Below are 72089 nucleotides of genomic sequence, written 5' to 3' on the forward strand. Positions count from 1 at the left end.
TTCAACAACGGTGATGCTAAACTTACAACCTTTGGGATCATTGGAGTACTTGGAAGTGACGAAGATTTCGAGGAATGTTGAAGATTAGACATGTGGAATGGGAGCTACTAAGGTTTCTTTATCTTTTTTGTATTCCATATGTATTGATAGTTTTGTCACTAAAATTGACAAAGGGGGATTGTTAGAGCATTGCTCGGTTGAACTCGCATGCGTTGCTATCTCAAGCATGTTTGTCAATGTTAGTGATCAAAACTATAAGTCTTGATTTCTAGTCTATTATAGCTAAGTCTCGGACTAGAATAGAAAGTGTAGTTGAGCTCAAGGACTTCATGGTGATTCATCATACAAGTAGAAGAACTACTCAAGGAACCGGTGGAACTTCTCGACAAAAAGGTATGTGAAGACTTGAACTTATCTATCACTCAAAAATCTATCTACTCTATCTCCTACTCTTTGAGACAAGAAGTCGTATGCTATATATATAGACATTGATTATAAATATTTGGTATTTCGAGCCGAGTATACCTCGCCTATCTATATCTCGAAATATGAGTTGGTAAGCTTTTCTCTTTAACCAAGTTTATCTTTACCATGTGACGAAAGTCATGATATGTTTCAATCATCTTGAAAATTACTTTGACGGGAAATGGTGTAACAACTATATAACGTCCTCTAAATTCATGGTTGGCATTTGATGTGGGAGAGGAGAAATTTAGAGCCATCAGCACTCCTGATTTCATTCTTGACCAGATTCCGCATAGATTTCAACACACTGAGACTGTACAATTGTTAGAAATTGATGGTCATCCAGCTCTATTAGGCAAAATAAGAAGAGATATTGCCAAGATGTGGTTGTTTGATGATGATTACAAAAATGGTTATAAAAGTAATACTTGGAAGGAAGTTACTATTGAATTGCCCTTCTATTGTAACTTGTTATAGGGGCGGCATGGTTTACTAGAGGGGCGGTAGTAAGATAGTAATGTCCCTCTAGTTGGTTAGGGGATGTCTTATAGGGGGTGTAAATTAACTAGATTACCCTCCCCATTTTTTAACCTAAACCAAAGCTAAATTGAAAACTCATTTTCTTTCTTCTTCTCTTCTCCTCCTCCCATCAACCGTAACCTACATTAAAACTCAAAATTTCATCGTCTTCGATTAATCGACGATTCGAAAATTAATCAAGTGTAGTGTAATGACTTATACGAGGTATGTTTTGAAAACGAAGTTATGATTTGGTTTATTTTGTTCGATTTAAGTTTATTTTCTATCGAAAATTAGGGTTTTAGATGAAAATTGAAATTTCTGGGTTTATGTGAGTTACGGTTGATTTTAGCTCAATTACGAACCGTAACTGGAATAGTTCAATTACCAACCGTTGGTAATAGTTCAATTACCAACCGTATGTTCTTATATCTGAGAATTTTCTTCAGTTACGGTTGGTAACCATTTTAGTTTACGAACCGTAACTCAGTTACGGTTGGTATCGAGCATTTGGTTACGAACCGTAACTCAATTAAGGTTGGTATTGAGCATTTGGTTACCAACCGTAACTGAGTTCCGGTTCATATCGAGCATTTAGTTACCAACCGTAACTGGTTTTACGATTGGGTGTTCTTGAAATTTAACCAGTTACGGTTGGTAGTTCATCTTTTACGAACCGTAACTTCGATTTAGGGTTGGTTATGAGCACAATTCCAACCATAATTAGCTCTGAAAATGTAAAAAAATTGAAACTTTTACGTACTTTAGATAACTTTGACCAACAAAAAGCTAGTTGAGACTAATTTAGAAGTATACCCGGTCATTTTCAGGTCCTGGTTCTTCATTTTGTTGGTTAATTTCTTCAATTGATTGAGATCGACCTTCTCCTTTAAACCTTTTTTTTTAACTCTAAAAATCTAATTTTGGTTTTGACTTTGAGTTAATATAAGTGAAATTAATCATTAACACTAAACTTGATTATCATCACTAAACTAGGTTATCAATTATGAGGGTTAGTTTATCATTTTCAGTATTTTTCTTATAAGGGACATCTTGAATGATTATGTAATGATCCTTTTTTTCCTATTAGAATGCCGCACTTCTAATAAACCATGCCGCCCGTATAACGGCTTACCTTTTATTGGGAGCATGATGGAGACTATTGGACTGGTGGGTATTCTGTTCGTTTTCACTCGGTTATGGGAACAAACTTTATGTTCCTATACTTATATCGCTGTAACGCAGTTGGGGATGGTTATTATTTTGCAAGTAAAGTCTCACAATATTCTTACAACTGGAAGAAAAAGATTTTTGCGGAGATTAAAATCAACGGGGTCTCATCCTCAATTCCATATCTTAACTATGTATCCTGTGTATCTGCTTTCACGGAGAGTCTTTCACCTATTAAGTAGCTAGCAAACAACACTCAAGACCTCCTTGGCAAGCATGTGACGCTGGATTTGTTAATCGAAAATTATGATGTTTGCTTCTGACATGCAATGAAATCGAAGGATCCTATCTATACTGCTCGATACTCTATGCACTTGCTATAGTCACTTGTCAGGTGCCATTTAAGTTCGGATGTGCTCGTTGAAGGTCACATGGCGGTCGAGGTGTTAGGATACTTAAAAGTCTTTGATCAGGTACCTAAATATAGTTTATATAATGCGTTTGAGAAACAAGTGTGATGCATAGTCTTAGGCTTATTGTAGATACCATTTCCTACATCTTACACGTGGACGGTGATTAAAAGATGGAGCAAGATAATAATAAAGCAACTCGACACACTACATCAACTCTAAGAATACTTAGAAACTAAGCAAATGGCTCTTTTGTAATAAACAAATATCTCTTTTCCCTATAAAGCAGCGGAGAAAAGAGGGAGAGGGGGTTGGTTTGGAGGTCGACCGGAGAGACGAGGGAAAGAGGAAGAAACCCACTACCAAGAGGAATATAGCTGGGTTGTTCTACTCTCTACCTTGGTTTCATTGAAGACCTTCAATCATTCAACACCCACACTTTCATGATATATTTCCAGAGCTTCTTCAATGGAGTTCTATGAATGTAATCCATAAAACATGAATAAAGATCTCAATCGTCCTTTACCCGTGGATGTAGATATTTTGATATCGAACCACGTAAATCACCTGTGTTAATTTGATCTTATATTTCTGCACTTTAGATTTTGCTATGATTCATGTTTTCATTTAATTTGTCTATTGCTTTGTCTTTTTAATCACTTGGTTGTGAACCTAGAAAAATGATGTTCACAATTTGGCGCTAGAATCAGGCTATGGGTAAAGAATTTATTCTACCTGTGCTTTTAGTTTCTTAAGCATTCTGCTATTATTCCGAAATTAATTTATTTCTATCATCTGAGATTTCATTGAATCGTTGTTTTCAGACGGAAAGTTTGTTTGGCTATCATCAAAATCCAACATTTACCATCTGAAAAACCATAATTATTATTTTTTTCAGTATTTTATCAATTTTCTAAAAAGATTTTCAATTATAAAACCCATTTTTATCCATTTCTTTGAGAGTTCAGTCAAGACTCCTCGTTGCTTAATTTTTCCCTTCGTTTTACTTTTGCCGGTGCACTATAAAATGGGTATTGTTATACCATTGTTTCCTTTGATATTAGCTTTCAAAAGCAAGATTTCATAGTTACTTAACACTTTGTCTTACCATTGCTAGATCAAGCCTTGATCCACCTTTCAACTGTTTGAAAAAATGATTCAATTGTAACTCAAAATCTGAAGTGCTCAAAATCTGTTTGTGAAAAGATTACAATGAAACCATTATTTGAACTGGTTTTTTATGGGTAATTTTAAGGCAGGTCTGTTGGTCTACAACCCAATACTCTTCATTCCTAGTTGGTGTGAACGGATGTTTTATGAACTAATTGATCTTTGCCGGAATATGCACCGGATTTGTTATTTTTATTGCATCCATTCTGTCTCCCTTCATTTCTTGCTTTATTTTTAAAAGAACAGAAAATGAAAGTTTCTGCATTTTTCCGGATTTAGCACTGTTTAGCCCAAGCTCTTCGTTTCGAATAGAGAATTCTATTATTTTCTTTCAAAACTTTAAGATATTATTAGTCAAACCACTGTATTTTCTCTGCAAAACTACTTTATCATGTCTTATCTTACTGATGTCCTAGTCTTTATGAATTAATCTGACAAGTTTTGTAAGGTCTGACAAACAAGTTTTCGATTAATCATGTCTCTAGTTCACACCAAAACGATGCAAGCTTTCAACGATGCTGTAAAGACTCCTCGTAACCACAACAGTAGGTGGTCAAGACGATGAGATGCTACATATATGTAGCTCAGTTCCTCCAGTAGACGATGATGGCAGGATTGAAGTCCAATGCCAGAGTTCACCCAAGTGGACGATGAAGTACAAAGTCCACCAGAGGACGAAGCCATGCAGCGATGAGCAAAGTCCGATGCCAAAGATCTGCTAGCGAAGACCTGCACGATGATGTCTTCGGACCAACCAAAAGTGGCAATACAGCCAGCTCAAATCGTAACGACGGAGGAATAAGAAACCCACTACCTCTGAGGATAGGAATAATAGTTGGGTAGTATTACTACCTTCGTTCCCCCACACCACCGGTATTCCTCAGATGATGTACCTGCGTTCCCCCACTCCAGCAATGGTGTACCTTCGTTTTCTCCGGTCCAGCTTTCAATCTTCATTCCGATGATGACAGGCTGTTGTAAACCCAGACGCTTACTACATACCACCTTTGTCTCTACCGTGGTTTGGTCAATTGCACTCATTCGGAGGAGGGGGAGAGGGAGGAATAAGAAACCCACTACCTCTGAAGAGAGGAGTAATAGCTGGGTAGTATGACTATCTTCGTTCCCTCATTCTCATCGGTCACTCGAAGTACAAAGCTATCGATGAGACAAAACCTTACAACGATGATTCAAAATCCGAGAGGAGGACTGATATCAAAGACGATGACACCCGAAGACCAGACACAACGCAAAATACGAAGACGGTGGACGGAAGCCAATTTATGGTGATAACCGGCGCATCCTTGTTACAAGGTAAGCTGAAGACGAAGAGACCGTCTTACAACAAATGTTACAAGGTGACATCTGTTATGATGGCCCAAAACCGGCGCGTCAACAGGCGATGACCTTTGAAAACGAAGAGCTGAAGTCTTGCTACGAAGGCGATGTCCAAAGTCTTCTCCTCGACAATATCCCTTAATACTTGTACAACAACCCAATCCACAACCATGTGAGGATGTGCCAAAGCCCGAAGACTCTGATGAAGTTCTAGCCCCTCATTCCGGTGATGCCCATCCAAGAAGAATTGCCAAGATAGAACAATGGTGGAAACACGAGTCAAGGGAAGTTGCAGTTCAACTAAAAGAGTTTGGCTCAAGCTCAGTTAAAATCAATTGTCGCAATACAACTAGAAGCCACGGTTTAACCCAAGTCTGATGTCGACTATGGCATGAAGATGCCAAGTCTGATGTCAACAACGATGGGTTAACCTAATTTCTACACGAGGAGTTAATTACGAAGCATACTTCAAGAAGGTCTGTGACTGGCACGATCGTAATGAACGAGGTTGCTGCAGTCTAGTTCAGTCCAAAGTCCTAAGCTTAGATAGGACGATCAACAAATGAAGAAGATAATAACTCTATCCCGGTTTGCAAAGTGATGCCGATGCCTAAGAAGTACAAAATTCACCCAAGTACAAGTCCAGTGACGACGATGAAAGGTCTAACAGTGTACAACTCAAGCCCGATGACTCTTCTTCCACACCGATGATACAGAGCACCAGCCGAAGTCCGATGCTGGTAATGCTTGCCAAAACCCGAAGCCGACTGCAGATGCACCAAAGAACGCCAGCAACGATGAACCGAAGAGCCGAAGACTGACGTCGATGTTTCAAAATCCGGCAACGACGATTCAAATCCGCAGACGAAGACATAAGGATGGACGATGGTTCAAAGTTCAATACCGACGATGCAAAGTCATGCAAGGTCTGAGGATAATGAACCAGAGTCCGAAGATAAGGACGAAAATGACTCCAAGTACAACGATGGTGGTCCAACGTACCAAGACGATGATGATGCAGGCTTCCACCATTCAGGTTCCAACAACGAAGGCTATGATATTCATCGAACACTCAGTTGACGAAGGTTCCACCAACGCAGGCTCTGCTGACGAGGAACCAACAACGAAGGTTATTCAACGGTGACATGCACCCGCTATTCTTCGACCATACTTCATGAATAAACGAAGATGCTCCACACCAAAGAACAAAGTGAACCCGCACACTACGACAACCCTGATGACAAGGAAGATTCTAGTCTTCCCACAACAATCCGAAGTCTCTCCACGATGATTCATAGCCCAAAAATGATGAGCACATGCAGCGGTTCTGGGTTGTAGAACTCGAAGTTTTTGTCTCTATGAATACAAGGCACATGCAGCTCAGCTCAAGTTCAAGAAAGCTGCTTCACAACAATCCGAATATACAAAGCCCCTTGATTAATCCAAAGATGGTTTCATGTCACTGGTGTGACATGAATGATGCAGCTCCAAATATCCATTCCAACAACCATACAGCTCCAATAATTGCTATTCGTTATCATTGCTCACCTGGTGCTCATACTATAGGCACGATGCTACAAGGTTGCTATAATGACCAATTGATCGACGAAATCCATCATTGTAGTCTCTGCGACTACAGTGATGTGCTTGCCGCAAAGAATTCGTTGAAGCAATCCTGAAGCTATTGGATGTTACCGTTGTTGTTGCAAAGATATTGCGGCCCCAAACGAAGTCCCTCCGCGGATACAAGAATGGGGCAATGTCGTGAAAGCGTGTCCATGCAAGCTGAGAAAAACGAGGCACAGTTGCTGAGATTTCTTTGCTATGGCAAACATGCCGCTGACGATATTATGTGGTAAAGAGGGAAGGCTGAAGAGCCTTCGTTCTCAATCTAACTTCTATTCTTTGGAAAATTGTACAAAGTACGATGTAGAAAATGCGAAGACAGTTTTCCCTCTAACTTCAACTGACGCCACAGTCAGAAGAAAAGGGGCAAATTGTATGTGTATTCTTTTGGCGAATAAATTGTATGACGACGAAGAAGTTACTCCGGTGTGCTTTTGGTATACTTCTATTCTTTGGCGAATTTTGCAAGGATATATCAATAACCCGAAGGACAATCCAATGAAGGTGATGCAATGTTTTGATACGATGCAACACCAGACAAAGATCCAAGGTCCGATGACAGCCGGAATCTTCCACGATGTCCAGAGTCCAGGGATGAAAAGTTACAGGTGACGATGGTGTAGAGCTTGATTCAAAGCCAAGTTGATTCGGAGATGCAGTCCATCACTCCACATACTTCTTACATGTTTTTCAACACAATTCACAATGACGAAGCATGGTCCGTCCCTGCCCAACTCAACTACGAAGATTCAAGCAACCCTAAGATCTAAGCTCCGCAGTCCTAGTGAGGGGATTACGACAAGTTTTTCCGTTCATCTCTTTGCACGTATACGACCAACAACCAAGTATCTTCGGAGGTGCAGCGAAGATAAAAATCTATTCCTCCAACCCTACGATAAAGGTTCACAAAACCACTGTCCAGTTTAAACAAAAGATCAAGCAACAGTCTTTTACAAAGACTCCAAGTTTAAAATTGGCAGTATCAGAAATACACTACCAAGATTCTTTTACAAAGACTCAAAGCTTTCATGCTGACGAAGATGCAAAGCCATGTCACGAAGGGGAATGGCTGACGAAGAAGCTCTTCCATGTCACGAGGATGCATGGCGGACGACCATGCAAAGCGATGTCACGAAGGGGCATGGCCGACGTTGATGCCAAGCCATGACAAATATCGCTGCTTGGTCTAAGCCGTAATAGACTTATCTTCGACAGATAACCTGTTGAGGGAAGGACTACTATACGGCTCACATTATTGACATGGTCAAGTAATCCAAATCTCAGAGCTCACCTTCAGCCAACGTGCAAATTACGATGCCAACGATCAAAGTACCCAGAGTTTGATTCCGCTGGATCGAAGTACAACACGAAGGTGCAAAGCCCAGTGGAGAAGGTGCAAAGTAAATAAAAACTCAAAACTGAAGTACCAAAGTTGATGTCCAGTTCAAGCTTAAAGATGAGACAAGAACAAAATGGACGAGTCCCAGGGAAGCATAGCTCAAGATATTGTAGAGCCCGGTGAGGATGATCTCCAAAGACCGATGAGCCAAAGTCTTGCATGGACGATGATCCCCGAAAACGACGATGTCAAACCCGAAGATAAAGCTTTTCACTTTCGTTTCTCCACTCCAATGATGTAACTCCCATTTGTGCTAGGATGCCAAAGTTCAGTTGTGAAGTAGTTTGAAGCTCGCACCCCCATGAATGCGAAGCACTTGCAGTAGCTCAAGTTCAAGTAATGATTGCTCCCAACAACATAGCCAAGGTCATAGTTTCTATAATGATATGTAGCTACAGTGTAGCACCATTCGTCGATGCTAAAGTATCAGAGAGGCTATGTCGCAGAGACACACGATCAGTGGGGCAACAAAGTTCGAAGAATCAAACGACAAGATTCAGTACCTTCCCTAAGCAACAATGATGATGGCTTACCTCCAGACACAACCAACGTCTCGGAAGTCAATTACAAGATATGGGAAGACGAAACAGTTCAGTTCAAAGGCCATACCAGTAGCAGAAGCAGCAGCCACGCCATGCGGCAAACCTCATTCAATGTATCAGCAAAGATTTTGCAAGAACAAATACTTTTGCTTCCACAAGCTTCAACAATCAACTTCTGAAACCAAAAGGGGGCATACATACATCACACCTAACTACAGAGTTTGCAAATACTGAATACTCCTTACATTCCTTACATTTTATTTATACTGGCATACATTATCACGCACACAACATATTTCGCGTACTTGGTACATGTCTTACATTTTTGTAAACTACATTCTTACAAATCTCAAAACACCACCGGTCTCATATATTCATACTGGGTAAAGCGCTCACACGCAATCTCTCCGGACTCCCCCATAAGCGTCTATGGGTGTACGACCTGGGGGAAGGCTTCCATAAGAAAGAGATGCCAACATGACATGCCTTTGGCAGCTCAGTGGAACGGGTGTTTGCAAAACATTCAGTTTTACACTACGTTTTCGGGAGATTTTCAAACCCCCATTGTTCGGTAATCTCCTGGCTCGAGATTGGCCAACGGGGTGACAGGTTCAAACACTCATCTTACCTCTGCGACAATGGATTTACGATTCCCCACAATGCAGGGGCAAGATCAAACCATACAAATACTTAATAAATTTGTTACTGCTCATACGATGAATTTACCTTATTTATTATAATACAAAAAACTCTTACGAAATGTTGTCCACTTACATTTTTGTGCCAGATAAATTTAAGTAATCCTACGAGGCCCATGTATGATCCTTGGCTCAAGCAAAGAGCCACATGAGCATGAAGACGAACATAAGCAAACTGTGGGAGCTGTAAGGAGGAAGGCAAGCAAACCAATAAAGCTGGATGTAGACAAGACCAAGAAGCTACGAACAAGTACTGGTACGTATCAACAAAAGAGATGTTGCCTGACCGACGCCGGAGCTGTTATGTGAATAAAGCAATGTTGCTGCCCAAAGTTTTTGTCGCTGCTGTCAACAATCCTGATGTGCCAACAAAGCGATATTGCTATGATGCTGAGATCCACTTATGCCGCCTGACCGACGCCGGAGATGTTATGTGAATAAAGCAATGTTGCTGCCCAAAGTTTTTGTCGCTGCTGTCAACAATCCTGATGTGCCAACAAAGCGATATTGCTATGATGCTGAGATCCACTTATGCTGCGTCTCATTCTCGGAATATGATGGATGAAGATCCACTTATGTTGTTGAGACGCACTTGTGTTATTGTTGCTGTGGCAAGCCCAACTCTGCTGTAAGAATGAAGGCACGGCTGCTGCGATCAAGCTGCTTCCTCTAAGTGATGGACGTAGCTATTACCACCCGCTGGAGTCATTAACCCATGTCGCTGCTCATTTGATTACCCGAAATGAGACTCACAAGCGACGACGATGATAACAATAGCAACCTGATGATAGCTCAGGCCATGCAACATAGGCGATATGTCCAATGACAGCGATGAAATCAAAACGAAGCATAGTTCACCCAGAACTCAGCACCAATCCCAACGATAAGGAGCAATTGAAGGAAATGGCAACCGAAGTATGGATGAATAAGACATGAGTGATTTTTTCTCAAGGATTGTTTAACAACAACCCTCAAGAAAAGGGGAAAATTGTAGATACCATTTCCTACATCGTAAACGTGGACGGTGATTAAAAGATGGAGCAAGATAATAATAAAGCAACTCGACACACTACATCAACTCTAAGAGTGCTTAGAAACTAAGCAAATGGCTCTTTTGTAATAAACAAATATCTCTTTTCCCTATAAAGCAGCGGAGAAAAGAGGGAGGGGGGGGGGGGGGGGGGGGGTTGGTTTGGAGGTTGACTGGAGAGACGAGGGAAAGAGGAAGAAACCCACTGCCTCCAAGAGGAATATAGCTGGGTTGTTCTACTCTCTACCTTGGTTTCATTGAAGACCTTCGATCATTCAATACCCACACTTTCATGATATATTTCCAGAGCTTCTTCAATGGAGTTCTATGAATGTAACCCATAAAACATGAATAAAGATCTCAATCGTCCTTTACCCGTGGATGTAGATTTTTTGATATCGAACCACGTAAATCACCTGTGTTAATTTGATCTTATATTTCTGCACTTTACATTTTGCTATGATTCCTGTTTTCATTTAATTTGTCTATTGCTTTGTCTTTTTAATCACTTGGTTGTGAACCCAGAAAAATGATGTTCACACTTATTACTTCATATGTATTTACAAATCCAATAAGTGATATGCATTGTCTTATGCTTATTAGGTTGTGCTCCCTTAATTGTTACCATTGAGTAATGTTTTGATTTATATTGTACCATTAGGTCACTTTTTTTTAAAAAAAAACTTCAAATTGGGCTTATTACATGGATCTAGCTAGCTTAGAATGTTAATAATACGATCTCCTTTGGGTGCAGATCAAGATCATTAAATACACTATGAAAATTCACAACATGAAGGAACAGGTACTTGTATTAACTAAATCACCGCATTTGAATAGTTGGTCAGTTTGACACCCTGGTTTGAATTAAATTCCTACAAAAATGAAACATTAGGTCCTGCATAGTTGCGAGTAAGATTTTCATATGAAAGGACCTATTATTTCATCCAATCATGTCACTGAGACACATTGCCTGCACTCTGGTTAAATAAGACCTAGTACTATTTGCAGGGGAGTTACTTCAAGCAGTGATTCTCTGTTGGTTTAAATAAATAAGTATTTGATGGCTGGAGTACATCGAAGTTTATTGTAGTTCAAATGTTCAGTAATATGCCCTGGTTGCTGTTGTTGGTTAAATGTTCTATATGAAAGGCTGAGGCTTAGTACCATGTCTCTTTTTTCCTGTGAACCTGCAATCTAATTTTGATGTGAGTGAGTGGTTTCTTCCCTAAGATATTCTTCTGCTAAAAGTCAAATTTATGCATTATTATTAACAATACAAACTAAATATTGTTGTTGAAGTACGTAAACTTGTATGGCTTTCGTACATGTCTGCATTCTGTTTGCCCAGTTATTGAACGTTAGATTTTTCTGTAGAACTTATGGCCAAAAATGATCAGGCCACAACAAGACAAAGAACTAGAATTTCTCTCTTCCACGTATTTTGAAGAACATTCAATTTGGTAGATAGTTAAGTCAAGGTACCCTACTAATAAATTGTTTGGTTTATGTTTAAGCAACCCAATATTTTTACACGTGGTTTTGCTGAAAATCGTTCATTCTACTTCTTATTGACAACAAGTTTGGTATTTTTGGGTGTTTGTTTCATATTTTTAAGATATTCATTTCTTTTCAGCTCTTCTATATAAAGAGAGAATCCCTCTCAAGTTTTAACCATATCGGAAATCATATTTTTCTTTCTCTGTGAGTCTTGTGTGTCCTTCTCATTCTTCTGCAAAAGTTTATTTCTGTCTGAAGAAGTGAGAAAATCACCCATATGCGATCTTTTGCCTAATTTACTTACTGTATAGTTTTCGGTGGCATTAGTTAATCATTTGCAGTCAAGCTATTAGAATTATTTTACTGTCCTTTGTATATATCCAAAGTTTATACAATGGCAAAAGAGATGAGGAATGTTCTGTGTTGGGTTGAGGTTGCACCAGCTCTTGTAATTTCTCCTACAAAATCTTCAAATTCTCCTACATTGGAGACGATCTTTGAAGGAGTCGATGAAGAGTATGATGAAGATTAGTAATAGATATGTTTGTTTTTCCTCTTTAGTCCTTTTTCCTTCTTTTTTTTACACTTTTGATTAGCGTTTTAGGGTAGGAAAAAGGATGGATGATCTCGAATATAGCGAGTTTGTATGTAAATTATGAGCAGCACCTTGTGTATATTATAAACTAAATATACTTAATTTTCTTATCTACATTTTCATATTTAAAATTATGTCCTTTCTTCCGAGTTTAGGACAACATTAGTTGCTTGCCTGATCTCAAAATGTGATGTTGTTGAGAAAATGTTCCCCCTGGTGGAAGGATACTATGAGGGGTACATTTTGATCGATGTTACATCAGATAAAAGTAGATTGTTGTATTAGTATTACAATCAAGAGTTCCATAATTGTTTCAGAAGCTAAAATAAAAAATAAATTTCCGTTGCCGGGACTTGAACCCGGGTCTCTCGGGTGAGAGCCGAGTATCCTAACCACCTAGACTACAACGGATCGGTGTTCAGTTGTCCGATTTCCGGTAATTCTACTATACATTCCCGTCCAACACCTATGCTACTTTTAGGGATGTTGAAAGTTTTGGTACTTACTTTCTATTGTTTGTTTTTCTTTTTCATGCAATAACCTTAATAGTATGTATGTTTCAGTGCTTGGTAAATCGGAAGGGGCAAATATTATGGCATTATCTATGTTTAGAGTAATCTTTGGTGAATCTGTCGTTTTTCAGCTAGCTGCTTTTACTATATTGCACTTGTCAAAATATACACTGCGAAATTGGGATGTTACAGAATTTCAGCAAAAATTGAGATAGTTTCATCGGGCCGAAATTGACATTTCCATAATTACATTGCTTTTCAGAAGACGCATTGCATCTACCCTAATTAATATGTTTGTGTACGAGCTCCTTTATACACTGATTTGCACTAGGATAATTCTAGATTTATGATTTTGTAATTAAAAGTGCAATTAAAATTCTAAAACTTCCATAATTACAGTGCTCTTCTGAAGATGCACTACATCTACCCTAATTAATATGTTTGTGTACGAGCTCCTTTATACACTGATTTGCACTAGGATGATTCTAGATTTATGATTTTCTAAAACTGATACGACTGGGAAAAATCACCGTCACTAGGCAATCTTTTTTCTTGTTAGTTTAAAATCATACAAGCATTAAGCTTGTGATCACCGTCAGATTGTGAGATTTTTGATCTGCCTCTATATAGAGCCTTATACACATGGACCAATTTTCAAGTGGATCCAATCTGTTATAGAATAGACCGTATGTTTATCAATAGGAAATGGGAAGAGATGTTTCCTGACACAACTCAATGCGCTAGACCGAGACCCACCTCTGATCACAGGCCGCTGCTTCTTAATACACATGGAATCACTGGAGGTCCTAGTCCCAACAGATTTGAAATAATGTAGATGGAGGATAACTCTCTCTATGGACTTATTAAAGATTGGTGGGAAGGATATGAGGTTGAAGGAAATCCGGGGTTTATTTTCTAGAAGAAACTTCAACTGCTCAAAGGGGAATTGAAGAGATGGAACTGGGAGCATTCTGGGAGTGCGAAAAGAAAGTTGGATGGTTATCAAGAGCTTATAGCGGACATCGACAACAAAGATGAGAACCATTTAATTACTATCGAGGAAAGGTTTGAAAGAATTAATCTTAAGAATGAATATAAAAAGTGTGCAAATTAGAAGATTTGAGGCTAAAACAGAAGAACAAAAATAAGTGGTTCGATGAGAGAAATAAAAACACGAGTTTTTTCCACCGGAATGCCAACCAAAGGAGGAGACAGAACTTTATCAGTTGTTTACTTATTGATGGGGAAATTCAGGATGATAGTAGGCTTGTTCAAGAGCATATAGATGGGTTTTTTTCGGAGTTCTATAAAGAAGATGTTTCTCACAGGCCTTTTTTGGATGATGTGCAGTTCGCATCAATTTCTCAAGATGATAACAACGGGATAGAGATGCCTATTACAGAACAAGAGATAATGGAAACTATCAAGGAAATGGAGCTAATAGTGAATCCGGAGTCTTAGTCCATTTTAAATCTTGATATCACTCTTTGAAAATTAATTTGCTTTATTTTTATTAAATTTAAAAATTATTTCCTTCATAAGTCTGAAAAGAACCTATTATTTACCACTATTACAACAACTTTTGGAAAAACATCAAATTTTTGGCGCCGCCGACGCGGATTTGTGTTTAAGTAGCATTTTTAGATTTTTTTTTTATTATTATTTTCATTTGTTCCTTTTTACGTTTCTTTGGGTGTGTCTTTGATTTGCAGGTTTGAAGTTGGATACTAAGGACTTGGAACAAAGCTCAAAGCTAAAAGAATAGAAAAAAAGAAGACAAATAAGGATTTAGTTTTATTATTATTTTTTTTAATTTTTAATTTTTCTTTTTATTTTTAAAATTGTATTAGGAAATTTTTGTAATATTTTTTCACTTTACTTGGACTCTGGACTTTGGACAATTTATTTTAGGGAAAATTGGGAATATGTCCCATTTTCACTAATTCGTTTGGGGATCTATCCCATAACGGAAAAAATTAAGGAATCTATCCTAGAGAGAGAGAAAAATTGTTAAGTGGCTAACATCCCACATGTGTGGGCTTACACATGCGACAGATTCACTTTTTTACCCTCAACCTTTAGATGAGCGACACATCACCCAACATATAAATCAGCGCCACATCACCTATTATGTCGATGAGCGCCACGCATTATGAAATACGACGGTTAATTATTTACCTTAATACCTGAAATGACATTTTTACCCTCATTTAATAGAAAAAATACGGAACAAACCGTCTTCATCATCCTTCTTCCACTGCTACCGCTACTTGTATGAGTAGAAAAAAATAATGATTTTTATTTATTGAAAATTAAGGAAAAAATTAAGATAATAAATATTTTTCTTCATTATAAAAAATGATAAACATAATAAAATTATCAATGCAAATGAAAGAAATTATTAAATCAAGTTTTTCTTTATCTTTATATAATAATTAGTAGTATGTCTTGAGATGTTAACATAGAAAGAACAAACAGACTAGTTAGGCTAGTTCTAGTACTACTGTCTAACATTTAACCAAAGATAATTAAACATTGGTCTAGCAACACCTATCTCCACATTTGCTTCTCACACAGAGCTCACATACCAAAATGAACATTGATCAATCTTACACATCAAACTGGATTTTACGCTTCCTCTTCCTCGTTGAACCTGCATCATAGTTGAAATTGTTAATGGTCTGCTTCACAGGGCCCTTGTTGATTTTTCTGATGGACACATTCAAACTAGCTGATGTAGCAGCAGTCTTAGGGTCTTTTTGTTTCCCTTTTGGCTTAGTAGCTGCAGTTGATGTAGTTTTTCTAACAGTTTCAGAAGATGAAGCAGTCCTTGAAGTTGTCTTTTTTGCTAGAATCACTTGCTCTGCTCCTTCTGATCTTGGTTCCTGTGGGCATGTTTTTTGGTTTTGATGTAGTGGTTGTAAATGAACTTCCACTCACCTCACATTCAACTATAGCTTTCTTTCCGTTGGGGTTGGATCCAACCTCACCACCTTTACATGTTCTGTTATTGTAATTCAGACCACCAAACTTATGACAGTGCCTTGGGGTTCATCTATCGCTATCATTTTCCAAGACATTCAACACATACAATGGTTTATCAGCTTCAATACCAGCAATCTGATTTAGAATCGTCAACCTAAAATTCCTTTGTATCACTTTCCCGAAACAATAGTTAAAATAATTTAGTTAAACAACAAAAACAGTAAGTTAACATATGAGTCCAATTATACATATGAACCCACCACTGACTGTCGGCACAACGTTGTTCACTTAGCAATCAATCCTAGAATATTAGGTTGGCATAGAGCCACAAAATATACACAGTTTTCATGCACAATTAATCCTACATTATTACTTTTTTTTAGGACCGCCCACTTACATTTTTACTACTGCACTGGAAAACAAGGTACGACAGAAAATGCATGCTAGTTATAACCACTAAAAGAGTAAAAGTATGACTGCATCAAGATTGGACTCTATACAGTCAAGAAATAAACATGGTTTATTTGAGAATAGCAGTTGATGTACCTACTAGCAAAATAAATGAAACAAGTTCCTTGTTGGATTTTTTTTTAGAATAGCAGAAGTATTACAGTTGATGTATCTAATAAAACTAACGGCCATAGCACAGGATAAGAAAAAAGTAAATATAAGAGACGGATCCTTGATGAGTATGTTGGGGGTTCCATCATCATCACACATTATATATAAGACTAATTATACAAACCCTAAATCGATTTTATACAATATATTCATGTTTAAAAAAAATAGCCTCAATTTAACAAACCCTAAAATCGATTTTATACAAACCCTGAATTCAAAGTTGCAATTAAAGAACAATTAACCTACTTAGATGTGATATACAACGGAAATTGCAACTGGGTTTGAAGAACTTAGATGTTTGAAACAAAATCCCTAATTTCAGAAATCCTAAAATCAATTTTACATAAACCCTAATTAAAAAGTTGCAATTAAAGGAAAAATGAACTACTAGATGTGAGATACAACGAAAATCACAGCTGGGTTTGAAGAACTTACATGATTTGAGAAGATTTCGCAACTTTGAAATCAACGAATCTGATATTGGACTTTTTCTTCCTTCAATAACACATAATCCTCTCTAACAACACATCAACGAACTAGATCTATCACTATTTCACACCATCTACCTTTTTGTTTCTCTTGGTTCTCGATTTCTCTCTGCTAAAATTGTTTACTCTCAAAACCTATTGTTGCTCTCGATTTTTCTTCTGTACAAAGAAGAAAACCAAAGTTACTACTCGTGATCGACTGTCGGATCCCAAACACGTGTTATGTAAAGTGACGTGTCGTTCATCTAAAGGTTGAGGGTAAAAAAGTGAATCTGTCGCATGTGTAAGCCCACACATGTGGGATGTTAGTCACTTAACAGCTTTTTTTCTCTCTCTAGGATAGATTTCTTAATTTTTTCCGTTATGGGATAGATCCCCAAACGAATTAGTGAAAATGGGACATATTCCCAATTTTCCCTTTATTTTAATTTTAAACCCTATAGAAGGGTATCCTTAATTACAAACTGTTTGCAGGGAATGACGACGATTACGATATCGTCTCGGCCCCTCGGGTTCGTACATGACATAGGAGTCGTGGCCCGAGTCGACTTCAACGGTTCATCCCCCGTCTGGTACGGGAGGTAAGTCCATCGAAACACTCGCGAATCTCCTGTAAGCGAGTTACTGTATTCCTTAAGGTGATTCATTGATTGAGGACGAATTTGGACTGTTTTTAAATTCCTAGTAAAGGGCAAGGACTGGCCATACAAGATAAGGGTTCGGATTTCATCACCGTTCTCTTCTTGCCCGCCTTAGGAAAACAAAACCAAACGCGAACCTAAGCCTAAAATTTTGAATAGAACGAGACCTATAGGGTAACGAGCTTAATAGGACAGTCATTCGAAAAATATTGGTTACTCTTTTGAGCATACTTCGAATTTCAGGATGGTTTCTGTGAGTTGAATGCGTGACTGCGGCGCCTTGAATACCGGTGAGGCCTTGGGTATCAAAGCTCCACTGAGCTTCCCTCGCCTCTATTCAACTCACTTTGACTCGTACTGATTCCAGAGAATTTGCTCAGATTGTGACGAATTCCTTTTCGAAGGATTAGAAGCTGGTCTAGAAACAATCTAAGTGGAGCCTTCATGCTTTTTGTTTGCTAGAAATTTTTAGGTTTGATCTGGTGGAGTCGGCCTGCTGTGTGTTTGCTTAGAACCTCCCTTCCTTAGGATTTTTGTTTGTGTATGCCAAAAGTGCTCGAGTCCTTTACAAAGCGTGCTTGGAAAAGAGATAATTTTGGCCGTTTGATTAGTGACGAGCCTAAAAGATCTTCTTGTGGAAGCATGGAGCTCGAAGACTCTTCTTTTGAGAACCCCGTTTTTGGAAACTTCAGTTTTGAGAACCTATCTCTTCGTGAGGAAAGTACCCCTAGTACTTCTGTTGTGCCACGGATGGCAACTTTGAAAGATTACATGGTCCCAACTAGGTCCAACCGAGCTTCGTGCATTAAATTGCCAGCCACTACGGCTAGTTTCGAGATAAAACCTAGTATTCTTCAGATGATCCCTATATACTTAGGAACGGATGATGAGAACCCTTATTTTCATATTAGGGACTTTGAGGAAATTTGTGGAACAATTAGGATAAAGGACCTTACCGATGAAGTCTTGAAACTTAAGATGTTTCCCTTTTCTTTGAGAGACAAAGCCAAGACCTGGCTGAACCTACCGTCTGAATCCATAGAAACATGGCAGGAACTTATCGCTGCCTTCTATATGAAGTTCTACCCTAAGCATAAAACTGCAGGTGTTAGGCAGAACATTAGTACTAGTGTGCAACAAGAGGGAGAGTCTCTTTATAGATTTTTAGAGAGATTCAATGATCTTTTATCCCAGTGTTCTCACCATGGATTTGACAAGATGAAACTTGTAGAGATTTGTGCGCTGGTGAGTTCACTAGTAAAAATGCTGAAGATGCTTTTACCTTCTTAGGAGTTATCGCTGAAAAATCCCAACAGTGGGAGTCTTGTGTTGAACCCCCTAAAAGACTCTTGGTCAATACAAGTAGCACCAATGTGGTAGATACAAGTTTTGGTTCAGATGCTAAGTTTGCTGCTTTATCTAGAAGGTTAGAAGCTTTGGAATTGAATCAGCCTAAAAATAGGTCCCTTGTTGAACCTAATAGAGCCGCCCAAGTCTCTAGTTGTGGAATAGAGCCCGATAACTCATTCTGGGAAGGTCAGGTTAGTGAAGAGCAAGCTCATGCTGTCTATAACAATGCTAGGTTTGAAAACCGTCAGAAGTTTGACCCCTACTCAGAGACCTACAACCCTGGTTGGAGAAACCATCCTAATTTCTCTTGGTATAAGGGCCAGAATCAAGGCCAGTCTAGTAATTCTCAGCCTCCCCCAGGTTTTTGTTATACTAAGAACTCTTCAGGTCTGATCCAGAATCCATCTGAGAATAGAATAACCAGCTTAGAGGAAACCCTTAGTATATTAAGGAAGAGCCAGGAGATGCTATCACAAAGCCAGGAAATGTTAGTAAAAAGCCAGGGTAATTTTCAAGAGGAAACCAAACATAATTTTAAGAATAGTGCCCAGTATTTTGCTAAATTAGAGCTTCAAGTCGGCCAAATAGCTAAGTTTATCAATGAGAGAGAAGAAGGAAGGTTCCCTAGTCATACTGATCCTAACCCTAGAGGAGAGAAATCGTACAATCATGTGAACTCTGTTACAACACTTAGGAGTAGAAAGAAAGTTGATAATAAGGTCGACATACCTGAAAGTGAACATGATGTAGTTCACCCTTATGAGCCAGAAAATGAGGAGAATGATAGAGTCTCCAAAGAGACCAATGAGGGTCCTGATGAGCCCGGCTTTGTTCCCAGAGCCCCGTTTCCCCAGCTGCTAGTTCCGACTAAGAGGGAGTCCAACTTTAATCATATATTGGAGGTTTTTAAGAAGGTTAATATCAACCTTCCATGATTAGATGCAATTAGGCAGATTCCCTCTTATGCCAAGTTCCTTAAGGACTTGTGTACGCGAAAGCGTAAGCTCAGTGTCCAGAAGAAAGCCTTCATAGCTAGGATGGAAACCTAAGTTCGAACCACTACCAGTTTCTAAGTCTACCCTAGTTCCTTCTTTAGAAAAGCCTCCTAAGTTGGACCTAAAACCATTGCCAGATACCCTGAAGTATGTGTTTTTAGGCCCGTCTGAGACTTTACCTGTGATTGTTTCTTCCGACTTGGATAGAGATCAGGAAAGTAGGCTAGTAACCGTCCTTCAAAACAACAAGGAAGCTTTAGGGTGGACCATAGCAGACATTAAGGGTATAAGTCCTACTGTTTGTATGCATTAGATCTATTTAGAGGAAGACACCATATAATTTTTTTGTCAGTTTTTGGTTTCACTTCACTCAGGTACTATCTTTCCGAACTCTCTCTTTACTATTTCCTCATGTTACTTATATTTTTGCTATTGTTCTTTCATGCGAAACATTGAGGACAATGTTAGATTTAAGTTTGGGGGTGGGGTAGAAACTTTTTGTTTTAAATAAACTCCAGAGCCTAGAAATTTATGCATATTAAGGATAGCACTAACCAACCTAAGTGGATGGAAGCATTTTGGTTGTAGGAGTTGAGGAACCAATCTGATTAGATGGAAACATCTAGAAGAGTCTATTCATAAAAGCACATAGCTCAGGTGTTAGAAATAACATGATAGTTTCACCATATCTCGTTGAGTCCTTTTCACTTCTATTTTTATTTTATTTTGTTTTTAAACTATGTTACTCTAAGTGATTAGGTGGGGCTCACGATTCAAGTTGTTACCAATGCTAGGGTGAATTAGAGTGATTGAGATACCAAAAAAAAAAAAGTTGAAAAAAAAGAGATGGAAAAAAAAATTGAGACCAGACCATTTGACCAAAAGGAATAAATTCAATAAAGTCGACCACTGGTACCCTTGTATATGCCAGCTGTGTTGACCTAGAGTTAGGATTATTAATCAATGGTTCCCTTGTATAGGCCAGTTGTGTTGATATTAGTCAGACTAGTATCTCAATCCATTAGGATAGGTTCATTTTGGTGGAGGCCTTCAGACAGATATGGGAAACGTCGTTCACTTAGTAAACATCAGAACCATCTATGTTTTTCTCTATATCCATCTTCTTGATCTATCCATGTGATTAGTTTTGACTCCGGATATTGATGTCCATAGTGCGACTATCTGAGTAGAGCTCTGTCACTTTATATGAATTTTAGTATGCTTGAGTGCAAACTCGTGTACATCAATTGGAATTTCGCATCAGGGTACTTCCTCTTGTAGTCAATAAGTATGCCAACCAATGAGATTCTTTAGGACCTTCCAAGGTTCTTTGTAGATAGCTAGGATCTGGAGTATTAAGGTTTTGTGGGTATATCTCTTGTAAGGCCTCCCGAGACTATAACTCGGCCACTAGGGCCACCTAGGGGTCTAAAGGCTTATTGCATACGCTAAATGCAATTGACGATGCCTGCGAAAGTGAGTTAGGATTTTATTTTGTAGTTTTGATTTGCTCGGGACTAGCAAATAATAAGTTTGGGGGTATTTGATAGACGCATTTATGTGTCTATATTCATCTCGATTTTGTATAATGTTAGTACCCATTTTTGTACTTATTATGGTATTTTATGTGTTTGTAGGTATTTTTAGAGAAATAATCATGTGCAGAGAAATTGGCTCGAAAAGCGGTATTTACTCGCGTGGGAGAAAAGTACTAAAGGAACCCCAAGAGAAATTGATAAAGGCACACACACTTTGGATAAGGGCCACCTAGGGCATCCCTAAGTACCTGTTATCGACACCCCTACTCTGGATAGGGGCATCCATCTTCAAATTCCAAATCTTGAAAATTGGCGGGAAATGTTGTTGCAGTGAAGAACAGCGAAGAGTTCGAATCATTGGGCTGTTTTTAGGGAGATTAAATCGTGGGAATCAACTGGGCTGGACTTCATAGAGGATAAAAGACCATGTATATGTGTTTGGACCCAGCCAATTGGGCTGGAATAGCCGGAGAAACAAAACAGAACCCAAACAGGTCACGCACGCTGTTGTTCAAGTTTCAAAGATTTGTGAGAGATATTTGGGAGAGTTTGACGCTGGAAATTCATGTATTTAGTCTTGTGCACGTCTTAAGAAGAGTTTGGTACCTATTTAATAGCTAACAGAGCGTGAAAAAACAAAACAGAACGGATTATCGTTCCAATTGGTAGATAAGAGAAATCAGAGATTTGATCGAATTTAAGGGACTCTGTTGAGCTATAAATAGGTGGTTTTCGAGTCTTAGAAAGGCGAGCAAGTTTATGGAGAGTTTGGGAGAAGTATAGAGCATTAACAGAGCGAGAAAATCAAGTTACAGGAAAGTTTCTGCTGCTGCTGCTGCTATTGAAGAACACGAAGAACGGACAGACCAGGGCAGTCGTTCTTCAACATTGATAACGACTAACACGTGAGGGTCTTATAGTTACCGTCAGCAGCAGTTTATTTCTATCGTTTCTGTAACAGTGTTCTGCAATAATTATAAGTGCTGCAAACACCCGATTTACTCAATTATTTTCCTTTTCATCATTTGTAAAACACTTGTGAGCATCAATGAAATATTTTGAGAGGTTTTACATGATGAGCGGCTAAAATACCTGGTGACTGAGGCGACGGAGGAGCTATTCACTCATGTTTGATTGGTAAATTCTTTTTATAATTTCTTAATTATTTATTTTATTTAATTCAGTTGGATCAATAAAAAAAAACAGATAAAAATGGTTTTCTTAATTAGTTGTGAATCAGTTTGGTGTTTTATGCTTAGAATTAATTCTTTGATAAATCATGCTTAAGGATTACAATTTAATATTTGGACACCTTATAGATTAATAAGTGATTTAATGGAAAAAGAGCTAGATAATAATTATGAAATATTTTTGTAACCAATCAACTTGAAGTAATAGTGAATCCGGAGCCTTAGTCCATTTTAAATCTTGACATCACTCTTTGAAAATTAGTTTGCTTTATTTTTATTAAATCTAAAAATTATTTCCTTCATAAGTCTGAAAAGAACCTATTATTTACCACTATTACAACAACTTTTGGAAAAACATCACCCATTCACTGGGATCAACTTTGATTTTTGACACAATAAAGAACTAGAATATGTATTGGTAAATTTATTTTTGAACTTTTATTTTTTGGATCAGCTTCGGTTGCTGACGCCAAATTTTGACAGCGGTGGTGGTGGCGGCGACGGAAACAGCGACGGCGGCAGCAGCGGTGACAGCGATGATAATGGTGGTGGTGGTGGTGAAATATTAGTGGTGGTTGTGGTGGTGGATTGGTGGTGGTGGTGGTGGTGGTGGAATGGCGATGCTGGTAGTGGCTGTGAAATAAGAAAAAAATTTGTTAATGGATAAGGATAAGGTTTGTAAATGAAAATAATTATAAGTGAGATTATTAATGTAATCTATATTTTAATGGATAAGATTCTTAAATGATAGAGATATTTTTATTGTTGTATAAGGGTATATTTATTGGGTGTCAAAACTAAGGATATTTAATTTACTGTTTGCTGACGATATTTTGCGCAGACAATGCTCAAAATGTTTATTCTATCCAAGCTATCCTAACTTGTTTTGAGATTGTTTCGGGTCTTCGGATTAACCTTTCTAAAAGCACAGCCATCGGCATTGGTCAGACTAACCAAAATGATCCTGTAGAGGTCTCTCTTGGGTGTTGTATCGAAGAGCTTCCTTTCAAATATTTGGGCATGCCGGAAGGTTCGCAACACAGATGTAAGAAAATCTGGGACCCAGTGGTAGAGAATGTGGAGAGGAGATCAGAAGGGTAGCAAAGGGGATACTTATTGTATACAGGACGACTAGTACTCATCATGAGTGTTCTTTGTTCTCTAGCAGTCTATCTTATGTCTGCTTTTTCTATACCTCTCCTAGTCGCGAAGAAAATCCAAAGACTCATTAGAAACTTCCTATGGGGTGTAAGTGATGGAAGAAAAAGAATTCCTCTTCTAGCTTGGAGCAAAGTCTGTCTTAGTAAAGAAGAAGGAGGACTTGGCATCAAAGACTTAATGCTCATAAATGATGCTCTTCTTCCTAAATGACTTTGGCGCTTCTCCATCGAAACTGAGGCCCTATGGAGGAGAATTATTTTTCATAATTATGGTTGCGACAAAAACGTCTGGGACGCAAAACAAATGTCACTTCCTTATGGCATGAGCTTGTGGAGAGGAATCTGTAATAGATTAGAGAAGTTCAAAATGGGTATTATCAAAAAAGTGGGAGATGGTAGGAAGACTAAGTTTTGGATTGACAGATGGGTTGGAGATGAGATTTTGGAGGATAGGTTTCCTAGAATATTCAATATATCTAGGAAACAACAGGGATGGGTGAGTGATATGGATACGATATGCAATGGCTCGAGAAACGGATGGGATTTGGATCTTAGAAGAAGAAGGTTAACAAATGAAGAAACTAATGAACTAGCGGCCCTTTATCACTTACTGGATGGCATTTGTCTGAGAACTTCAATAGATACCAGATCTTGGAGATGGGATCCTAATGGGAATTTTTTGGTTCAATATTGTTGCAAGGGGCTTCAGCAAACTTCAGGTAATATCTTCCCATACACTAAAGTTTGGAATTCTAAAGTTCCTCCAAAAGTTGCTTTTTTCGTATGGTTGATTCATCATAATGCCATTCTAAATCAAGACAATCTCGCGAGAAGAGGAAGGGTTTGGGTAAATAGATGTATTTTCTGTAAAAACGAAGTTGAAACCATCAATCACCTGTTTATGCACTGCCCTATTATTAATGTGGTTTGGATGTTCTTCATGCGCTAATTCTCAAGGGATTGGGTTTCAAACAACAATACAAGTGATTTATTCATAGGTTATTCGACTCAAGGGCTTAATGAGAATGGATTGATATTATGGGAACTTCTACCTTTTGCTTTTGTTTGGGGTGTGTGGAAACAAAGGAATTCTTGTATCTTTCAAGAAGCTGAATACGAGCAGGATACTCTCATCAGGAAGATTAAGTCATTGTTGCTATATTGGACATCTTCGAATATTTCTTTCAGAGGTATTATATTCCAAAATCTACACTATAACTGGTTCCTTGTAGTAAACAGGCACTAGATCTATTTATTTCTCTAATGGTGGTGTAAGTAGAGGCTCTTACTGAGTTAATCCACCATCAGTTTATGCTTGTTTGCAATTCTCACCCTATTGTGCAGTTTGGTGAGGCTGCTTTTTTTTCTCTTCTTTCTTTGCACTACAACAAAAACATACATGGGTCATTCATAAAAAGTGTGATCTAAGTACTGGCTGTCTGTGATCTTTGCCAATATAAAACAACTCTCCTGCGATGAAAAGTATGTTCTTTACCCTATGCAAAGAACATAAAGTTTTGAAAAGTTGAGATCTAAAGACAAGGTTTTAGAAGTTGTGATCTTTCCTCTAAGTTTTCAACCCAAATTTACCCTATACAATCAGTATATTCCATTATGCACCTGGAATTCAAATTCAAATTTTGAGTAGAGACAAAATCCAAAATTGTATAGATAAATGGGAAATAATGTCATTGAACAGAAAACAGGCTGACAAATAGAGAAATTACACATTTTTGCTGACTCAAATTGTTTAACTCAATAAATACACACCAGATCCAATTCCTAAACAAGAGCATGCAAAAAGTGTTCTGACAAGATGAGTTCCAACTGTAATCTATCTCACTCAGATTCAAGCTTTACTGTCCTTCATCCCAGTGGAGAATGAAGTAAAATCTGAGAAGCACAAGACTTGCAGAATCCATAACAACCTCCTCAAGACTAATCTGTAGCAAACCTTCATCATCCTGCAATTTAAAAACCATAATCATGGTGACCAGAATAACAAGTTTGTACAAGTGACCCCATCAAGAATAGAGTTGATAAAAATAAGTAAGAACTTTAAATTTAATTCTGCAGGTGGAAAGCTTATTTAGTTCCTGATTGATAATTTTCTTGCTTAAGCAGGAACGCAATTACCTAGAAGAAAGTCATGTACTCTAGTTAATAACAAACTGATGTTTGAGATGATCGAAGGTCTCTAAATCCCAATAGTTCCATGAAAACATTAACATGTAGATCATGGAGATTCATGGATAGCCAATGTTACCCTATTGTTCTTCTGGGATGCAACAAAGTGTCCAGAGTTGAATTAGAGAGTTTGAGTGGAAAAAAGAAAATCCAACGTGTACATGAACCTAAGATATTCTTGTACACTGACATGAGTAAATGTATGTACAGCTAATTTTTCAGTATTGCACAACACTTTGAGGTATAAGGTTGAACACAATCTAACTTGACTAGGCACATATGAGTTGTTGAACTTTATCATGGGTAATAATTCTCTGATTTAACATATCATTACATACCTGTGTTGTAGACGTGAAGAACCCAAGCAACAGAAAATGTCTTAATCTGAATTTGGAACTTGTTGGCACATAACAATCCGTGGAGGCTTTCGAATATTAGGATATTGCGGCTGCAAAAATTTACACTCGACAATGAGCAATGTCACACTCCATATTAGTGGGTTAGAACTTACAAGATCTGTAGAGATGCTCCATAAAATCACTAATGATAACCTGGCAATAACCTGACAAGATTTGTGGCTTACATGCTAAAAACAGAGTATTAGGAGTCGGAATATTCCAACTACCTCTAAGCAACAACCAGAACTTCAGATGGGCCAACAGGCATGTCAATTGAAACCATTGCTTCACTGTTCTGCATCGAGGAAAATAAGAATGTGAGAGGAAACTTTAAGCTTCAAGAGATAATAATAAGAATTGGACATGGATACAGAACACTTCAAACATGAAGACAAAAAGTTTGGTATAAGAAGAAAAAGAAATATAGGGTTCGTGTTCTTTTTATGTGGTGCGAAGGAAGAAGATATACTGAAATTGTGATTTCGACGAAGATACTAGAGGAAACCAATTGAATACTACCTGAATCAAAATGAAATTAACGATTTCGACGAGAGTCACTTGAATTTCTCTATGAATTGATCGAAGAAAACTGGAGAGATGAAGGGAGAGAAACGGAGTGAGTTTCCGAGTGAAAATGAGGAAAATAGAGTTAAGACTGAGAATTCGAGGTTTTGTTATTGGACCCCCAAACTTAAGCGGGCTTTCTTTTTTTTTCCCTGAAGGTCACGAGTTCGAACCACGCCCACCGCAATTGTATTTTCAAATTTATCAGAAGACAGCTTTTTGATCACAAATTAATATTGGAAGTTGTCAAATGCTCCGGTTATAGGATCACACTTTATAAAATCTATGAGATGTATGGTGAGGTCTTTATATCTAAGATCACACCCACTATAATAGTAATGGTCTTTAAGTTTTAGTCCTAAAAAGACCACAAGTGTTCATAAATTGTGATCTTTAGTGTGTGATCTATAGCACTTTTTGTTGTAGTGTTGGTGTCGTATCTCATGGGATCCCCATGGCTTCTACTGTACTTCATCCTCCTATCTATAAATTTTTTTGTTGTATTGATCAAAAAAAATTAAGCTTGTGACCAGATTAGTACAAAAAAGAAAGACCACATTCCTAACTAATAAGTGACACTATAAAATTAAAACATTCACGTGAGTTTTGAAATAATAAATAGAGGACGAACAAAAATTACCGAGTCCATTAGTCAACTCGGCTAAACACTTGGCTCATTGAGTTAGCTCATGCAAAAATGGTTTTAGTAATGGGTCAATTGAGCGTAACCCATTACCTTTCCATATTTGTACAGGTTTTAATATGATTGCGACACCAACAATTTTTAGGTAAACCTTGCAAAATCAAAAAAATTCGGGCTATATAGGTTTTAATATGATTGCGACACCAATTTCTAAGTAAATCTTGCAAACGCGAAATTCTGCGGGTATAGATCAAATTTTTTGAAATTTGTTCTAAAAATAACCATTTAAATCTCTTCACAGGAAGAAATTTGATTAAAAAATTATCTAAAATGAAGACATTCGACTGAACTCTGAATTTTTAATTTAATGAAAATATTCATCTATCATTACTTACGAAGACACCAGAGAATCAGTAACCCTGTATTTTTCTTTTTTTTACAGGTTTGCGTGATTAATAAGTGAAAGCAAATATAACTTAGTTATTCGAGGTCAATTTCAGGGTTTCAACTCGAAATAGAAAAACAGAGTTTATTGCGCATCCGTAGTGAGTCGGATATTACTTGGTACACAATGATAAATTTATAATTATTATGTAGATTTTAGTCACAAAGTAAATTTCAGGTCAAATTGCAGATTAACTCACCGGGTAAAATTGGGCAACAATGACAATTTCGAGCCACAACAGAGATTCTGACAAATTAGCTGATTTTGGATTATGGTGCAAATTTTGTTTAGGAGGAAAGTTTGAAGTCAAAAATACAAATGTGAACCGAATATTTTTGGATCATGAGATAATTGGACACAATAATAGACTACTAGGTTACAATACAACCTTTAAATGTCTAGTTAATTTAGGATAACTTAATATATATTGGTTTTCGGTTCCAGACTCAACTTGGGTCACAATTCAGATTATGGGGAATATAAATCCTGAGCCATGTGACAATATATGCATAAAAAGTTTGGCCATAAGGTGTTAGAGAAATGCTCGGTTGAACCCACAAGTTTTGTTATCTCAAGATTGTTTCAATGTTAGATGATCGGAACTATATCTTGATTTCTAGTATACTAAGTCAAGTCTCGGACTAGGTAAGAATTTGATAGTTGAGTATCAGACATCACCCTTGAAGACTGAAGATCGACGAAGACATTTGAAGAACTACTTTATCAGGTATATGAAGACTGAACCATTCTATTTTACTCATTATCTTGTCATTCTATCTATTGAAACGATGGCGTGTGACTTCTACTAGATTTACAAAGAAGAAGTTTCAAATAAAGCTTGTCTTGTTAAAAATCTCAAAATATGACTTTAGAAAAGATGTTCAACGATCCTTAACAATATTAATTCTAAGCAATTTATTGTTTGAATTAATTTGTGAATCAATTGAAAACTGCTCATGCAAATGATTTTATAACGTGTGAATGTTTCAAACATCATAAGAGAGAAATATTGAACTATCTGATATTTCTGCTTATAGTAGGTTCGCGAACCAGTTCGCAAACCATAGATATCCGAGTTTCATAAATACATGAAGGTTGGCCAACCAGTTCGCAAAACGTGAGTTCAAATGGCAACAGTTCACGAACCGTTGTGAGATGAATTCTTGAAGTTGGTATATAGGATAACATTTGGCGAACCCGGTTCACGAGCTGTTGCACCCTGACTCGTGAACAAGCCTAACGGTTCATGAACCGTTGTACCAACTGTCCCGGTATTATTTTAGAAGATGCTCGAAGACTTATTTTTTAAATATGTTTAGCATTGCTAGAACTCTCTCAAACACTTCTAAGACTTCATTAATCACTCAAACACCTATATGTTTGCAACTAGGTGTTTAAATAAACATCAAATTGCTTTAATTTTTTGGCATACTCGCCAAACCGAACAGTTAGTATACACGGTTCTAGAACCATATCCTAATGTATATTTTTTTATTGTATTTTCAAGACCTAAAAGTGTTTGCATGATTCTCAAGTTATCTTATCTTGAATTCTAAGCAACACCTGGTCTTTGAAAACTATAAATAGATATGCTCCTTCAACTGGGAAAATTAAACCCTAATACTGTGTTTCCTAGTTGATTCTAGAGTCGTCCTCTATAGACCTAGGTATCTTGTGAGAAACATAATTAGATCTATGACTAAAAGACTTCGCTTTGGAGATTCGTGAAGTCAGGTCTGACTAACTATGTTTACGTTGATAGTTCGTGTCTTGCTTTTCTGTTATCGAGGTTTTCGTAATCACTTTCAGGTAAGATAGATAGTAATTGCAAAGTTCTCTTCGTCTCAGAATTTGTGATTCCTCAAGATAGATATATGAAAACTCATTTTAATTGATTTTTTTGAAGATTATTCTTGAGAAGTGGTTAATAATCTAGGATTCTCTTCAGGAGTCGTAAGTTCCAGGTTTGTGAGGTTTGCTAGCTTTCTATATTGCAAACAGATTTCCCGGTGCGGCTACGATGTGGTCGAGCCACATACTCGAAGTATGTGGCCCCTCTTTAAATTCTGACACGTCATATAAAGTAAGAAAAAAAAACTTTCAAAACAGCTCTATTACCTATATTTTTTATTTTATTTTTTTAAATTCCTACTTTTTATAAAAAAAAAAAAGTAAAACAGTTAAGGGGATTGGGGGGAGGTGTGTTAAATAGGTGTCAAAAAATGAAGCGGGGTGACATAAAAAATACATGTGGCCCGACCACATCTTAGACGGATAACAAATTTTCTCACCTTAATCTTTGATCTAAACAGAAATCAAATAGGTGATAGGGTGTATAGTACATCCTATTTATTATCTATTGTTTATGCTTTCTCTACTATTTTTCTTGTAAATTATGTATTTTACGCATGTTTTTGAGTTATTAGGTACTCTGGAGTCATACGGAGAAAAAGAAGAAGAAATCATCCAATTTGAGCAAAAAGGGCTAAATTGTCATTTCATGGGAGGACACTATCTGGAGCCGACCCCAAGTGTTAAGGAGCAACTCTCTTTTGGAGAATAATTAAAGACACCAATTGAGGTTAAGGGGTGACCATCTGTTATAGGCACCCCAATCTGGGGTGGTTCTTATCCCAAACTATGGGACATGGGTGTCTGAATCCTGCCCTAAACTATAACCCTACCCTAAAATCGAGAGACTCTCTCATTCATTTTTTCAGTCCCACTAGAAATTGAGAAAGAAAAAAAAGGCAGCAGTTGCACCTAGACCAGATCTGAGTGATGAATAAGAAAGGGGTTTTGAGTTTGAGCACAGAGATTGAAGAATTGCAGTTGCAGAAAGGAAGCAGAAGAAGAAATTGAGGAAATAGAGATGATTCTTCCATCGATTGATAAAGAATGGGTCAGTGTGGTTCGAATTGTTTGTGATTTGGGTGACGGTCTCTTGATTCAGTTGTGGAAGAACGAAGAAATGGAGTCTGGGTTCGATTTAAATGTTGATTTTCATGGGTCCGAAGTTTCAGCTGAAAATCAGAGATGGATTGTGGCTGTTTCTATGAGTTCGAATTAGAAGATTGGGTTTTCATAAATGGCGATGAAGACAAATGAGATGATTGAAGAAGGTCATGTGGTTGAGATCCAGAGAAGATGATCGAGAAGCACAGATGGATGTCGATTCTGAGTTCAACAGAGAGATGGGTTTGAGCAGTGGAGCAGCTAGATGGTGATTTCGACACCAACAAGAAAGAATTCGAAGTTTGCTGCCATTGAATCTCGATGCTGGTAGAAGAACTTATGGGACTATAATCGAGAAAAGACATCTCTGTTGTTGTTATCAAAGAGAGGAATCAAGTTTGAGTCTATAATTGGTGATGACTTGAAGCTCTTGTCGCTGCGCAACATATGGGTCTTGAATCTGTGGTTTATAAGGGTTTCGATTGTTTCTGCAATTGAAGAAAAGAATTGGGTTAGAGACAGATTTGAAACCAGAGGAAAGAATTAGTGATGATGTAAATATGAAATGGGTTGAGATGGAGGTCAAGACAAGGTGTGAGGTTTGATGCTCAGACATGGTGGTTTTGCAATGGGGTTTAGTCTGAATGCAAGGATTGGTTGATACAAAGAATGGCCAAAGATATGAAGACCTGTTGTTGTTGACGAAGAAGAACAAGGTTGTTATCGATATGCAATTGTGGATGAAAAACATAACTTGAATCATTGTTTTGCAACGAAGAAGGATTCCTTGATCTTGTATCTCTTATTGATTTCAACTTTATCTTTTTAATTGCTTTGTTTATTTTCTTTTGCTTTATAAAACAAACCCCCCCTTTTTGTGACAACTAAACAACTAAAACCTCTTGCTTTTCGTGGGAACGAACTTGACTACACTATATTACTTTTTAATTAGGTGGAAAAATATTAATTAATTTGTTTTGGTTACGACACGCATCAAATTTTGGCGCCGCTGCCGGGGAGAGGCGGATCAGCTTTAGTTGTTTTTATTTTATTTGCGTTTCTAACTTTATCTTCTAGATTATTTTTTTCAGGTACCGGTTTTCCATGTATGGTGGACAAGATAAAGCATGTTACAAAAATCAATACGGTTTTCAACCTCAACATTATGGCAATTTCCAACCATCCTTAGGATACAAACTTTATGGATATTCTCATACATATCAACAACCTTATGACAGGTATGTAAGTGAACAATCACTAGGAGGGGAGGATAGTTATGCATCTAAATCTATGCGGGATCTCCTTGGTGTAAGGAAACCTAGTTTGAGGGAACTTGAGAGAAGGTTCTATCAATTGATCGATGAAGGTCTAGCATCGGATGAAGAAATTCTTCAAGATAAAAGAGCTTTAAGAATGGAGCGTGAAAAACGTTATTATATGGGTTTCGATGATGATTTTGAACCTTTTAAAATTTATTGTAACAAGGATAACTTATTCCAACTCCGGATCATAATAACGATCATTCACCTATTCAAAAGGAGGAGATTGGGTGTGACTTGCCTATTGTTATAAATGGTGTAACACCCTCACAAGAAGATCTTACAATCTATACCGACGAAATTCATTTTAGTGAATGGCCCAATTCCGATGATGAAAATGTTGAAGAGATGATGCTCGAGAATGAAACCGAATTGAATGATATTTTGGAAGACCCAATTGAACTTGCCAATGATTTTAATGATGCCAAGACTTTGGTTAAGGTAGAAAATAACGAAGAATTGTTGCAAGATTTGATAGAGGACCACAATATACAAGAGGTAAGTAATTCACTTGAATTTTCTAAGGATGAAGAGGATACCGTAAAACAAGAGATTGTGCAAGGTTTGTTTAACACTTTGCATATTGATTCTTCTCCTTTGCCTCTTATTCGTTTGAATGTATGTGCTTCGAAAGTACTTTTGGATGATTTTGTTTCTCGATATCCACCATTGGAAACACTTGATGCTAACACCATGCATATTTGCCAAGAGGAGTCCATAGAAATTCCCAAATTCTATGTTCTTTATACACTTCCGAGTGTGGACAAGAATAAGTATGGGGGAAATTTCTATCGAGCGATAACATTATTATTATTTTCTTCTGTTAACATTTGTATGAAGCTATTGTGTGCAAAACAGGTACTATGGGTGGATCCCCAAATTTTCCGATTGTTAGTATATGGGGAGTGAATCATGCAAGAGCTAAGTCGGGCCGTCGACTTTAAAACAAGCGCTTAATGGGAGGCAACCCATAGGTTTTGTATTTCTTATCCTTTTGTTTTTTATTTTCTTTTTGTTTCGTTTGTTTATTTTTCTTGTTCCATATCATACTAGGATTTCCCACCTTGACTTTACTTGGACGATTCAATTACATTGAGGACAATGTAAGTTTTAAGTGTGGGGGAGTAGTTAAGCATATTAAAAAAAAAAATTGCATAAAACCTCCAACTTGTAGAGATTTTAGAGTCACTAGCATACTTCTAGGTATGTTTACATAGAGAATTCTGACCGACATAACTGAACTTGGAAGTGTTAGGGAACTATGTTCGGATTTCTTGCTTGTTAGAGTGTTAAATAATGGATTTAATCATGCCGGTGATGCAGATTAGGAGCTGAGAGACATGCATTATTAGAGTTGCTGATCAATCATTAGTGGAGACTACCCTATTTAAATCATACGAGGCACCGACCAGATTTCTTTATAAATAACTAAAAAACTTTCTTTTGAGTGTGTGTCACCGTACGTTAATTCCGGGTAGAATGGTGAGCTACCCAATCTCCCACCAATAGAAGCAGTACTCTTTGATCTCTTGAGTGCTAATTTTGTCAATCATGAGGGTGACGTCTATGGATGAAAGCCTCCTTCTTGTAGTTCGATTTGCAGTTAGCACCATTCTCTCTCTCGACAACAACGGGTCCATAGAAACACCATCATCATCAACAAGGGAGCGACATCAAAATCTACAAGGAAAGTTGAAGACGTTCAAGGTTTACAAGCAACGGAACAAGAAAAGAGCAAATTTCATATTCAAGTAAAGCAACATACAATGAACATAATTATACATACAAGTTGAAGACTTATATACAAGAGCAAAGAAAATCAAAAGGTGAGAATTATTGAAGTTTATGATTTCGAGACGATACAAGTTGTCAAGAATCAATAGGTAAAGTATTTTTCCCACGTCTATGGTTTTTTTTCATTTTCACTTTGTTTTGTATTTTATTTCTCTTGTCTCTAAAAAAAAATTGGAAAATAAAAAAAAATGAAAAAATGAAAAAAAAAAATGATGGAAAGAGAAATTTTTGTTTTTATCTTTTATTTAATAAGCCGTGGGGAAGAAAAATATATAAGGAAGTTTCAAGCGACAATGATTTAAGATAAAAAGGTTACAAATTGTCAAGGATCTACGAAGTTCGAGAATTTATCATCAATAGTTGAAGTCGAAGACAAAGACCAAGAAAATAAAGACGAGGAGCAAAGACGTTTCTATTGGATGCTGTGAGAGTGATGTTATCGTCATTGCAATCGGATGTGAAGGTGAGTAAGTAATCTCATCATCGATAATAGTAGTTGATTTCCTTTCTTAGAGATCGTCAGAAAAATGGTTTTTTCAAAATGTTAAAAGATGCGGGTTTTTTAAAATATTTCGGAAGTTGTCCTTCCCACCATTCAACATGTTGCAGGATTTCTCTATTCATTCCAATCTACACACATGTGAGAATCATAAAAGTATGTCCTTTGAGTGAAATTTCATAAAACCCTTTTTGGTGAGACAGAAGTCGAGGAGAAATGCTTATTGATCGCACTCAAACACGCGTTCTCTCATTATGGTGTGGTTATTTCTCACTCAACATTTAGGAATGAGAATATGTTCTTTGGTATTTCTAACTTCCTATTACTAGCATGCAGAAACTCTATGTCTTCATATCTCTTTGGATGCTTGCAACGCTGGAAAGCTTTGAAATTGGAGGGGGTTTTAGTTTGATTTGCTCGAGGACTAGCAAAGTCTAAGTGTGGGGGAATTTGATAGGGTGTAAAATACATCCTATTTATTATCTATTGTTTATGCTTTCTCTGCTATTTTTCTTGTATATTATGTATTTTACGCATGTTTTTGAGTTATTAGGTACTCTGGAGTCATACAGAGAAAAAGAAGAAGAAATCATCCAATTTGAGCAAAAACGGAAAAACTGTCATTTCATGGGCGGACACTATCTGGAGCCGACCCCAAGTGTTAAGGAACAACTCTCTTTTGGAGAATAATTAAAGACACAAACTAAGGTTAAAGGGTGACCATCTGTTATAGGCACCCCAATCTGGGGTGGTTCTTATCCCAAACTATGGAACATGGGTGTCTGAATCCTTCCCTAAACTATAACCCTACCCTAAAATCGAGAGACTCTCTCATTCATTCTTTTAGTCCCACCAGAAATTGAGAAAGAAAAAAAGGCAGCAGCTGCAGTTATCACCGAGACCATATCTGAGTGATGAATAAGAAAGGGATTTTGAGTTTGAGCACAGAGATTGAAGAATTGCAGTTGCAGAAAGGAAACAGAAGAAGAAATTGAGGAAATATAGATGATTTTACCATCTATTGATAAATAATGGGTCAGTGTGGTTCGAATTGTTGGTGATTTGGGTGACGGTCTCTTGATTCAGTTGTGGAAGAACGAAGAAATGGAGTCTGGGTTCGATTTAAATGTTGATTTTCATGGGTTCGAAGTTTCAGCTGAAAATCAGAGATGGGTTGTGGCTGTTTCTCTGAGTTCGAATTAGAAGATTGGGTTTTCAGAAATGGCGATGAAGACAAATGAGATGATTGCAGAAGGTCTTGTGGTTGAGATCCAGAGAAGATGATCGAGAAGCACAGATGGATATCGATTCTGAGTTCAACAGTGGCAGGCCTCAAAGAGGTGTAAAAAATTATCCCCGGCCAAAAACTTGGTGGGCCCGGAGATATGTATAAAAATGAAGCGCAATAAAAACGCGGGCCTACAGTAATACCGCAAGTGCACGGTCGTCGGTTGTAGCTCGTGCAAGTACGGGTCGATCCACAGAGATTGGGAGTGTTTTGTAGTTTCTAGCTATTTTGGGTTCTAAATTTGCTAATGGGCTTTGAAGCCTTTTGGCTTAAATTGGGCTTTGAGTACTAATGGGTTTGATAACAATAAAATGAACTGAGCTTGGGCTCAGTTGGTCTTTGAAGTGTAAATGGGCTTTGGCCTTACAGTGAACTGAACTTGGGCTCAACAGTTCACTTGTGAATTGGGCTCAGTGTCTTTTGATGTGAACTGGGCTTTGAGCCTTAATGAAATGGGCTTCAGTTTGTACAAACAATGGACAGTGGGCTTAGAGCTGAAAACTAGGCCTTGAACTGGACTGATGGGCTTTTGCTTGGCAGCAACAACAGCAGCAGCAGCACAAAGGGAGAGGCAACACAGAGAAGGCACCAGCAGCAGCACAAGGCAAAGATAGAAGCAGCAGCAGTACAAAGGGAGGCAACAAGAAAACAAGTAGCAGCAAAAGGCAGCTGCAGCAACTAGGAGAAAAAAGAGATGCAGTGCAAGAGATGCAATCAACAGGGCAAAAGCAACAGCACAAGCAGTGGTAGCAGACAGCTGCAAGAGAAGTGGAGTGGCAGCAACAGCTGCAGAACAAGGCAATATAGCAAAGGGAAAGACCAAGGCAGGGAATGCAATAAAGAAAACAAGCAGAGAACAGTGCAAAATGAACCAAGGCCTAAGGCCAAGGGCAGGGATGTGGAGAAACTGAAAGTGATAACAATGCAAGTAGTAACAGTGGATCTAGGCATTCCAATGGAATGGGAGGAGAATTAGCTTGCTATGAGCACTAATTCCTCCCATTGCTCAATCACAACAATGCAAGAGAGTTAAGCATACAAAAATGGAATGGCAAGATAATCAGCTTGCTATGAGCACTGATTTCTTCCATTACTCAATCAATTCAGTGCTCTGAAAGCTCTAACCTAGCATACCATCACTTCTTAACAGTGAATTAAACTTAACAGTTTGAGAAACATGCACAAACATTAAACATCAAGTGGAGCATCAAGCATTAACAGTGAACAACATTAACCTAACATGATAAACTAACACTAACAGGGTCTCACAAAACAGAATGTAACATAAAATTGAAAATGAAATTAACATGAAATTAAAACTAACATAAACCTAGAATTGGACTATAACAGCATGGATTAAACAAAACAACAAGCATTAAACATGACATGAAATTAAAGAAAACAGCAAATTTAAACATTAACATTAACTTTAAACTGAATGAGAAATTAAAACATCAAATTATAAGAAACCCTAAAATTAAACAGTTGAAATTGAAATTAAAATTAAACCTAAACTAACCCAATTTTGGGGGAATCTCGGCTAGCCCAAGAACACCCTCAAATTGCTCTACACACTCTCTATTTATAGCATACAAATACCCAAATTTCGAAACCCTAATTTTACAGACCTAGGGTTTGATTTTTTTTACCTAATTTGATGTAGCAACATCAAATTAAACTCGACCCATTCTTCCTCTGACATTGTAGCTTCATTCCCATGCCTTTTCTAGCTTCTCTATCTCGATCTATCTCATCAGTCTCTTACCTAGGGATTAGAATAGGGGAGAGCTTGATGGAATAGATAGGTAGAGAGATAGGGTGGTTGTGATGATGTGGTATTTGGTAGTGACAGTGGAGAGTTGGTGGTGGAGCAGTTGCAGAGGAGAAGGAAGGAAGAAGTCGATGGAAAGAAGGAGGGGAGTGTTTGGCGATGGGTATAGGGTTAGGTTGCTCGGGTGTGAGGCGGATGCAGCGATTTTTGATGTTTGGCGAGACTAAGCCGTGAGATGTGGAGCTGGTAGGTAGATCGGACGGTGATGCAGAGGCAAGCGAGGAGCGACCGTCGGATGAAGGGATACAACGAAACGAACGGTGCTAGATTAGGTTAGGTGCTTTAGTGTAAGGCGGAGATATCAAACTTTGATGAACAGCAAGGGAGCAACCGTTGGATTCAACTACCATCTAATCTGAAGGCTTGGAATTTCAGCGCTGTGGTGCTTCGCAGAGACTTCAGATTTTGATGCTCTATGAAGGATCGACCATCGGATGCTTCTGAGAACTGATCTGATGGCTGAGAACGGAGGCGTTTTTGAGTGTAGAAAATGAGGTTGTGCGCACCATTCTTCGCGGCTTCCTTGCGTGATTTCTCCCGGCTTTTCACTACTTTTCTGCTCTTTTTGCTCCGCAAGTCATCCAGACTTTATTTATTACCTAAAAATGCAAAATTAATTAATAAAAATATTTATTCTTGAAAACAATGAAAATACAGAATATGGGATAAAATGTAGAATTAATGCACAAAAGATGAGTTAAATGCCAACAAAAAGGGATAAATATATACAATATTTGGCACTCATCAAACAGAGAGATGAGTTTGAGTAGTGGAGCAGCTAGATGGTGATTTCGACACCAACAAGAAGTTTGCTGCATTGAATCTCGATGTTGGTAGAAGAACTTATGGGATTATAATTGAGAAAATACATCTCTGTTGTTGTTATCAAAGATAGGAATCAAGTTTGAGTCTATAATTGGTGATGACTTTAATCTCTTGTCGATGCTCAACATATGGGTCTTGAATCTGTGGTTTATAAGGGTTTCGATTGTTTCTGCAATTGAAGAACAGAATTGGGTTGGAGACAGATTTAAAACCAGAGGAAAGAATTAGTGATGCTGTAAAGATGAAATGGGTTGAGATGGAGGTCAATACAAGGTGTGAGGTTTGATGTTCAGACATGGTGGTTTTGCAATAGGGTTTAGTCTGAATTCAAGGATTGGCTGATACAAAGAATGGACAAAGATATGAAGACCTGTTGTTGTTGACGAAGAAGAACAAGGTTGTTATCAATATGCAATTTTGGATGAAAAACATAACTTGAATCATTATTTTGCAACGAAGAAGGATTCCTTGATCTTGTCTCTCTTATTGATTTCAACTTTATCTTTTTAATTGCTTTGTTTATTTTCTTTTGCTTTATAAAACAAACCCCCCTTTTTTGTGAAAACTAAACAACTAAAACCTCTTGCTCCTCGTGGGAACGAACTTGACTACACTATATTATTTGTTAATTAGGTGGAAAAATATTAATTAATTTTTTGTGGTTACGACACGCATCAATAGGCTTATCTGTTAGAGGAAGATTGGTATTAAAAGTTTTCACTTCGGCTGAAGCAATTATTAGGCTGTAAATGACGTCAACTAAGCGAATCAATTGCGTAGAGCCTGGTTCCATAGATTTAAGGAGCACCACTGTAACTGAATCGCTTGGAGGGTGGATTAGATCTTAACTATATTCCAGTCCAAAGTCTGATAGTATGATATTATCTGTAGCGGATTAATACATTTTGGTGTTCAAATCTAGACAAGGTCCCGAGGTTTTTTTGTAGTTGTGGTTTCCTCATTAACAAAACTTCTGGTGTCTTGCGTTTTTCTTAGTAGATACGTTCATTTAGTTGTGATCGATTATGAGACTCGTTTCTTGTAGAATTTCGTATCTTGAAATATATATAACAAGTTCAATTACTTGGCGGAATTATGATTGGATTATTTAGATACGACTATATTGATCTTGAATATTGATTTTTGAGATTGTCCAAGTATTCTTCTTAACAATCAGGTTACATACGGATTGAGAAGAGGTTAGAGATATAAACTCTATGTTCATATTGTCAAGGATCGTTCAAATGGTCTACTTGCAATTGTATTATGTTTTGTCCATACATGTTTCCAAACGAAAAAGTTGGTGGTGTACTTGGTACCCCCTGCGTTTTCACAAGGTCCATTTAAGTTTAGGAGGCATATTAAGAACTTACATTGTATATTTTGTATCCCTAGACAACATTTATGTTGCAGTATATATCATTGGGTGATTGTGCAAGTTCCGGGGACGAGAGAAATTTTGGGCTACAATCATGTTTATTTTTTTTTCGAATCACAAAATAGAATTTGCATCAGTCTGATCATAACTAGAATCTCCATAAGAATATTGTGTCACAAGTAAAATATGGATGGCGAGGAAACTTTGAAGTTGTGAAAGGGGCAGAGCTAGGAATCTTGGTTTGGTAGGCAAGAAATATATTATAAATATTAGGGTAGGCAAGACTTAAAAAATAGGATTATAGCCCGTTACTCAAAACAAAAGGCTCGGCATCCAGCCTAGATGGGAAATTATCATTGCCATGGGTGGCTCCACCCCGGTTAAATGGTAACGTCTGCACTTTTCACATGATGCATGCTCAAAGACACACCATTGAACAAGATGAGGCCTCATCTTAATCTTGTGAAGCTTACTCTGGGAAGCAACACTTAACCATGTTTTTTACTGAAGTTAGTATTGCGATGCTAATGCATCAGCATGTCTAACCATGACTAATGGAATCATGAATGATGTCACAACACTATTATGATGTGAGGCTTCCTCAAGTAAATGAAGATGTTTCACTTAAGGAAGTTTCCTCGAGGAAGTTGAATTCGGTGAGTGGCAAAGTGGTCCCGGAATTTAAGTTGTACAAATGTCAATAAGACATATTCAGGGAGTGTTGGTTGTTTGAGTTCCTCAAGGAATTTGAGGATGTTCCTTAAGGAAGCCTTACTATCCCTGGATGCTTACTCAAGGAAGCATTAGTTATGCACGACCTTGTGCATGTCTTACGAAAGACCTATTGGCATATACGAACTAGGATTTGCTTAGCTTGTGCCTTAAAACACGAGTTGGCTTTAGTCGCTTTTACGGACGTTGATGAACTACATTCCGTACTTGATCCCTTCAAAGTATGGAAAAGGGTATATAGGCAGTCGCAGTGAGTCATTAATGATCCATCACTTGGTCTTTCTTATTATCTAATTAGGAAGTGACTGTGACATCTGGTCAGATATCCAAAATTTACATCCAATTCGTCATATAAAATTTGTGCAGTAAAATCCATTTTGGTTCACAAGCCAAATTTTAGGCCATATGATGTAAAATTTGGACCTCAAGGTAGATTTTGAGTGATATGAGAAAATTTGGGTCATGAAGTAGATTTTCAGCCATAAAACTATAATTGGATCATAAAGAAAAACCCAGGTCAAAATAAAGAATTTGTCTATGATACAAATTTGTGAGTCATACACATTTGGGATTAATGCACATCTGAGGTAATTAACACTTTTGGTGCATAAATTTTTTTTGTGTTTTCAGGAAAAAGTAAATTATGATGGCAAGAAAATACTAGGTCAAAATTTTTTTTTTGTCACATGGATATATTTTTAATCACGACAATATTAAATCAAGATGCGTTTTTTTCGAATAGGCATTTTGAAACACTAGAAATCATCGTTAGACTCTACTCTACCGATCCGAGTCAAGTTCAACTTTCCTTTAGAGCCAAGTCAATTTCAAATTTTCAAATGCTGTAACTGGCGGCATTATATCTATACAACGAGCATTATTCAAGAATTGGTTTTCACATTCAATTCAGTTACTGCTTTTCGTCGAGTTGTCAAGGAGAATATGTCTCTCTGTGAGTCAATATTTTTCTCATTCAATAACAGATATCCATATACAGTCTATCATGTTATACACTTCACAAAAATAGAAGATTATCCAAATTTTCATATATCTATTTATGGTCTCTCTTCAACCTTTATAACCCATCTCCTCCAAGTAAAGTGGATCTCCATTACATAGAGTTTACCAGAAAATACATGTTACCTCTTTCATCAAATATCAATGGCCTCTTCCTCAAAAAACCCCGTTTCTGCCATCACGAGTCAACTACAGAGTGCTAACATTCGTGATATCACTATTCTCAAACTAAGGAAAGCTGTTGGTACTGTAAAATCTCTATCATTAGCCAAACAAGAAAAAGGGCATACCCTTATAGGAAAGTTATTTTCTGAATATTTTGTTGAAACCGATGAAGTAAGACAAGAATTGAAACCACTGTGGAAGCCTTACAAGTTCAGGGAGATGCGTGCCTTAGACAAGAACATATTTCTCTTCAAGTTTCAGTCAAAAGAGAATATGGAGGTTGTTCTCAAAAAATCATCTTGGAATGTTTGTAAGTCCCATCTGAATGTTTTACTTTATGACGATTCTATTCCGTTAAAAGATTGGAAGTTCACACACCAGGAATGAACATTTCAATTTAAAAACTTACTACTCGAACATCACTCTGTGCAAGTGATAGATGAAGCACTAGTTGAATTGGGTCCTAAGATTTGCACTAAACCGGCAAACTGTAGGCCTACATATGGGAGCATGATTTCTGCTATAGTCAAAGTGGATTTAAGCAAACCTCTTTTCAGAGGAGAATGGTGGAATACAAGAGCAGGAGGTGTAACATGGGTTCGTTACCATTGGTAGCGTCAACCACATAACCTCTGTCCCCATTGTTGGACGGTGGATCACAACAAAGAAGAATGTGCTAACACAGCTCATGACCTGAAGATTAGAAGATATACAAATGATGACTACCTAAAATACTGTCATGAGCTAGCGGCGGAATATGGTGTAGAAATTTGTGAAGATTTGGATATGCTTATTCAGAAGATATGTGAAGCAAGCAAAAAGAAATTAGCTTAACAAGAAGATAACCAAGAAGATACTAGAAGATATAAAAGATCAAGAAGTACTGATGAAGAAGACTCAGTTTCTCAAGACTCCACCAAAAACCAAGCCATACAGATCACAATTATTGAGCAAGCTACTGGTAGGAGTCCATCTATTATTGATTTTGATGGAATGTAGCACGACCTGATTGATGAAGGAATTGATAATCCTAAGGAGTACTCTCATGTCATGGATGAGGATGTTGCTGCTACAACCCTGGTACTTTCTAAACCCCCTACTTTTATTAGTTTGCTTAATTTTCATTCACCTTTCTTTATCCTTCTCGTTAGGTTAAGCAGCGATATAAATAATCTAGATTTTTCTTTTACTATGAAAGTCTTAAGCTGGAACTGCCAGGGGTTCCTAGGTAAGGACACTAGAGATCATTTGCATCTCCTTAACCATCTTGATTAACCTGATATCATTTTTTGTGAAAAACTAAGATTAATGACAATAGAATCCTTAGGCTCTCTAATTTCTTAAACATGCCAAATAGAGTCTTTGTTCCTTCCATAGGTACAGCTGGTGGTCTCATTTTTCTCTGGAAGGATGGCTTTCAACTTAATATAGTTGATCAATCTGATAAGATGATCCATGTTAAAATTCTAAATGATCCTAGTAGAGGAGAGTGGTTCTTATCGTGTGTTTATGGCACTTATTATGTTCATGAAAAGGTAAATCAGTGGTCCCTCATTAATGATCTTAGCAAATCTATAGACATTCCCTGGACTATTATAGGTGATTTAAACATTACTCTCAGTCCTAGTGATAAAAATTCTCAATCCTCTCAAATTAGATCTAATGAGATTTTAGATTTAATCAAAGACGCTGATCTCTCAAATATGGGATTTTGTGGTAACCCATATACATGGACCAGTAATAAACATGGAACGGGTCGCATTAAATCTAGGCTGGATAAAGCTTTAGTTAATAGCATTTGGTACATGACTTATCCTGACTCATTACTATCTCACTTGCCTCAAATCGGTTCTGATCATGATCCTATATTGTTAGAACTCTGCAAGCATAATAGAATGATGGGTAGGAATTGGAAGTTCTTTGAATACTGGTTATCCCAAGATAGTTGCTCTGAGGAAATAAAATATGCTTGGACATCTATTTTTTCAGGGCCTAACGCTTTTGTTTTCTCTAATAAATTGTCTAATACAAGACGTGTGTTGTCTCAATGGAGTAAAGGTTTCTTTAGTAATATAAACAACGCTGCTACTCAGTTACAAAAAGATATATCTGATCTCCAAGCTGCTGACATTAATGGTTCCAACACGGATACTGTTATCAAGTTAGAACAGGAGCGGCGAAAAATTAATGATATCCAAGCTAGCAGCAACAGGCAAAAATCTGATGATCATTTCTATAATGATATGGACTTGAACTCTAAGTACTTCCACATTAGAATGAACCGAAGAAAGTCTCGTAAAAGAATCGACTCTTTGAATAATCGAGATGGCGTTTGGTGTAATGGCAGAGACTCCCTCACAGATCTTCTCAAGAACCACTTTAAGAATAGCATGACTTCCTCTTCTCCGATATATAGCAGTCAATTCCTTCAACATATTCCAAGGTGTATCACTGATGAAGACAATACACAGTTGGAAGCTACTCCAACTGAAGATGAAATTCACCAAGCCTTGATGTCAATGGATCCTTGGACTTCACCAGGTCCTGACGGCTTTCCACCAGGATTCTACCAAACACAATGGCAGACAGTGAAAGATGATGTTTGCAGAGTGGTGAAATCTTTCTTTCACTCAGGGTATCTTCTTCAACAATTGAATAATACCAGAGTTTCATTAATACCTAAAGTTCAAATTGCTAAAAAGACGGAGGACTTCAGACCAATTGCTCTATGCAATACAATCTATAAAATAATTTCTAAGATCATCGCTCTTAGAATGAAGAAGCACATCTCAGCCATTATTTCTCTAATGCAATAAACGTACGTGCCAGGAAGATTGATCTCGGAAAATATATGTCTAGTGTAGGAAATAGTTCAAGCTATGAAAATAAAAGAGGGAAGAACTGGACATCTTGCTCTGAAGATGGACATGTCCAAAGCCTTTGATAGGCTTGAATGGAGTTTTTTATTGGATATTCTTCAACACTTTGGCTTCTCAGATAAGTTCAGACAACTTATCTCTCAATGCATCTCTACAACAAACAATGAAATCATGTTGAATGGCTCGCCAACTTCTTCTTTCAAACCAACTAGAGGCATTCGTCAAGGTGATCCGTTATCACCATACTTGTTTATTCTGGCTATGGAGTCCTTCTCAAGATACTTGGCACACTGTGAAAGAACGGGCATGGAAATATCTCGTTAAGCTCCAAAAACAAATCATCTGCTTTTTGCAGATGACTGCTTATTGTTCTGCAAAGCCAATGAAACTCAAGTCCAAAATATTCTATATACAATAGCTCAGTTCTCTCAGTGTTCAGGTCAACTGATAAATTTCAGTAAATCTGTCGTTTACTTCAGTTCCAATACAGAGACAGAAGATTGTCAAGTAATTAGTGGTACCCTCAAAGTCAGAAGCCTGAATATCTCAGAAGAGAAATATCTAGGGTTGCCGTTTTTCATAGGAAGGAATAAAAGTGTCCCATTCTCAACTCTTTGCGATAAGATGGGTCACAGATTTTCTAAATGGAGCAGCACAAATATTTCCGAGGCAGGCAGATCGGTAATGGTCAGGAATGTCTCCAGTGCAATTCCCACACATCATATGACAAGCTTTAAGCTCCCTGACACGACCATTAACAAAATGGAAGCAGTTCAACAAAAATATTGGAAGAAAAAATATTATTGTAAAGGTAATCATGTTATTTCATGGAAGAGAACACAAAGACCCAAAGAGGAAGGTGGTTTATGGTTTCGTGACTTAAAGTTTTTCAATAGAGCTTTACTTGCCAAATCTGCCTGGAAGATTTGATCTGATTCTGAATCAATGATGACTAAATCTTTGAAGGCGAAATATTATCCTGATGATGATCTGTTCAACTTAAAGAAGAAAACAAGTGTTACCTGGTCCTGGAGAAGCATTACCTTAGAGCTGAATTTTGTTCTCAAGCACAACTGTTGGTGTCTGGGTAATGGGAAAAAAAATCTTAATATGGAAACATAGATGAATTCAGGATCTCCCTAAACCTCCAATACCTAAACAAGGTTGTGCTGCCTCTCATCAATTCAAGTATGTACATCAACTCCTCTCAGCAGACTCTTGGTCCTGGAACCTGAATATACTGCATGATCTTTTCGAAGTGTCTGAAATAAATTTAATTCTGAAGATTCAGATATATACGAATCAAGAGGATAGATTAGTATGGTTGTTAGAGAAAAACGACTCCTTTTCCGTAAAGTCTGCTTACCACAAGATGATGGAGGAGCAGCATGGTACCAATACTGTTAATGCTAGGATGGTGAAAATTTATAAAACGCTCTGGAAACTTCCCTTACTGCCAAGAATCAAACACTTCCTATGGAAAGCAGTTTCAGATCTTCTTTCTACAAGAAACATACTCAGTAGAAAGATTCCAGGGATAGTTGATACTTGTCCCTTTTCTGAATCCTCTCCAGAAACGCCTGCTCATGTAATCCGAGACTGTAATATTCCGAGATGGGTCTGGTTGCAATTTTTGGATGGTCTTCAAGTAATACTCTTAGTCTACCAGACTGGATTTGTACGTGGTTCGAAGATTTTTTCAGTAAGAAGATTAATATGCAAGAGTTGTGCAGAAGAGTCATTACAGCCTGGTGTTTATGGTTTGACAGATGTGAAAAAGTTTTCAACAACGTCCATCCTATGCCTGACAAGATCATCAAAAAGTATAAAAGCTATATAGAGGATCATCATTCTCTTAAGAACAGTTCTCCTCCAAACAATGACAGTGTCTCCTGTAGAAACACACATTGGGTTCTTCCACCCTATAATTCTGTTACTACTAATTGCGATGGTTCTTTCTCAAAAGGTTCAGGTGGAATAGGGATAATTATTCGCAACTGTGCAGGTTGGCAGCAGGCAGCAAAATGCATCCATTTAAAAGACATTAGAGACGCGGAGCAGGAGGAATGCATGAGGCTTTGGGAAGATGTTATTTGGGCTAGCGAACTAAAGCTGACGAGGGTGCATTTCGAGCTGGACGCAAAGACAATAGTAGATGCAGTTGTCAAGAATTCTTCCATAGACTGGCGTCTTCTAAATAAGATCAAAGACATTCAATTTTTTTTTAAGTTTAATACCTCTTGGAAATGTTATCACATTCCAAAAGAGAGAAATAAAGTTACGGATACTCTTTCTAAGTTAGCTAGAGTAAATGGGTTAACCCATTCTTGGTTCAGTTTCATTCCTATTGAAATCAGTTCTCAACTTACTGAGGACAGATTGCACCTATGTAACTGATTTTTCATTAATACATTCTTCTCTTGATTCAAAAAGAAAAAAAAAGTCAAATTATGGATCACAACCTAAGCTTTTGTCCATCAGGATGTATTTGAGTTATAATTAAATTTTTGGATAACAAGGTAGATTTTAAGTCGCAAGGAAAACTTGGTTACAAAGTAAATTTTGAGTTGGTATAATATAGGAAAATTTAATATTACGTAATAAACTTTGAGTTGCATTGACATATTTTTATTTTGAGTTGTGATGCAACATTTAACTTTTGGGATGCCTGTTATCTTGGAGCATGATCCTATTTGACTTGCAAAAAAATAAGAAAGGACAATGTAAAACCTTCTCAAAAATTGAGATGTAAGAAACAAAAAAAGCGATTCCATATTCGAGGATACCGCATAAATTTGAGGATATTTCACTGTTGCGGTCGTCGTGTTGTGGGTCCAAAAAAAATTTTAATATTAGAGATTTAGACGTTCCCACACTGCACTCACTTTGCTCTTTGTTTCTCTGGCCGTACAACTTACCAAATGGCATAAATTGAGTTGGTAGGTTTCGTGTCCATAAATAAAGAAAAAGTCAAAAAAAAATCTAAGCGTATCATCCAAACGGAACGAGATATAAACCGTATTCGAAAATGATTTATATCCCTGGAGAATATGACCCACTTTAACCATTACGTATCCAACGTTCGAGTCATTGATCAGACCCTCCACTCCCCCTCACTGGATTTTTTTTCCGGTGAATATGGGCGTGATGTCAACATAGCATTGTTCGATATAATCCGTCTAGACACATATAGTGAGCCCAAAATTAACCCATGTTTTTCTCCAGTGATGGGACCTACTCTTTATGTGAGTAAACGGGTTGCACGTCAGCCACTAGACGAGCATCACTAAACACTAAAAAGAAAAATTCTCACAAACACCACCAGACTAAGATAAAAGCTAGCAGAGGATTCATTATTTTTGTGAGAGAGATTTTATATCGGTTTTTTTCTAGAGATTTTTTGTTTTTTTTTTTATGTTCAGAAGGAATTACTAATGGCTGTATGTGTAGAACCATTCGGTAAAAAAAAATGCTTCAAAGAAAAGAAAAAAAATCGGGAAAAAAATGGTTTTGCACTTTACGTTCTACTTACTGAATATCTACCGTCTTTTTTCTTGTTGAAAACCAGCGGTTCAAACGAGTTTGAAGTTTCAACGAGTTTCTCTCCTCCAAGAATTTTGGGGCACATTTTATTTGTGAGGTACTTATGTGGTCAAGCTTCTATTCGTTAGATTTGTTTTAGGTAACCCAACTTCTGTACACGTGGTTTGCCCAAAAATCGTACATCCCACCTTCCATTCATTGGCAGCCTCTTCAATAATTTTCGGTTGACTGTTTTCTTCTTCTCTTCTTTTGACTCCCACTTTTCAGGTCCTCTATATAAACAGAAAATCATTCACAACTCATTTTCCATCTCAAAAACTCCTAAACTCTCCACTTCGCTCGTCTGTTTTTCTCTCATTTACTACCAAATTCCCTGCAAAAACCTAAAAAAGGAATCTAATAGTCTTCTTCTTTTGCTCAACTTGTTGCCGCATTTTTTTAGTGGCAATAGTTAGTCACTTGCAACCGGTTTGTGCAACCTAATCATTAGCTTTTACAAATGGCTAAACAATCGAGAAATGTATTGTCTTGGATTGAAGTTGCACCAGCACTCATAATTTTTCCAACAAAATCTCCGAATTGTCCTTCATTGGAGACAATATTTGAAGAAGGAATGGATGAAGATTGTGACGAAGACTAGTTCATAGATGTTTAGCGTTTTTTTTTTTTTTAGGAATATGGTTTGGGAAAAGGGGTGGCCAAGCCGTTTGGCAATCTCAAATGTTGCGAGATGAGGTTATGTGTAATTTGTTAGCACCACCCTGTGTATTTGGCAGACAATGGTTTTTTCGACATGATCAGATGACCTTGTGTCCTATAAAATTATTTCATGTGCCATAAATCGGTTTTGTTTCGATGGAAACAAAGTACAAACCATAAATTTGATTTCAAGAAACCGGCCGCAAGCAATTTTTTCTGAAACCTATTTTGAGGCATACTCAAATATTTTGAGGCATGCATCTGTTTAAATTCGGCTGAAAAATTATCAGCCGAACCTAGGCAAAAACATAGGTGATCAGCCGAACCCTGAATATGCCTCAAAATATGTTTCTTTTTTTTAGCCTAGATATGTGCAATTTTTCCATAAACGGAGGGAATATGGTACACTAAGTTTATAATTTCGTTTTAATCGAATACATTCGATTTTGGAACTTTTTGTTGCAACACGGTTGACATATGTGGGAGATTTTGTATTATTGCTTCTTTTACTATGTAATCTGGTGACTGCTGCCGAGTTATATTTTCTACTTATGTACTTAACCTGAGCTTGGGATATTTTTCTCAATTTTTTCTACGTAAATGGCCTATGGTAGGCCCATGACCCATTGACAGTCCTAATGTGTAGTGTTGGCTCAATATCAAAAGGTGTTCAGGAGCTTTTTGCAGTGATAAAAATGTCGTTCATATTTTCTAATAGTTATTTTGATCAAAAATTCCGTTCCGCAAAAGAGATAATATTATTTTTTGTTATCATTTTAGCCTGAATATATGCCACTTTTCCATAAACAGAGAGCATATGGTACAATAAGTTTATAATTTCGTTTTAATCGAATACATTCGATTTTGGAACTTTTTGTTGCAACACGGTTGACATATGTTGGAGATTTTGTATTATTGCTTCTTTTGCTACGTAATCTGCTGACTGCTGCCGAGTTATATTTTCTACTTAGGAACTTAACCCGAGCTTGGGATATTTTTCTCAATATTGTCCTGGCTTCCTGCATTGTGTTTTCCACTGTCTATGCTGACCTTGTGACCAAGGATAGGCTTGACAGAATTTTCCATCTATGGTGCTTTGAATAGTAACGTTCAAGCACATAAATGCACTGCAGCATGTTTTCGGCTTCCAGCTTCCGCCTTACCCTCTCATCTCTCGACTCTCTCTCTCTCTCATGTATCGCACTTGGGAGTTGGGAGCCCCTGTCCTAGAACCTGCTCGGTGTTCTCCAGCTTTTGCCATTTCCCCAAATCTATAAGTACAAAACCCTAACTTCTCTAATTCTTCATTTAATTTCTTTCCAAATGTTATGCAAAACATTGTTTCAAAAGAGAAGCACCGATGTAGGAGAATCAAAACCTTTGTTCGTACCCTCATATCTTAACTCAACAGAAACCATATCATCTTGTTAGGGTTAGATTAATTTCTTTTTCTTCTTCTTCTTCTTCGTCTGTAATTTCTTACCTGAAAAACTCATCAAATCCAGACTCTGTTCTTACCTTTCTTGAAATTCATCGGTTCACCAAACCAGACATTTCCAAACTCATCATTAGGATACCATTAATTGTACTGTGTAATCCTCACAAAACCCTTAAACCCAAGCTTGATTATTTCAATTCTAAAGAGATTTCTAGACTTGAAGTGGTCAATTTCCAGAAATCCTAAGTAAAAGTTTAGCAAACCATATCATACCTTTAACATTGTTGGTACTGAGAGACACGTAGTTGGGGTTCTCAGACGCTCAATGCGTTGATCAGGAGATGTAAATGAGAAACTGATGCTTAACATTAAGGTTTTTAGAGATGAAGGTGTCCCTCAATCAAGTGTCGTTAAGTTTCTAATCAATCAACCTATGACACTTAGTATAAGTATTGTTAAATGGAAGGACATTGTACAAGAGGTATAGGATATCCGGATATGAGATTCGATCCTTACAAAACTGCACTCTTGATGCTATTTAGGGATTGAAAGGGATGAGTATTGGACTTGGGAAACTAAATTGAATGTTTAGAGGAAATGGGGTTGGTCAGAAGATGCAATTGCGATGCATCCTCAGTGTATGAGAAGATCTGAGAAGAAGATTATGTCGGTAATGGATTTCCTAGTGCAGCAAATGGGTTATAGTCCATAGCATATTGACCATAAAATTTACCCAGGTGAATAAACTTCCAATGATTTTGTCTTATGGCTTGGAGACGAGGATTATACCCAGGTGTTCCGTTTACCAAATTTTAGTCTGAAAAGGTCTGCTCAAGAATTAAATTGCCTTATATTCACTTATTTATATGACCGAGGAGTCTTTTCTGGAGAAGTTTGTGATCAAGTACGAGCAAGAAGCCCCTGCACTATTGAAGGTATAAGTTGTTCACTATTTAGTAATCCTTTATTCATTTACTTACATGAATATGATGTAGATTGTCTGAATATACAACTTATTACAGTCTTTCTCTGTCCCTTTTGTTTCATGTTCCTGCTTCTCTTTAGGATGTCAGCTGTATATATGCTTATTTTGTTCTCTCCAAAATGAAAAATATGGGTGTAGAAGTCACTTACCTTTAGTATATTGACAAGATGGAAAGTACATATTCTATTTTTTAGTTTACTTAAAACATTTGTATTGGGTAATCGAAACAATACTTGGTAATCAATATAGGTGCTTGTTTAAATACTTATGTTTGCTTTGCTGGAACTGTGCTCAATCCCGACCAACCTAATTTAGTTTTAAAATCCCTAGAAAACAAAGAGAATTTCCTTGAAAACTTGCTCAATGGATTGAGAGAATACCAGTACATGTTGGGTCTCTTTTCTATTTCCATTTCAATTAATAGTCTTTTTGTTGTTGTTGATAATGTTATATAACTCTAAATTTTAGCGTATTTTTGATGTTATCCTAATTACTAAGACCTAATTGATATCTGGCAATTAGGGAAAAGCAGTGAAAGCATCATAATTAATAGCATACAGATGTCTGTTTCTTCAATTGAAACCCATACCCACTCTGTCAATAGATGCGATTTATATACATTTAGTACAGATTAATTGAAAGCAAGTGTTTAAGCTCTAAATTAGTGTTCAGTTGACAAAATATTTCAGTTGTTATGAAATCTTTCCATTAGAGTGCTTAATGGTGCTTGGCTATGTCCAATCAGGTGTAAAGACAAGTACTTCGTAGTCGTTTTACACTCAATAGATAGAACTTAGCCGACAGAAATAGAATTCTGTGTAGCAAGATGGGCTGTAAACAAGTTGTTGGGCACCAAAGCAACCTGGTACTCATAACTTGTAAGAGAATGTAAAGACAAACAAAGAAGATTTGGCAGGCCAGTAGGCTTTAGGGAATTGCAGCGCCCAACTTCGTATTATTATACACTGAGTAGTATAGAATAGTATTGATGGCGTTAATTTTGGTAGATTCTATGGGATGGATAAAGGTTATTACTGTGCTGCTTCACATGATACTGATATCCGATATGACGTATGTGTTATATTTAGAAGTGCTCTTCTGTGCATGTAACCAATGATATGATCTGCGCAGGTGACATAGACCTAAATGATACATTTGAGTACTTCTAGTTATTATTACAGCTAGTTGTTAAGGTTTTGTTCTTCGTTCTCTTAGTCTTATGCTAGTTAGGATTGTGTCACATTTCGTAGCAGGTACTTTCTGTTTTCAGTGTTGCTGATATTTTCTGGTGTATTCCTACATTTTTGTACTTCTAAGTTTGCATCTGTAACAAGAGGAGTAGATGTCAATCAAGTCTTGTTTTAGTATACTCTGTACTCGATAATGTTTGCGAAGTGTTTACTTTAGTGTACTGTCTTCGATGTCCTCAATATGTCTTCTACCTTAACACGAGTTCACTGCGTCGCAAATAGTATTAGACTAAGTTTTCAATTGCTATAGAAGTGATATATAAGTGTTGTTTGACTGCTTTTATGTCCAAAATGTTGGATTTTCAATTAAGCTAGTACTGTTGGATTTTAGGAATAATGAAGTGCATAATTTCACTCTTGTATTAGCATGAATGCTTCCTTATTACTCTTTTCGTTTATTTTCTTCTTAATATCCAGCCATATACTCTCCTTTGTTTAAACTTTAAACTCCCACTCATAGTTGGTATCATGTGCTGGCCACTTTTAGGCATTGGGCCAGTGTTCTAAGTCTATTCTTTAGCCTACTAAAATTTGCCGTACTCAAATTATTTCGTGTAATGGATTCTGTCACAGAATTAAGGACCAAATGCAGTTATGTAATTACTCAAATGATACAAGAGAGATGGAAAACCCAGCAGCTGCCCATTTCTTCATCCCATGTCCCTGTGTTAAATTCATTACTGTGTGTTAAAATATTAGTCTCATGGTCTGGTTACTTATCTTAGTGCAGTGTAGTGCATAGGCTCAAGAGTTGTGCATAGGTATAAATACATTTAGGTATGCAGGGTAGGAATAATGTACAATGTTCATGAATAGTGTTGAGATATTTTCACCCTTTAAGGGTATAGTTGTAACTGTTCAAAATCTATATAAAAGTGAGGTCTTGCCTCTGAGTGGTAAACATTCTTTCATTCCCTCTCTCTTGATTTCTACATGGTATCAGAGCTCAAGAGAGAAAGAAGAGAAAACCCATCTTAGTTCCTTCTCTAGCTTGATCTACTGTTGCTTCGATCTGTGATTAAAGATCTTGAAGTTAGATCCTGAGGCTGTTTCAAAGAAGCTGAAAATTACTTGATCTACTGTTGCTTCGATCTGTGATTAAAGGTCTTGAAGTTAGATTCTGAAGTTGTTTCAAAAAGGGCTGCGAATTGCCGTTCTTGAAGAACCTTGGCTGTTTGTAAGTTGTTTTCCCTGAAATTTGTCTTTGTTTGTTCAGTTAAAAGTAGATCTATGGCTAGTACTTCTGAGAATAGTAGTTTGTCTCATTCTAGGAGTTTAGCTCATCTAGACTTTTCTCATAGCAATAGTATGAGTGTCAAAGCAGTATCAGAACTACTTCTGAAAATCGTAGCTCTGATATCTCCGATACCTCAAGAACGTTCTGTTTTGAACATTGTTACTTCATCTGTTTGTGATTGTTGTAACAACAATGGTAATAGAAGAGAGGGTAATCTTTTTGGAGGAAGAAGAGGTCACAGTGGTGGTTCAACATCGTACCACACAACTGATGAAGAAGAGTTTCAGCCTTCATCATCATCACAACCTAGTGTTTCCCCTCACCCATCTCAAGTTCAGCTGCAACAGTTGATAAAGGACTATGCTAGAATGCAGTCATCCAAGTATTGTGGTGGATCTACTTCAGTGTCTCAATCAGGTAATATTGGCAGTGCATTGAACTCCAGGCGCGATAAATCTAAGGATTCTTGGGTTGTTGATAGTGGAGCAACTGATCACATGTCTACCGAGTCCAACCTCTTCTCCACCTATAACCCTAATCCTAGTAAACCATGTATTCTGACGGCTGATGGATCTCCAATTATGGTCTCTAGTGAAGGACGTGTTCCGATAACTAGTTCCATGTCTCTTTCTACAGTATTACATATTCCGAATCTTTCTTGCATCCTTCTTTCAATCAGTCAGATAACCAAAGCTTTGAAGTGCAAGGTTACCTTTTATGAGACACGTTGTGTTTTCCAGGACCTTCTCACTGGAGCAACACTTGGCTTAGGAAAAGAGAAAGGGGGTCTATATTACTTAGAATTGCAGGAAGCGAAGGAAAATGACAGTTTAAGGGCCTATAAATCAACAAGTATGTCTAGTTCTGAAGAACAAATTTGGCTGTGGCATAAACGATTAGGGCATCCTTCCTTCGGGTATTTATAAAAGTTGTTCCCTAAGATGTTTTCAGAAGTTGATATATCTAAATTTCATTGTGAAGCTTGTGAACTAGCTAAGCATCATCGTGTTCCTTATCCGTTAAGCATGAATAAAAGTCTATCCCCTTTTGTTATTGTACATAGTGATGTTTGGGGTCCTTCACGTATCACTACTAGTGGTGGCTTTCGTTGGTTTGTTACCTTTATTGATGATTATTCTCGGGTTTCTTGGGTTCACTTATTGAAAGATAAGAGCGATGTTCATGTCGTCTTTAAAAACTTTCACAAGTTTGTTCTTACCCAGTTTGACAGAAAAATTCAGGTGTTAAGATCTGATAGAGGTGGTGAATATCTAAATGAAGGTCTCTCCTCTTACTTCTTGGAACATGGAATTGTCCACCAAACTTCTTGTATTGATACCCCACAGCAAAATGGAGTTGCTGAGCGGAAAAATCGTCACCTATTAGAAGTCACTAGGTGCTTGTTGTTCCAAATGAATGTGCTGAAAAGATTTTGGGGTGACGCTGTCATTACCGCAACACGGCTGATTAACCGAATGCCTTCTCGAGTTCTGAATTTTCAAAAACCATGTGATGTTATTTCGTCAAGCACTTCACGACAACCACATGATTCTGCTCCTATAAAGGTTTTTGGGTGCGTTTGCTATGTGCATGTCCATAAAAAAGATAGGAGTAAATTGGATCCAAGAGCTCTCAAGTGTGTTTTGTTGGGTTATTCAACTACACAAAAAGGTTACAAGTGTTGTCACTCTCCCACGGGAAAGATCTATGTATCCATGGATGCAGCCATTTGTGAAGATCAAGCCTACTTCTCAGAGTATTCAGCCGCTTCTCTTCAGGGGGAGCATAGAACATTTTGTGAAGTTCAGCCTTGGTTTGATCTTCCTGGTTCAGTACCTAAGGAAAGTGCTATTCCTCAACCTCCTCAACCCCAGGTTGTTACCCCTCCAATTCAGGTTTACAGACGAAGAGACAAGGCTCCTCAGGTAGCAGAATCAGAACCTCCTAAAGCTCCTGCTGAGACAACTCCTCATGTAGCAGAATCAGAACCTCCTAAAGTTCCTACTGAGACAACCTATAGAGTTAGTGAAGACGATATCTCAGCTGATGAGTCAACAAATGTCAGACATGCTGACGTAGCGGATGAGTCCACTAATGTTGAGGAAGATAGATACCCTAGTCGTATACGTAAACCTCCAACTCGATATGGGTATCCTACAGATCATCCAATTACTAACTTTGTGTCTACTCATCGTCTGTCACCCTCTTATATTGCGTTTGCAAATAAGTTGTCTTCTATTACAATTCCTACAAGGATTGAAGACGCTCTTGCTGATCCTAAGTGGAAGCGAGCTCTGGTAGAACAAAAGAAAGCTCTAAAAGTGAAATTCACATGGGTTGAGGTTGAACTACCAAGAGGAAAGAAGACAGTCGGCTGCAAGTGGGTATTCACTGTAAAGTATAAGTCTGATGGAACCGTTGAGAGATACAAAGCAAGATTAGTAGCCAAGGGTATACTCAGACTTATGGAATTGACTATCAAGAAACCTTCGCTCCCGTTGATAAGATGAATACTATTCGTGTCTTATTATCTTTGGCAGCAAAAAAGGATTGGCCACTTCAGCAATTCGATGTGAAAAATGCTTTTCTTAATGGAGATTTGGAAGAGGAAGTATACATGGACATTCCTCCTGGATTTCAAACTGCCGATAATAAAGGAAAAGTATGCAAGTTGAAGAAATCCTTATATGGCTTGAAGCAGTCTCAAAGGGCATGGTTTGGAAGTTTTACCCAAAGTATGCGGAGATACGGATTTCGGCAAAGTCAGGCAGATCATACCTTGTTCCTCAAACGCTCAAAAAATGGAAAACTCACCATGGTTATTGTGTATGTGGATGACATCATAATGACAGGTGATGATGTGGAAGAAATGGGGAGTTGTGCTACTTTATAGGAATTGAAGTGGCAAGATCAAAAAAAGGTATCTACATTTCTCAAAGAAATATGTCCTAGACCTTTTAGCCGAAACAGAAATGTTGGGATGCAGGCCTATTGACACACCAATTGAACCAAATCAAAAGCTGGGAGAAGAAACTAATGGCGTTCCGGTAAACAAAGAAAGATATCAAAGGTTAGTGGGAAGACTGATTTACCTTTATCACACTCGTCCTGATATTGCATATTTTGTGAGTGTTGTCAGCTATGTTTATGCATGCTCCACGAGAGACACATATGGACGCAGTGTATCGAATACTTCGCTACCTAAAGTCTGCACCAGCAAAAGGGTTGCTATTTTCTCAGAATAACCACACAGAAGTTGAAGCATACACAGATGCAGATTGGGAAGGCTCAGTGATTGATCGTAGGTCTACCTCCGGATATTGTTCATTTGTGGGGGGAAACCTAGTAACTTGGTGCAGCAAGAAACAATCAGTCGTAGCCAGATCTAGTGCAGAAGCAAAGTTTAGGGCTATGGCTCATGGGATATGTGAGTTATTATGGTTAAGAATACTATTGGTAGAAATTGGTTTCAAACCTAAAGGTCCAATGAAGTTGCACTGCGACAACAAAGCTGCCATCAGCATTGCTCACAATCCAGTCCAACATGACAGAACCAAGCATGTAGAAGGGGACAAAGATTTCATCAAAGAGAAATTGGATTAAGGAGTCATCAGCACTCCTTTTGTAAGAACTGAAAATCAGATTGCATACATCTTGACAAAAGGAGTTCCAAGTCGACCATATAACTATTTCATTGACAAGCTTGGTATGCTAGATACCTACGCACCCGCTTGTGGGGGGTGGGGTGGTGTGTTAAAATATTAGTCTCATGGTCAGGTTACTTATCTTAGTGCAGTGTAGTGCATAGGCTCAAGAGTTGTGCATAGGTATAAATACATTTAGGTATGCAGGGTAGGAATAGTGTACAATGTTCATGAATAGTGTTGAGATATTTTCACCCTTTAAGGGTATAGTTGTAACTGTTCAAAATCTATATAAAAGTGAGGTCTTGCCTCTGAGTGGTAAACACTCTTCCATTCCCTCTCTCTTGATTTCTACACTTTGATCCTCAATTTTGGGCTTGGGCACATCAAGATTTTTCAGACCTTTAATTTGTTTTTTAGAATACCATCCTACATATTTGTTATGTAAGTCCTTTTTCTTGGTGCTTTTCAAAAAAAATAAAAAATATTTGCCAATGTAATGTAATAATTTGATACTAAGTTTCCTGGGTCCATTTTCATATTGTTAGATCAAGATTTTTGTAATTCGTGTTAGAAACTGTTGTTGGCAATAACGGTAACAACAACTAGAATTTGTGGCTTTGTATGTACATCATGTTAGACTATATGTTGGTTTATCAACAAATCAGGCTTAGCTAAGTTAATCTATGATTAGTTCTAATCTAAACTGGATTAAGTATATACCAGATTAAGGAAATATTAGAGTTAAATATAGGAATTAGATTAGCTTAATGTTAGCTGAGGTGTCATGTTGACTAAGAATGACTCACCTAGTGAGGTGTCATCCAACTAATGATGGACAGGTTGGATGACACATAGCTATCAAGTGATGACTAAGCCCTCTTCTAGCCTCTTTCATATATAACCAGAATTTCTGATTTACCATTGATTGAGTAAGAGGAAATAGAAGTAGAAGCTAAGTCATTGAACCTTTTATAATTTGATGATTTATGTTTTTGTTTCTTCTTAACCTTGTTGAATTATGTATCACGCTTTTATACTGCTCTTGCTCAATTCAGAAACAACCAAATATTGACTGTGTGCTTGATTCAATCATGTTTATGCTATAGCTAAATCAGAACTAACTAGATAATCATTCTTGCTTTAAGCATGAGTAAACAGCTGCATATATGTGTTATCTAGCTTGTAGAATATGTGAATACTAGGGTTAATATCTCTTCAGCATATGGGTAATTATATGATCATGTTTAAGCCAATAAATGAAGATTATGAAGCTAAAATTCCAACATTCTACTTCTATTTCCCCTAGTTATTTCATGTTCTTCAACTAGGGTGTATACGGAGTGGTGTTTTTGGCTTAGTTTGAAGCAATTGGATAGAGAAATGGAATGAATTAATATATCTACATCAACCCACACCTAGCTGTGTAATATTTTTACTGTGTAAGACATTGAATAACTTGATACATGAGCTGTTTGAAGCAATCGGATAGAGAAATGGAATGAATTAATATATCTACATCAACCCACACCTAGCTGTTTAATATTACCTAGCTGTGTAATATTTCATGTTCTTCAACTAGGGTGTATACGGAGTGGTGTTTTTGGCTTAGTTTGAAGCAATCAGATAGAGAAATGGAATGAATTAATATATCTACATCAACCCACACCTAGCTATGTAATATTTTTACTGTGTAAGACATTGAATAGCTTAATACATGAGCTGTAAAGGTGACCAAGCAATATAATAATGACTGAAAATGGGTCACCAGTAGTTCAGATTGCATCTGAAGCTGAGGTAGAGTGTGTTGCACTGTGAAAAGGTGTTCTGAAACATGGCATATGGATGATATTGACATAACTAATCCTATTATTGGACGAGTTTGTTGATTTATTGATCCATGTTGGTTGTGATTACTGTCCTACTATACAAGGTGTTAATGCCTTAAAGTTTATCAGTCAGCATGGTTCTATAGTAAGTCTATTGGATAACACTGAGAATTGGATGAGCTTAACAAACAAACTTTACTGTAGACTTCTACGTAGGGGTAGTGTTGAGCTTGTTGAGACTATTCTAGAATGTACAAGTGGATGTGGATGTCCTTGACACAGATGGAAGCCTTCTAATTGTATTCCTTTTAGCAGATGGATCTCCAGAATGTGACCATACTCTCATAAGAAGAGCTGCTAAACTCGGTTAGAGTTTGTGGGAAGTTTTCAGTCCAACAGTTGCACATGTATGTGCTTACCGTGGCCAACCGGACTGCATGCAAGAGTTTCTACAAGCAAGGGCTTACCCAAAAGCAATATATGGGTGTGTATTGTCCCTTAAGTTCAAGGTTGTTGAAGCTCCCCAAGTTCATCAAGTTCCTGAAATTTTTTGCTCAACCCAAAGCTCCTTATTATCAAGTTGCTACTAGTTCTGTTAGAAAGTTATTTCTGCATGGAGGTCTGGTTCTGAGGTTAATAGTCCATCATGTCTTGTTAGTTCGGACACTGTTTTCTTACTCAACAGAACGAGTGAAGCTAGTGGCATGTCTTATCTGGACAACTAAGTGGGTATTATGTTGGAGTTGCTTGGAATAGAGTTAACTTAGTAGATTGGGATTACTTGAGAGTATTAGTTCCAATGATTTTGACTCTTGTCTTACTGGGTATCATTCTCTTGATGCTAATGTTGAAGGAACCATGACTCTGGTTTGTGGAATACAAACATATGTGTGTAACGAAAATTTGATTTCGGACTTGCATGGAAGAAGTGGTAGGCTTTTAAGGATGTAAGAAAATAAGAGCAAAGAGGAAGCCTACTTGTTAACCGCAAGTGCACGGTGTCGATTGTAGCTTGTGCAAATACGGGTCGAATCCACAGGGACTAGGGTGTGAGGTTAAGTTTCCTAAGCTAATTCTCTAAGCAGTGAACTAATGAAGAAAAGAGTGACAGTGGCAGTGAAGATGATTACAGCTACAAATGGTAGACTAGGAGGATACTAAGGCATTTGATTCCACATCTTGATCCTAAACTAAGGAATTTCTTATGCAAGCTATGTCTTGTTCTTTCAGGGAAGACTACAATGAGTGATTTACTAACTAACCTTGCTAACTTACCCCTAGCATCATCTGTCTTCTTACAGCACAGCTGATCACAGGTATTTTGGCTCAACTAGTTAACTATCATTCCTAAGGCAATTCAATACAGTCCTTCAAATGGACTGATTTCTTAACCACAGTCACAACTTCACCCCTAGCATCAGCTGTCTTCTTACAACACAGCTGATCACAGGTGAATTAGCTCAAATGGCTAATTATCAGTCCTACTTCAGTTTAAACATCACAAGAACAATAACATGTATACTAACTATCCTGGCATGCAATCAAGAGTTTCATCTAAGCCCTAGCAAGTAAATTAGTACATACTAGACATGGTGAACAAATACAATTGAAATTTACAAAATAATTTAAATTAAGAACTAACCCTTGAGGCATTGGCTATTCCAGTCCTCTTGGGTGAAGCACTGGCTAGCCCATGCATATCCACAACACATACCCACACCTTCTATTTATACCCAAATTAATCAATTAGGGTTACAATAATTTTCCCCCAAATCAGAGAAATTAGGGTTACTGATTTACCTAATTTGATGGAATGATAACTACTCCACGCGTCGACCCATTCTTCTTCTGACTCTCCTGCTCCTCTCCATGCCTTCCAATTGCGTTTCTAACTCGACCTATTCTATTGATTTCTCACCTAGGGTTTCAGAGAGAAATCAGGGAAGAAATCGAGAGAATAGATGGCTAGAAGTTTAGGGGAATGATGGGTTTCGGTGAGGGATATCCATGATGGCTTTTGGTGGTTGATTGTGGTGGTTGAGGCAGTGGAGTTGGCGGAGTTGGTGGTGAAGGTGAGGCTGTTGCAGACGGAGTGGAGAAGATGGAGGTGGAGTCGATGGAATTAGGGATAGGGGTGTGTTTGGTTCTGCGGGTATAGGTGTTAGGTGTTTGGGTGTTGAGCGGTTGCATCAAGTCTCGATGATTCGCGAAGCTGAGCCATGGGATGCGGAAATGATAGATTGATCTAACGGCTACAAGTGAAGAGGCTGGTATCGACCGTCGGATGCCTGATACAACGAAACTGACGGCTCAAGATGGAGTTAGGTGCTGTAGTGTTAGACAGGAGCTTCAGACTTTGATGTACTGGCGATGCTGCGACCATTGGATTCAGATGTGATCCAATCTGACGGCTGACGAAGGAGACGGGTATGGATATTGGAAATGGGTTTGGGTAAGGGTTTTGGGCCTTGGGTATGCCAAGACCATATCTTCTTTAAGAACAATTCTTCCTTGTTAAGCTTTGGTCTTGTGCACAACATTCCTCGCGGCTTCCTTGCGTGATTCCTATCGGCTTCCACCACTTTTCTGCTCTTTTCGCTCCGTAATTCCATCCAAACTTTATTTAGAACCTAAAAATACAAAATTAATTTAGAAAAGTATTTATTCTTGAAAACAATGAAAATACAGAATATGGGATAAAATGGAGAATTAGCGCACAAAAGATGAGTTAATTGCCAACAACAAGATATAGAAATATGCACTTTTTAGCACTCATCAAATACCCCCAAACCTGAATTTTACTTGTCTTCAAGTAAAACAAAACTAAGGAAATCCTACCTATACCACTGTCGTTGTTCTCTCAAATGCATTTAGCGTATGCACTAAGCCTTTTAAACCACTAAGTGTCCCTAGTGGACGAGTTGAAGTCTCGTGAAGGTTTTCTTAGAACGTACCTACAAAGTTCTAGGACAAAATATAAGCTCAGATTCCATCAAATGTGACATGTGCAAGACAGTAGAAGCTCACAGCAAAATGGAGATGTCAATCTAGCTATCAAAGGCACAATCCTAGCACTGATAACAACTAAAGACATGTGATAAGAGTGTAAAGTGTATCTACACATGTGTAAAGAAAGATCGGATGTTATGACTACTAATCACCAAGAGATAGTTTCTCAGGCTAAGAACCGAGGTCAATCTAGCTAGCTGTCCGGACTTTACGAGAATTGTGAATGAGTTGGAGGTATTTCACAATTACTCGCGTTGTACATCAATGGCATACACCCTTCCTTGCTTATAACACAAAAACACAAAAGATGACTCTTTACATGACTCTTATTTACATTGACTACTCTCTTTTATTTTTGGAACAAGAGAGGATGGAATTGATAAATACTTGATTTTTTTTTTTTTTTTTGATATTTTTCTGAATATATGCATCGTTTTTTTTTTAACATGGTAACACTTTTGATACATATACAAAAGGAAACAAAAAATTACATGACTCTTAGCAAGAGATAGCCCTTTTTGATGCACCCAGTTAAATTCGATGGTTGTCTTTCTTAATGTAACCTCCACCTTCTATCCCAACCAACCAAAGAATAAGCTAGTCAAGTTTCGTTCAGTGATTAAAGATTTAATGTGGGTTGTAGTTGTAGTGGTAAGGGGTATCGTTCAAACTCGGACTTATGAAGGTGAAGGATTTTTAGATTTATAAAAATTATATACAAATATAGACAAATTGGTAGAGAGGTACTGGGACTAATGATTCGGCCAATCTTCATAACATAAGGCTTAATGATTTATTCTCAACAATAATAGCTCAAAACATATATGGACTCTTATTTTGCCAAAGTCGATTCTCAAAACATTGGTTGTAAATGTTAAGCATGGAACATCAAATCACCTAAGCTAAGCATGACCCATCTAATCAAATAACACCCAATTTAATCAAATCATATTTCACTTAATTTTTAATGCAAAAGTCTTAAAAAGAATTAATAAAATTACCCATTTATGAAGCTCGGCCTCCTCCGTCGCCCCAGTGTTGGGGTTTAACTCATCATAGTAAAAATGCTCTCAAAATATTTCATTGATGCTCAAAAGTGTTTTACAATGAAGAGAAATACAAGAAATTGATGTAAAACAGAACTCTGCGACCCACAGAAGGCGTCCAGAATCAACGACAGATCTGAGGTGCTGTTGTCGTTGAAGAACTACGACCCACAGAGACAGTCGATGTTGCTGTTGAGGAACGACTGCTTCTGAGAGTCCGTTCTTCGTGTTCTTCAGGCGTGTTAATGGCAGCAGCAGCAGCAGGTAACTTCTCTGCAACTCCTCCTGCGCCTCTCTGCTCGCCTCCAAACCTCCCCAAACTCTCGACAACCTCTCTAGTACTCCCAGGGAACATATTTATACACCTACAGCTCGTTGAATCTCCCTCAATTACTCCATATAATCTTCATTACTCGGTGTTTAAAGAAAATATTTTCCGAATATTTTCTTCCCTGAAATGATTCTCCACGCGTAAACAGCCTCTGATACTCCCTTATTTAGCTTCTACACGGTCCAAAAGTGTGCTAGAGTCCTCCATGCATCATCATAACACGTCCGAATCCCTCAAAAAATCCTCTCAAACCCGTGACTGCCATGTTCTCTGATGATGACTTGTTTAGCCGATTCTAGCCAAATTCGATCGATTCTGACACACATACTGTATTCCTTAAGCTATATCACATCTTCCTACCAATTTTTAGCCATTTAATCGCACCACAACACCTTCATTTTGTTGATTGAAAATCTACCAGAGAGAGAATATATTTTCCCGCCAAAAATGAAATTTGAATTATGAGAAGAAAAGTGTCCTCCCCCTAATCCTGTACGGGTGTCCCTTTAGCAATTGGGGTGGAAATAGTAATTTTGGGGTGGAAATAGTAATTTTTCTGGATTCCTCCGGTACATTTCTGGGACGCTTCCGGTGCATTTCTGGGGTGCCTTTAGTACTTTTCTCCGGGGTGTAAATCATCACTTTTTTGAGCTCATTTCGCCGCAAAGGCTTATTTCTCTAAAAACATCTACAAAAACACAAAATAACACAATAAGTACTTAATCGAGTCTAACAATACAGAATATTGAGAACAAAATAGACACATAAATGCGTCTATCATTCAGTATTCTAAAGTGATTGGCAATCGTGACTTCCGATAGAACACCTCAAGGATGAGGCTATACATGTATTGGTAGATCGTGCGCGTGCAAGTTTCTTATCACTATGTGAATTGTGCTAGAATCAGGGTGCCTAAATATCTAGACTAAGAATCCTTATGTTTACATACATGCACAAGAGTCAACATTTCAAGGTAAATGAGCTCCATTTTTATGTTTTTTTTCAATTTTTTCATTTTTCATTTTGATTTTTTGATTTTTTTTTTTTAACAAAAAGAAAGAGTTCAATTTTCAATTATAGCATGTGATCGTGGTATCTATACCATACCCCCAAACCTAAACTAAACATTGTCCTCAATGTTCCAAAATATGAAAAGAATTATAACATACGAAGAGAATTATGCTGAGTAGAGAAAAAGGAAAGAGAATACCCGATTTGACGGCGAAAGAAAAATTAGAACTCCGTTATTCAAGGCAAAAATCCAACATATTTCAGTTAAGAGTCACATTGGATTAGCAAAATATGTACAAAAGAAATAAAAGATTTAACTAAGAAACTATCTACTAGATTCTATACAAGAAAATTTGGTTTTTAATGGGATTTGACTTTTTGGGAAAAATTTGGTTTTGTCGGGAGACATTTGGTTTTGATGGGAAAAAGAAAAATTTTGGTCTTTAGGGAAAAAGAAAATTTTGGTTTTTAGGGAAAAAGGCCCAGCCGACAACTTATAGTTTGAGTACGAGGCCCAACTGTTCAGTAAACCAAGCCCAGAAGTTAAGTTTCAGTTGGGTTTTGGGCTAGCTGTTTAGCCAAAAGACTAAGCCCAACTGGGCTTTGAAAACGTTTTACAAATTTTTGTTTTGGGTCAAGCCCACAGTTCAGAAATTCAAATTTCAGTGTTGAAACCCACAGTTCAGAAACAAAATAAGCCCACAGTTCAGCTTAAATACAGGCCCACAGTTTAGTTAAACTACAAGCCCAACATTCAGTCTTAAAATTACAAGCCCAAAAATTAGGTTTACTGATGGGTTTAGGCTTACTAGTTAGCACAGCCCAGCTGCTCAGTAATTGCAGTTGCACAACCCAGTTGGGCTTGGTTCACAGCAACAACAACTTCAGCAAGAGCACCAGAGGCTCATCAGCAACAGCAACAAGAAGAAGAAGCAGCAGCAGTAGGAGGTAGCAACACAGCAGCAACAGCAACACAGAAAACATCAGAAGCACCAGAGGCTGGCTGTAGCAAAAGCAGAAGTTGACAGCAGCAACAACATCAGTTCAGCCACAGCACAGCAGCAAGTAGCACCGGCAGCAAGTAGGAAGAAGAAGAAAGAGTAGCAGCACAGCTGCAGCAACAACAGCAAGAGCACCGGAGGCTCAGCACCAGCAGCAGCAACTCCACAGCAACAGAAGACAAACAGCAGCAGCACCAACTACCTGACACTCATTGTGTGTGATCAGTACACAAAAAAGGCAGGGAAAAAAGGAAAACTGCATAAAGCAGTGCAGTTTGCAGCTGTAGATGCATGGTATGAGGCTACAGGTGCAATGAGCAAAGCCACAGGGCAATGCTACAGATGCAGCAAGGCTGCAGAGAAAGGATGCAGGAATGCAAGTTATGATGGCAGACACAGATGCAAATGCAAGATGAATGCAGAACTAAGTTACGGCTAAAATGCAGATGATGCAGGTATGCAGATGCAGGAGATGCAGAACTACAGTTACATGCTAAAGTTACAACTAAGTTACAGGTGGTAGTAAGATATAGCAGCTAAAGTTACAACTAATCTACACTAAGTTACACTAAAACAGAAAATAACAAAGTAAAAGGAACAACTTCACTACACAGCAGCAAGTCCCCGGAAACGGCGCCAAAAACTTGGTAGGCTTTTAAGGATGTAAGAAAATAACAGAAAAGAGGAAGCCTACTTGTTAACCGAAAGTGCACGGTGTCGATTGTATCTTGTGCAAATACGGTTCGAATCCACAGGAACTAGGGTGTGAGTTGAAGTTTCCTAAGCTAATTCTCTAAGCAGTGAACTAATAAAGCAAAGAGTGACAGTGGCAGTGAAGATGATTACAGCTACAAATGGTAGACTAGGAGGATACTAAGGCATTTGATTCCACATCTTGATCCTAAAATAAGGAAGTTATTATGCAAGCTATGTCTTGTTCTTTCAGGGAAGACTACAATGAGTGATTTACTAACTAACCTTGCTAACTTACCCCTAGCATCAGCTGTCTTCTTACAGCACAGCTGATCACAGGTATTTTGGCTCAACTAGTTAACTATCATTCCTAAGGCAATTCAATACAGTCCTTCAAATGGACTGATTTCTTAACCACAGTCACAACTTCACCCCTAGCATCAGCTGTCTTCTTACAGCACAGCTGATCACAGGTGAATTAGCTAAAATGGCTAATTATCAGTCCTACTTCAGTTTAAACATCACAAGAACAATAACATGTATACTAACTATCCTAGCATGAAATCAAGAGTTTCATATAATCCCTAGCAAGTAAATTAGAACATACTAGACATGGTGAACAAATACAATTGAAATTTACAAAATAATTTAAATTAAGAACTAACCCTTGAGGCACTGGCTATTCCAGTCCTCTTGGGTGAAGCACTGGCTAGCCCATGCATATCCACAACACATACCCACACCTTCTATTTATACCCAAATTAATAAATTAGGGTTACAATAATTTTCCCGCAAATCAGAGAAATTAGGGTTACTGATTTACCTAATTTGATGGAATGATAACTACTCCATGCGTCGACCCATTCTTCTTCCGACTCTCCTGCTCCTCTCCATGCCTTCCAATTGCGTTTCTAACTCGACCTATTCTATTGATTTCTTACCTAGGGTTTCAGAGAGAAATCAGGGAAGAAATCGAGAGAATAGATGGCTAGAAGTTTAGGGGAATGATGGGTTTCGGTGAGGGATAGCCATGATGGCTTTTGGTGGTTGATTGTGGTGGTTGAGGCAGTGGAGTTGGCGGAGTTGGTGGTGAAGGTGAGGCTGTTGCAGACGGAGTGGAGAAGATGGAGGTGGAGTCGATGGAATTAGGGATAGGGGTGTGTTTGGTTCTGCGGGTATAGGTGTTAGGTGTTTGGGTGTTGAGCGGTTGCATCAAGTCTCGATGATTCGCGAAGCTGAGCCGTGGGATGCGGAAATGATAGATTGATCTAATGGCTACAAGTGAATAGGCTGGTATCGACCGTCGGATGCCTGATACAACGAAACTGACGGCTCAAGATGGAGTTAGGTGCTGTAGTGTTAGACAGGAGCTTCAGACTTTGATGTACTGGCGATGCTGCGACCATTGGATTCAGATGTGATCCAATCTGACGAAGGAGACGGGTATGGATATTGGAAATGGGTTTGGGTAAGGGTTTTGGGCCTTGTGTATGCCAAGCCCATATATTTTTTAAGAACAATTCTTCCTTGTTAAGCCCATTTCTAGCCTTTTGGTCTTGTGCACAACATTCCTCGCGGCTTCCTTGCGTGATTCCTATCGGCTTGCACCACTTTTCTGCTCTTTTCGCTCCGTAATTCCATCCAAACTTTATTTAGAACCTAAAAATACAAAATTAATTAAGAAAAGTATTTATTCTTGAAAACAATGAAAATACAGAATATGGGATAAAATGGAGAATTAGCGCACAAAAGATGAGTTAATTGCCAACAAAAAGATATAGAAATATGCACTTTTTAGCACTCATCAAGAAGCACAATACAAAACCTTCAAAATAGATCAAAGATAACAATGAAGTTGTTGGACATTTTCTGTTTTTGGATGTTAGTCTCACAGGTGGTGCACTCTACCGAAGAGCAAGTACCTTGGGTTGGCAGTGGAGGAATTGGTCTGATTTTACCAATTTCCATTCTTGTATAGGTTCCCTGTGATACCTCTGTGAATAATATTAATCAGATCATATGAACACAACAACCTCACAATGTTCTTGACTTAAGGGTTTGTTAATTATTAATCATACCGGTGGCTGATTTCAGAATGTATTTGACGTGAATACTCTGGTTCAGTGGGAGCAAAAGTTTTTCCTCTGCTCAGGAGTTCCATGGGTTCACGACAACCATCGGAATCTGAATTATTATGAAGGTATGATCAAGCTTCAGGTATGTTCTCCATTATGGTGCAGATTTGAACTTCATAGTACACTAGTTTATTGTATTTATGTCGTTTGATTTTCAGTTTCTGAAAATTGTAACTGTATGTAATTTGCAATTTTTCATTACTCGACTAAGCGTTTCCAAAGTGATGCATTGAGAGTGATGAAAGAAATTTAATGAGAATAAGTGATGATTGTAGTAGTCTTGATGCAACTTTTATCGTTTCCATGTCTTGTCAAAGTGATACTTAGGGAGCTGATAAAAGCTACATATTTCGTTAAGAAAGGACTGTAAAATTGCGTTTCAGATGTTGTTCGTATGACGATACCCAAAGGTTAATCATGCTTGTAATGTGTGTAATGGAGCAAAGTGATCTATTTATACATAGTAAATGATAAGTCCTTTTGACCCAAAGGTTTAAAGATTTTGTTGGGTAATATGTATAAGCTGATTAGTCTTGTTTTTTTTCCTTGTTTATACTTCGTATATCACAAGTTTACCCAAAGGTGAAGTTGTGGTTGTAGTCTGAAATCAGAATTTTGCTATCATGAAGTTTTCAATGACGATTGTTAGTTCTGATTTAAAGTTATATGAAGTTTCATACGCTAGTATTTTTAATATCATTCATATGGAATACATGCTATTTGTTTCGTATGTATGTAAAATTGTTTGTTATTTGTGTGTAAATGTTTTACTTGGCAATTTAAGATTCATGATCATGGTATTTAGTTTTGTATGATTTATACTCTGAATGTTGTAACAGAGGTTATGCCATCTCTGGAAGAGATGATTGCTACTTTAACAATGTAGTTTATATCATCTGAATAGAGATAATTGTTGTTGTTGTTGGCATTTCATACTATCTAAAACAAAGAACAATGAAGTATAAACAACATTGTGTAATTATAAAGAACAGTGGGAGTTTTATAGCTTTTGTTTTCATTATAATTTACCCTTGTTCTTGTTGTTTATATTTTATTGAGAACGATACAAAAAAAGTCTCTTATGGAGACATAGCTCATAGTGAGCACAGAAAAGTCTTTTCGGAGATGTATGTCATAATGACAACAAAAGGTACTTTAGAAAGCAGACTCATATTGAGTACAGAAGGTCGACATAGCTCATATTGAGTACAAGAAGTCGACATAGCTCATACTGAGAACAAAAGTCTCTGCGGAGACGACTCATATAGAGTAAAGAAAGTCTCTTCGGAGACGTATCTCATAATAAGGAATTTGAGCTTTGTTGTAGTCTCTTAAGTGAGACATTAGCAGATCTCAGTTGAGATCATAAGAAATTTTGTTGTAGCCTCTTAAGTGAGACATTAGCAGATCTCAGTTGAGATCATAAGAAATTTCGTTGTAGTCTTCTGAGTGAGACATTAGCAGATCTAAAGTGAAATCATAAAGAGTTCACTGTAGTTTCTTAATTGAGACATAAGTAAATCCTTTGAGGTCAAACAAAACTTTTGTTTGTCGGAGTCTCTTAATCGAGATAATGGTGTAGATCTCTTTTGATATCATAAAGAAATTATGTTTGTTGTATAGTCTCTTAATTGAGACATTGGAGGAAATCTTAGTTAAGGTCGTAAATAAATCTCTTAACGGAGATGTAAACAACTGTTTCGATCCAAATGAAGTCTTTTAATAAGACCTAAAGAAATCTCTCGAATAAGATACAATCTCAGTTGAGATTATCAAAGGTCTCATTGGTAAGTCGTTTTTTCAGATTATGAGATACAATGATCTCGTTATGATTATAAAGAAGTCTCTTAATCGAGACAATCAGTCTCTTCAGAGATCATTTAGAATCCTCAATATCTAAGGTGTAAGGATCTTCATTGTAAAGATAATATGAAAGCATAAAGTTACTCTTAAGATTGTTGTACGTCTAGTTTTATGATTATAGAAATGGTGTATGCATCTTCTAAATGGTGTGTAGGTCTTTATAGTCGAACGCTAGCGTGCTTTTAACTTCAGCTTGTTGTTTTCACTAAATAATTTGTTGCTAACCAAAGTGGGAGTTGTTAGACTTTAAGTTGGTTTAGCAACAAATCAGGCTTAGCTAAGTTAATCTATGATTAGTTCTAATCTAAACTAGATTAAGTATATGCCAGATTAAGGAATGATTAGAGTTAAATATAGGAATTAGATTAGCTTATTGTTAGCTGAGGTGTCATGTTGACTAAGCATGACTCACCTAGTGAGGTGTCATCCAACTAATGATGTATAGATTGGATGACACGTAGCTATCAAGTGATGACTAAACCCTCTTCTAGCCTCTTTCACATATAACCAGAATTTCTGATTTACCATTGATTTAGTAAGAGGAAATAGAAGTAGAAGCTAAGTCATTGAACCTTTTATAATTTTATGATTTATGTTTTTCTTTCTTCTTAACCTTGTTGAATTATGTATCACGCTTTTATACTGCTCTTGCTCAATTCAGAAATAACCAAATATTGACTGCGTGCTTGATTCAATCATGTTTATGCTATAGCTAAATCAGAATTAACTAGATAATCATTCTTGCTTTAAGCATGAGTAAACAACCGGATATATGTGTTATCTAGCTTGTAGAATATGTGAATACTAGGGTTAATATCTCTTCAGCATATGGGTAATTATATGATCATGTTTAAGCCAATAAATGAAGATTATGAAGCTGAAATTCCAACACATCCACCACCAAGGCATTTCTCAAGGGTGTAGAAATATGGAAAAAAGATTAAAGAAGGTAATTAAAACATTACTATACAAACCTTTTATAGTTTCTCATTCTAGATTCGTACCAACTTATCTTCTAACTTTCTAGTCCTGATTTTGTAGAGCATCTCTAACTGAACAACCCTAATTGTTTGTTGATGGATGCAGGATTTGGTTGATGAGTTCTGCATTGGTTAGTACCATCACGTTTTCTTTCATTTATTTCTTTAATAGATAAAGACTATAAATCCTATGGTGGCATCGTATCTGCCATATGCAGTTACCCTCGGATGGGAAGACATTAGAAGATGAGGCTTCTCATGGGACTATGACTCCGCATATTCGGCGACAGAGAAGAAGGGACAAGAAACTAGTATAAATAGCAGTGCTTCCATATTTGCAAATGGCAAGGGGTCTTGAACATAGGTACTCTTTTGATGTTCATCTTTCACTCCATACTAAGTTGTCCTGGGTGTATTATGTATAATGTCAAGTTTGACTTCGAATTAGTCTTTTATGTTTTGCTCCGAGCTTCTTATCAATGAGTGAATTTTTCTGCAGGGCGAAACTAGATCATCATGAACAGTTATTTGGTCTTT

General features: G+C 37.5%; 1 long non-coding RNA gene and 1 other non-coding gene across 2 annotated transcripts; both read right to left on the reverse strand.

The window, feature by feature from the left end:
* Positions 1-12797: 12797 nt before the first annotated feature.
* Positions 12798-12870, reverse strand: TRNAE-CUC. Its single transcript has one exon. It is a non-coding gene; the product is annotated as a tRNA-Glu (tRNA).
* A 12754-nt stretch (positions 12871-25624) lies between these two features.
* LOC113321144 lies at positions 25625-27153 on the reverse strand. The gene is made up of 4 exons (XR_003346493.1): positions 27044-27153; positions 26710-26819; positions 26465-26574; positions 25625-25903 (listed from the first exon to the last, which is right to left on the reverse strand). It is a non-coding gene; the product is annotated as an uncharacterized LOC113321144 (long non-coding RNA).
* Between the last annotated feature and the right edge of the window lie 44936 nt (positions 27154-72089).

The sequence above is a fragment of the Papaver somniferum genome, chromosome 11, assembly GCF_003573695.1.
Source record: "Papaver somniferum cultivar HN1 chromosome 11, ASM357369v1, whole genome shotgun sequence".
NCBI lineage: Eukaryota > Viridiplantae > Streptophyta > Magnoliopsida > Ranunculales > Papaveraceae > Papaver > Papaver somniferum.